The following is a 72,089-nucleotide window of genomic DNA, read 5'->3' on the forward strand; positions in this document are numbered from 1 at the left end:
CACTTTTGCACTTGTATTAGTGTGGAAAAAACACTTTTTGCACTTGTGATAGTGTTGAAAAACCACTTTTCGCACTTGTGTTAGTGTTGAAAAACCACTTTTCGCACTTGTGTTGGTGCAGGAAACCACTTTTGCACTTGTATTAGTGTGGAAAAACCACTTTTCGCCCGTGTGTTATTGTTGAAAAACCACTTTTCGCACTTGTGTTAGTGTTGAAAAACCACTTTTCGCACTTGTGTTGGTGCAGGAAACCACTTTTGCACTTGTATTAGTGTGGAAAAAACACTTTTTGCACTTGTGATAGTGTTGAAAAACCACTTTTCGCACTTGTGTTGGTGCAGGAAACCACTTTAGCACTTGTATTAGTGTGGAAAAACCACTTTTGGCACTTGTGTTAGTGTTGAAAAACCACTTTTCGCACTTTTGTTAGTGTTGAAAAACCACTTTTCGCACTTGTGTTAGTGTTGAAAAACCACTTTTCGCACTTGTGTTAGTGTTGAAAAACCACTTTTCGCACTTGTGTTGATGCAGGAAACCACTTTTGCACTTGTATTAGTGTGGAAAAAACACTTTTCCCACTTGTGTTAGTGTTGAAAAACCACTTTTCGCACTTGTGTTAGTGTTGAAAAACCACTTTTCGCACTTGTGTTGGTGCAGGAAACCACTTTTGCACTTGTATTAGTGTGGAAAAAACACTTTTTGCACTTGTGATAGTGTTGAAAAACCACTTTTCGCACTTGTGTTAGTGTTGAAAAACCACTTTTCGCACTTGTGTTAGTGTTGAAAAACCACGTTCCCCACTTGTGTTGGTGCAGAAAACCACTTTTGCACTTGTATTAGTGTGGAAAAACCACTTTTCGCACTTGTGTTAGTGTTGAAAAACCACTTTTCGCACTTGTGTTAGTGTTGAAAAACCACTTTTGGCACTGGTGTTGGTGCAGGAAACCACTTCTGCACTTGTATTAGTGTGGAAAAAACACTTTTTGCACTTCTGATAGTGTTGAAAAACCACTTTTCGCACTTGTGTTAGTGTTGAAAAACCACTTTTCGCACTTGTGTTAGTGTTGAAAAACCACTTTTCGCACTTGTGTTGGTGCAGGAAACCACTTTTGCACTTGTATTAGTGTGGAAAAAACACTTTTTGCACTTGTGATAGTGTTGAAAAACCACTTTTCGCACTTGTGTTAGTGTTGAAAAGCCACTTTTCGCACTTGTGTTGGTGCAGGAAACCAGTTTTGCACTTGTATTAGTGTGGAAACAACACTTTTTGCACTTGTGATAGTGTTGAAATACTACTTTTCGCACTTGTGTTAGTGTTGAAAAACCGCTTTTCGCACTTGTGTTGGTGCAGGAAACCACTTTTGCACTTGTATTAGAGTGGAAAAAACACTTTTCGCACTTGTGTTAGTGTTGAAAAACCACTTTTCGCACTTGTGTTAGTGTTGAAAAACCACTTTTCGCACTTGTGTTGGTGCAGGAAACCACTTTTGCACTTGTATTAGTGTGGAAAAAACACTTTTTGCACTTGTATTAGTGTGGAAAAACCACTTTTTGCACTTGTGATAGTGTTGAAAAACCACTTTTCGCACTTGTGTTGGTGCAGGAAACCACTTTTGCACTTGTATTAGTGTGGAAAAACCACTTTTTGCACTTGTGTTAGTGTTGAAAAACCACTTTTCGCACTTGTGTTAGTGTTGAAAAACCACTTTTCGCACTTGTGTTAGTGTTGAAAACCCACTTTTGCACTTGTATTAGTGTGGAAAAACCACTTTTTGCACTTGTGTTAGTGTTGAAAACCCACTTTTCGCTCCTGTGTTAGTGTTGAAAAACCACTTTTTGCACTTGTGTTAGTGTTGAAAAACCACTTTTCGCACTTGTGTTAGTGTTGAAAAACCACTTTTCGCACTTCTGTTAGTGTTGAAAAACCACTTTTTGCACTTGTGTTGGTGCAGGAAACCACTTTTGCACTTGTATTAGTGTGGAAACAACACTTTTTGCACTTGTGATAGTGTTGAAAAACCACTTTTCGCACTTGTGTAAGTGTTGAAAAACCACTTTTCGCACTGTGTTGGTGCAGGTAACCACTTTTGCACTTGTATTAGTGTGGAAAAAACACTTTTCGCACTTGTGTTAGTGTTGAAAAACCACTTTTCGCACTCGTGTTAGTGTTGAAAAACCACTTTTCGCACTTGTGTTGGTGCAGGAAACCACTTTTGCACTTGTATTAGTGTGGAAAAAACACTTTTTGCACTTGTGATAGTGTTGAAAAACCACTTTTCGCACTTGTGTTATTGTTTAAAAACCACTTTTCGCACTTGTGTTGGTGCAGGAAACCACTTTTGCACTTGTATTCGTGTGGAAAAAACACTTTTTGCACTTGTGATAGTGTTGAAAAACCACTTTTCGCACTTGTGTTAGTGTTGAAAAACCACTTTTCGCACTTGTGTTGGTGCAGGAAACCACTTTTGCACTTGTATTAGTGTGGAAAAACCACTTTTTGCACTTGTGTTAGTGTTGAAAAACCACTTTTGGCACTTGTGTTAGTGTTGAAAAACCACTTTTCGCACTTGTGTTGGTGCAGGAAACCACTTTTGCACTTGTATTATTGTGGAAAAAACACTTTTTGCACTTGTGATAGTGTTGAAAAACCACTTTTCGCACTTGTGTTAGTGTTGAAAAACCACTTTTCGCACTTGTGTTGGTGCAGGAAACCACTTTTGCACTTGTATTAGTGTGGAAAAAACACTTTTTGCACTTGTGATAGTGTTGAAAAACCACTTTTCGCACTTGTGTTAGTGTTGAAAAACCACTTTTCGCACTTGTTTTAGTGTTGAAAAACCACTTTTCGCACTTGTGTTGGTGCAGGAAACCACTTTTGCACTTGTATTAGTGTGGAAAAAACACTTTTTGCACTTGTGATAGTGTTGAAAAACCAATTTTCGCACTTGTGTTAGTGTTGAACAACCACTTTTCGCAGTTGTGTTGGTGCAGGAAACCACTTTTGCACTTGTATTAGTGTGGAAAAACACTTTTCGCACTTGTGTTAGTGTTGAAAAACCACTTTTCGCACTTGTGTTAGTGTTGAAAAATCACTTTTCGCACTTGTGTTGGTGCAGGCAACCACTTTTGCACTTGTATTAGTGTGGAAAAACACTTTTTGCACTTGTGATAGTGTTGAAAAACCACTTTTCGCACTTGTGTTAGTGTTGAAAAACCACTTTTCGCACTTGTGTTGGTGCAGTAAACCACTTTTGCACTTGCATTAGTGTGGAAAAACCACTTTTCGCACTTGTGTTAGTGTTGAAAAACCACTTTTCGCACTTGTGTTAGTGTTGAAAAACCACTTTTCGCACTTGTGTTGGTGCAGGAAACCACATTTGCACTTGTAGTAGTGTGGAAAAACACTTTTTGCACTTGTGATAGTGTTGAAAAACCACTTTTCGCACTTGTGTTAGTGTTGAAAAACCACTTTTCACACTTGTGTTAGTGTTGAAAAACCACTTTTCGCACTTGTGTTGGTGCAGGTAACCACTTTTGCACTTGTATTAGTGTGGAAAAAACACTTTTCGCACTTGTGTTAGTGTTGAAAAACCACTTTTCGCACTTGTGTTAGTGTTGAAAAACCACTTTTCGCACTTGTGTTGGTGCAGGAAACCACTTTTGCACTTGTATTAGTGTGGAAAAAACACTTTTTGCACTTGTGATAGTGTTGAAAAACCACTTTTCGCACTTGTGTTGGTGCAGGAAACCACTTTTGCACTTGTATTATTGTGGAAAAAACACTTTTTGCACTTGTGATAGTGTTGATAAACCACTTTTCGCACTTGTGTTAGTGTTGAAAAACCACTTTTCGCACTTGTGTTAGTGTTGAAAAACCACTTTTCGCGCTTGTGTTGGTGCAGGAAACCACTTTTGCACTTGTATTAGTGTGGAAAAAACACTTTTTGCACTTGTGATAGTGTTGAAAAACCACTTTTCGCACTTGTGTTAGTGTTGAAAAACCACTTTTCGCACTTGTTTTAGTGTTGAAAAACCACTTTTCACACTTGTGTTCGTGCAGGAAACCACTTTTGCACTTGTATTAGTGTGGAAAAAACACTTTTTGTGCTTGTGATAGTGTTGGAAATCCACTTTTCGCACTTGTGTTAGTGTTGAAAAACCACTTTTCGCACTTGTGTTAGTGTTGAAAAACCACTTTTCGCACTTGTGTTGGTGCAGGAAACCACTTTTGCACTTGTATTAGTATGGAAAAAACACTTTTTGCATTTGTGATAGTGTTGAAAAACCACTTTTCGCACTTGTGTTAGTGTTGAAAAACCACTTTTCGCACTTGTGTTGGTGCAGGAAACCACTTTTGCACTTGTATTAGTGTGGAAAAAACACTTTTCGCACTTGTGTTAGTGTTGAAAAACCACTTTTCGCACTTGTGTTAGTGTTGAAAAACCACTTTTTGCACTTGTGTTGGTGCAGGAAACCACTTTTGCACTTGTATTAGTGTGGAAAAAACACTTTTTGCACTTGTGATAGTGTTGAAAAACCACTTTTCGCACTTGTGTTAGTGTTGAAAAACCACTTTTCGCACTTGTGTTGGTGCAGGAAACCACTTTTGCACTTGTATTAGTGTGGAAAAACCACTTTTCGCCCTTGTGTTATTGTTGAAAAACCACTTTCGCACTTGTGTTAGTGTTGAAAAACCACTTTTCGCACTTGTGTTGGTGCAGGAAACCACTTTTGCACTTGTATTAGTGTGGAAAAAACACTTTTTGCACTTGTGATAGTGTTGAAAAACCACTTTTCGCACTTGTGTTGGTGCAGGAAACCACTTTTGCACTTGTATTAGTGTGGAAAAACCACTTTTGGCACTTGTGTTAGTGTTGAAAAACCACTTTTCGCACTTTTGTTAGTGTTGAAAAACCACTTTTCGCACTTGTGTTATTTTTTTGAAAAACCACTTTCCGCACTTGTGTTAGTGTTGAAACCCCACTTTTCGCTCCTGTGTTAGTGTTGAAAAACCACTTTTCGCACTTGTGTTAGTGTTGAAAAACCACTTTTCGCACTTGTGTTAGTGTTGAAAAACCACTTTTCGCACTTCTGTTAGTGTTGAAAAACCACTTTTTGCACTTGTGTTGGTGCAGGAAACCACTTTTGCACTTGTATTAGTGTGGAAACAACACTTTTTGCACTTGTGATAGTGTTAAAAAACCACTTTTCGCACTTGTGTAAGTGTTGAAAAACCACTTTTCGCACTTGTGTTGGTGCAGGTAACCACTTTTGCACTTGTATTAGTGTGGAAAAAACACTTTTCGCACTTGTGTTAGTGTTGAAAAACCACTTTTCGCACTCGTGTTAGTGTTGAAAAACCACTTTTCGCACTTGTGTTGGTGCAGGAAACCACTTTTGCACTTGTATTAGTGTGGAAAAAACACTTTTTGCACTTGTGATAGTGTTGAAAAACCACTTTTCGCACTTGTGTTATTGTTTAAAAACCACTTTTCGCACTTGTGTTGGTGCAGGAAACCACTTTTGCACTTGTATTCGTGTGGAAAAAACACTTTTTGCACTTGTGATAGTGTTGAAAAACCACTTTTCGCACTTGTGTTAGTGTTGAAACACCACTTTTCGCACTTGTGTTGGTGCAGGAAACCACTTTTGCACTTGTATTAGTGTGGAAAAACCACTTTTTGCACTTGTGATATTGTTGAAAAACCACTTTTGGCACTTGTGTTAGTGTTGAAAAACCACTTTTCGCACTTGTGTTGGTGCAGGAAACCACTTTTGCACTTGTATTATTGTGGAAAAAACACTTTTTGCACTTGTGATAGTGTTGAAAAACCACTTTTCGCACTTGTGTTAGTGTTGAAAAACCACTTTTCGCACTTGTGTTGGTGCAGGAAACCACTTTTGCACTTGTATTAGTGTGGAAAAAACACTTTTTGCACTTGTGATAGTGTTGAAAAACCACTTTTCGCACTTGTGTTAGTGTTGAAAAACCACTTTTCGCACTTGTTTTAGTGTTGAAAAACCACTTTTCGCACTTGTGTTGGTGCAGGAAACCACTTTTGCACTTGTATTAGTGTGGAAAAAACACTTTTTGCACTTGTGATAGTGTTGAAAAACCAATTTTCGCACTTGTGTTAGTGTTGAACAACCACTTTTCGCACTTGTGTTAGTGTTGAAAAACCACTTTTCGCACTTGTGTTGGTGCAGGAAACCACTTTTGCACTTGTATTAGTGTGGAAAAACCACTTTTCGCCCTTGTGTTATTGTTGAAAAACCACTTTTCGCACTTGTGTTAGTGTTGAAAAACCACTTTTCGCACTTGTGTTGGTGCAGGAAACCACTTTTGCACTTGTATTAGTGTGGAAAAAACACTTTTTGCACTTGCGATAGTGTTGAAAAACCACTTTTCGCACTTGTGTTGGTGCAGGAAACCACTTTAGCACTTGTATTAGTGTGGAAAAACCACTTTTGGCACTTGTGTTAGTGTTGAAAAACCACTTTTCGCACTTTTGTTAGTGTTGAAAAACCACTTTTCGCACTTGTGTTAGTGTTGAAAAACCACTTTTCGCACTTGTGTTAGTGTTGAAAAACCACTTTTCGCACTTGTGTTGATGCAGTAAACCACTTTTGCACTTGTATTAGTGTGGAAAAACACTTTTCCCACTTGTGTTAGTGTTGAAAAACCACTTTTCGCACTTGTGTTAGTGTTGAAAAACCACTTTTCGCACTTGTGTTAGTGTTGAAAAACCACGTTCCCCACTTGTGTTGGTGCAGAAAACCACTTTTGCACTTGTATTAGTGTGGAAAACCACTTTTCGCACTTGTGTTAGTGTTGAAAAACCACTTTTCGCACTTGTGTTAGTGTTGAAAAACCACTTTTGGCACTGGTGTTGGTGCAGGAAACCACTTCTGCACTTGTATTAGTGTGGAAAAAACACTTTTTGCACTTCTGATAGTGTTGAAAAACCACTTTTCGCACTTGTGTTAGTGTTGAAAAACCACTTTTCGCACTTGTGTTAGTGTTGAAAAACCACTTTTCGCACTTGTGTTGGTGCAGGAAACCACTTTTGCACTTGTATTAGTGTGGAAAAAACACTTTTTGCACTTGTGATAGTGTTGAAAAACCACTTTTCGCACTTGTGTTAGTGTTGAAAAGCCACTTTTCGCACTTGTGTTGGTGCAGGAAACCAGTTTTGCACTTGTATTAGTGTGGAAACAACACTTTTTGCACTTGTGATAGTGTTGAAATACCACTTTTCGCACTTGTGTTAGTGTTGAAAAACCGCTTTTCGCACTTGTGTTGGTGCAGGAAACCACTTTTGCACTTGTATTAGAGTGGAAAAAACACTTTTCGCACTTGTGTTAGTGTTGAAAAACCACTTTTCGCACTTGTGTTAGTGTTGAAAAACCACTTTTTGCACTTGTGTTGGTGCAGGAAACCACTTTTGCACTTGTATTAGTGTGGAAAAAACACTTTTTGCACTTGTATTAGTGTGGAAAAACCACTTTTTGCACTTGTGATAGTGTTGAAAAACCACTTTTCGCACTTGTGTTGGTGCAGGAAACCACTTTTGCACTTGTATTAGTGTGGAAAAACCACTTTTTGCACTTGTGTTAGTGTTGAAAAACCACTTTTCGCACTTGTGTTAGTGTTGAAAAACCACTTTTCGCACTTGTGTTAGTGTTGAAAAACCACTTTTGCACTTGTATTAGTGTGGAAAAACCACTTTTTGCACTTGTGTTAGTGTTGAAAACCCACTTTTCGCTCCTGTGTTAGTGTTGAAAAACCACTTTTCGCACTTGTGTTAGTGTTGAAAAACCACTTTTCGCACTTGTGTTAGTGTTGAAAAACCACTTTTCGCACTTCTGTTAGTGTTGAAAAACCACTTTTTGCACTTGTGTTGGTGCAGGAAACCACTTTTGCACTTGTATTAGTGTGGAAACAACACTTTTTGCACTTGTGATAGTGTTGAAAAACCACTTTTCGCACTTGTGTAAGTGTTGAAAAACCACTTTTCGCACTTGTGTTGGTGCAGGTAACCACTTTTGCACTTGTATTAGTGTGGAAAAAACACTTTTCGCACTTGTGTTAGTGTTGAAAAACCACTTTTCGCACTCGTGTTAGTGTTGAAAAACCACTTTTCGCACTTGTGTTGGTGCAGGAAACCACTTTTGCACTTGTATTAGTGTGGAAAAAACACTTTTTGCACTTGTGATAGTGTTGAAAAACCACTTTTCGCACTTGTGTTATTGTTTAAAAACCACTTTTCGCACTTGTGTTGGTGCAGGAAACCACTTTTGCACTTGTATTCGTGTGGAAAAAACACTTTTTGCACTTGTGATAGTGTTGAAAAACCACTTTTCGCACTTGTGTTAGTGTTGAAAAACCACTTTTCGCACTTGTGTTGGTGCAGGAAACCACTTTTGCACTTGTATTAGTGTGGAAAAAACACTTTTTGCACTTGTGATAGTGTTGAAAAACCACTTTTCGCACTTGTGTTAGTGTTGAAAAACCACTTTTCGCACTTGTTTTAGTGGTGAAAAACCACTTTTCGCACTTGTGTTGGTGCAGGAAACCACTTTTGCACTTGTATTAGTGTGGAAAAAACACTTTTTGCACTTGTGATAGTGTTGAAAAACCAATTTTCGCACTTGTGTTAGTGTTGAACAACCACTTTTCGCACTTGTGTTAGTGTTGAAAAACCACTTTTCGCACTTGTGTTGGTGCAGGAAACCACTTTTGCACTTGTATTAGTGTGGAAAAACCACTTTTCGCCCTTGTGTTATTGTTGAAAAACCACTTTTCGCACTTGTGTTAGTGTTGAAAAACCACTTTTCGCACTTGTGTTGGTGCAGGAAACCACTTTTGCACTTGTATTAGTGTGGAAAAAACACTTTTTGCACTTGTGATAGTGTTGAAAAACCACTTTTCGCACTTGTGTTCGTGCAGGAAACCACTTTAGCACTTGTATTAGTGTGGAAAAACCACTTTTGGCACTTGTGTTAGTGTTGAAAAACCACTTTTTGCACTTTTGTTAGTGTTGAAAAACCACTTTTCGCACTTGTGTTAGTGTTGAAAAACCACTTTTCGCACTTGTGTTAGTGTTGAAAAACCACTTTTCGCACTTGTGTTGATGCAGGAAACCACTTTTGCACTTGTATTAGTGTGGAAAAAACACTTTTCCCACTTGTGTTAGTGTTGAAAAACCACTTTTCCCACTTGTGTTAGTGTTGAAAAACCACTTTTCGCACTTGTGTTGGTGCAGGAAACCACTTTTGCACTTGTATTAGTGTGGAAAAAACACTTTTTGCACTTGTGATAGTGTTGAAAAACCACTTTTCGCACTTGTGTTAGTGTTGAAAAACCACTTTTCGCACTTGTGTTAGTGTTGAAAAACCACGTTCCCCACTTGTGTTGGTGCAGAAAACCACTTTTGCACTTGTATTAGTGTGGAAAAACCACTTTTCGCACTTGTGTTAGTGTTGAAAAACCACTTTTCGCACTTGTGTTAGTGTTGAAAAACCACTTTTGGCACTGGTGTTGGTGCAGGAAACCACTTCTGCACTTGTATTAGTGTGGAAAAAACACTTTTTGCACTTCTGATAGTGTTGAAAAACCACTTTTCGCACTTGTGTTAGTGTTGAAAAACCACTTTTCGCACTTGTGTTAGTGTTGAAAAACCACTTTTCGCACTTGTGTTGGTGCAGGAAACCACTTTTGCACTTGTATTAGTGTGGAAAAAACACTTTTTGCACTTGTGATAGTGTTGAAAAACCACTTTTCGCACTTGTGTTAGTGTTGAAAAGCCACTTTTCGCACTTGTGTTGGTGCAGGAAACCAGTTTTGCACTTGTATTAGTGTGGAAACAACACTTTTTGCACTTGTGATAGTGTTGAAATACCACTTTTCGCACTTGTGTTAGTGTTGAAAAACCGCTTTTCGCACTTGTGTTGGTGCAGGAAACCACTTTTGCACTTGTATTAGAGTGGAAAAAACACTTTTCGCACTTGTGTTAGTGTTGAAAAACCACTTTTCGCACTTGTGTTAGTGTTGAAAAACCACTTTTCGCACTTGTGTTGGTGCAGGAAACCACTTTTGCACTTGTATTAGTGTGGAAAAAACACTTTTTGCACTTGTATTAGTGTGGAAAAATCACTTTTTGCACTTGTGATAGTGTTGAAAAACCACTTTTCGCACTTGTGTTGGTGCAGGAAACCACTTTTGCACTTGTATTAGTGTGGAAAAAACACTTTTTGCACTTGTGATAGTGTTGAAAAACCAATTTTCGCACTTGTGTTAGTGTTGAACAACCACTTTTCGCACTTGTGTTAGTGTTGAAAAACCACTTTTCGCACTTGTGTTGGTGCAGGAAACCACTTTTGCACTTGTATTAGTGTGGAAAAACCACTTTTCGCCCTTGTGTTATTGTTGAAAAACCACTTTTCGCACTTGTGTTAGTGTTGAAAAACCACTTTTCGCACTTGTGTTGGTGCAGGAAACCACTTTTGCACTTGTATTAGTGTGGAAAAAACACTTTTTGCACTTGTGATAGTGTTGATAAACCACTTTTCGCACTTGTGTTGGTGCAGGAAACCACTTTAGCACTTGTATTAGTGTGGAAAAACCACTTTTGGCACTTGTGTTAGTGTTGAAAAACCACTTTTCGCACTTTTGTTAGTGTTGAAAAACCACTTTTCGCACTTGTGTTAGTGTTGAAAAACCACTTTTCGCACTTGTGTTAGTGTTGAAAAACCACTTTTCGCACTTGTGTTGATGCAGGAAACCACTTTTGCACTTGTATTAGTGTGGAAAAACACTTTTCCCACTTGTGTTAGTGTTGAAAAACCACTTTTCGCACTTGTGTTAGTGTTGAAAAACCACTTTTCGCACTTGTGTTGGTGCAGGAAACCACTTTTGCACTTGTATTAGTGTGGAAAAAACACTTTTTGCACTTGTGATAGTGTTGAAAAACCACTTTTCGCACTTGTGTTAGTGTTGAAAAACCACTTTTCGCACTTGTGTTAGTGTTGAAAAACCACGTTCCCCACTTGTGTTGGTGCAGAAAACCACTTTTGCACTTGTATTAGTGTGGAAAACCACTTTTCGCACTTGTGTTAGTGTTGAAAAACCACTTTTCGCACTTGTGTTAGTGTTGAAAAACCACTTTTGGCACTGGTGTTGGTGCAGGAAACCACTTCTGCACTTGTATTAGTGTGGAAAAAACACTTTTTGCACTTCTGATAGTGTTGAAAAACCACTTTTCGCACTTGTGTTAGTGTTGAAAAACCACTTTTCGCACTTGTGTTAGTGTTGAAAAACCACTTTTCGCACTTGTGTTGGTGCAGGAAACCACTTTTGCACTTGTATTAGTGTGGAAAAAACACTTTTTGCACTTGTGATAGTGTTGAAAAACCACTTTTCGCACTTGTGTTAGTGTTGAAAAGCCACTTTTCGCACTTGTGTTGGTGCAGGAAACCAGTTTTGCACTTGTATTAGTGTGGAAACAACACTTTTTGCACTTGTGATAGTGTTGAAATACCACTTTTCGCACTTGTGTTAGTGTTGAAAAACCGCTTTTCGCACTTGTGTTGGTGCAGGAAACCACTTTTGCACTTGTATTAGAGTGGAAAAAACACTTTTCGCACTTGTGTTAGTGTTGAAAAACCACTTTTCGCACTTGTGTTAGTGTTGAAAAACCACTTTTTGCACTTGTGTTGGTGCAGGAAACCACTTTTGCACTTGTATTAGTGTGGAAAAAACACTTTTTGCACTTGTATTAGTGTGGAAAAACCACTTTTTGCACTTGTGATAGTGTTGAAAAACCACTTTTCGCACTTGTGTTGGTGCAGGAAACCACTTTTGCACTTGTATTAGTGTGGAAAAACCACTTTTTGCACTTGTGTTAGTGTTGAAAAACCACTTTTCGCACTTGTGTTAGTGTTGAAAAACCACTTTTCGCACTTGTGTTAGTGTTGAAAAACCACTTTTGCACTTGTATTAGTGTGGAAAAACCACTTTTTGCACTTGTGTTAGTGTTGAAAACCCACTTTTCGCTCCTGTGTTAGTGTTGAAAAACCACTTTTCGCACTTGTGTTAGTGTTGAAAAACCACTTTTCGCACTTGTGTTAGTGTTGAAAAACCACTTTTCGCACTTCTGTTAGTGTTGAAAAACCACTTTTTGCACTTGTGTTGGTGCAGGAAACCACTTTTGCACTTGTATTAGTGTGGAAACAACACTTTTTGCACTTGTGATAGTGTTGAAAAACCACTTTTCGCACTTGTGTAAGTGTTGAAAAACCACTTTTCGCACTTGTGTTGGTGCAGGTAACCACTTTTGCACTTGTATTAGTGTGGAAAAAACACTTTTCGCACTTGTGTTAGTGTTGAAAAACCACTTTTCGCACTCGTGTTAGTGTTGAAAAACCACTTTTCGCACTTGTGTTGGTGCAGGAAACCACTTTTGCACTTGTATTAGTGTGGAAAAAACACTTTTTGCACTTGTGATAGTGTTGAAAAACCACTTTTCGCACTTGTGTTATTGTTTAAAAACCACTTTTCGCACTTGTGTTGGTGCAGGAAACCACTTTTGCACTTGTATTCGTGTGGAAAAAACACTTTTTGCACTTGTGATAGTGTTGAAAAACCACTTTTCGCACTTGTGTTAGTGTTGAAAAACCACTTTTCGCACTTGTGTTGGTGCAGGAAACCACTTTTGCACTTGTATTAGTGTGGAAAAAACACTTTTTGCACTTGTGATAGTGTTGAAAAACCACTTTTCGCACTTGTGTTAGTGTTGAAAAACCACTTTTCGCACTTGTTTTAGTGTTGAAAAACCACTTTTCGCACTTGTGTTGGTGCAGGAAACCACTTTTGCACTTGTATTAGTGTGGAAAAAACACTTTTCCCACTTGTGTTAGTGTTGAAAAACCACTTTTCGCACTTGTGATAGTGTTGAAAAACCAATTTTCGCACTTGTGTTAGTGTTGAACAACCACTTTTCGCACTTGTGTTAGTGTTGAAAAACCACTTTTCGCACTTGTGTTGGTGCAGGAAACCACTTTTGCACTTGTATTAGTGTGGAAAAACCACTTTTCGCCCTTGTGTTATTGTTGAAAAACCACTTTTCGCACTTGTGTTAGTGTTGAAAAACCACTTTTCGCACTTGTGTTGGTGCACGAAACCACTTTTGCACTTGTATTAGTGTGGAAAAAACACTTTTTGCACTTGTGATAGTGTTGAAAAACCACTTTTCGCACTTGTGTTCGTGCAGGAAACCACTTTAGCACTTGTATTAGTGTGGAAAAACCACTTTTGGCACTTGTGTTAGTGTTGAAAAACCACTTTTTGCACTTTTGTTAGTGTTGAAAAACCACTTTTCGCACTTGTGTTAGTGTTGAAAAACCACTTTTCGCACTTGTGTTAGTGTTGAAAAACCACTTTTCGCACTTGTGTTGATGCAGGAAACCACTTTTGCACTTGTATTAGTGTGGAAAAAACACTTTTCCCACTTGTGTTAGTGTTGAAAAACCACTTTTCGCACTTGTGTTAGTGTTGAAAAACCACTTTTCGCACTTGTGTTGGTGCAGGAAACCACTTTTGCACTTGTATTAGTGTGGAAAAAACACTTTTTGCACTTGTGATAGTGTTGAAAAACCACTTTTCGCACTTGTGTTAGTGTTGAAAAACCACTTTTCGCACTTGTGTTAGTGTTGAAAAACCACGTTCCCCACTTGTGTTGGTGCAGAAAACCACTTTTGCACTTGTATTAGTGTGGAAAAACCACTTTTCGCACTTGTGTTAGTGTTGAAAAACCACTTTTCGCACTTGTGTTAGTGTTGAAAAACCACTTTTGGCACTGGTGTTGGTGCAGGAAACCACTTCTGCACTTGTATTAGTGTGGAAAAAACACTTTTTGCACTTCTGATAGTGTTGAAAAACCACTTTTCGCACTTGTGTTAGTGTTGAAAAACCACTTTTCGCACTTGTGTTAGTGTTGAAAAACCACTTTTCGCACTTGTGTTGGTGCAGGAAACCACTTTTGCACTTGTATTAGTGTGGAAAAAACACTTTTTGCACTTGTGATAGTGTTGAAAAACCACTTTTCGCACTTGTGTTAGTGTTGAAAAGCCACTTTTCGCACTTGTGTTGGTGCAGGAAACCAGTTTTGCACTTGTATTAGTGTGGAAACAACACTTTTTGCACTTGTGATAGTGTTGAAATACCACTTTTCGCACTTGTGTTAGTGTTGAAAAACCGCTTTTCGCACTTGTGTTGGTGCAGGAAACCACTTTTGCACTTGTATTAGAGTGGAAAAAACACTTTTCGCACTTGTGTTAGTGTTGAAAAACCACTTTTCGCACTTGTGTTAGTGTTGAAAAACCACTTTTCGCACTTGTGTTGGTGCAGGAAACCACTTTTGCACTTGTATTAGTGTGGAAAAAACACTTTTTGCACTTGTATTAGTGTGGAAAAACCACTTTTTGCACTTGTGATAGTGTTGAAAAACCACTTTTCGCACTTGTGTTGGTGCAGGAAACCACTTTTGCACTTGTATTAGTGTGGAAAAACCACTTTTTGCACTTGTGTTAGTGTTGAAAAACCACTTTTCGCACTTGTGTTAGTGTTGAAAAACCACTTTTCGCACTTGTGTTAGTGTTGAAAAACCACTTTTGCACTTGTATTAGTGTGGAAAAACCACTTTTTGCACTTGTGTTAGTGTTGAAAACCCACTTTTCGCTCCTGTGTTAGTGTTGAAAAACCACTTTTCGCACTTGTGTTAGTGTTGAAAAACCACTTTTCGCACTTGTGTTAGTGTTGAAAAACCACTTTTCGCACTTCTGTTAGTGTTGAAAAACCACTTTTTGCACTTGTGTTGGTGCAGGAAACCACTTTTGCACTTGTATTAGTGTGGAAACAACACTTTTTGCACTTGTGATAGTGTTGAAAAACCACTTTTCGCACTTGTGTAAGTGTTGAAAAACCACTTTTCGCACTTGTGTTGGTGCAGGTAACCACTTTTGCACTTGTATTAGTGTGGAAAAAACACTTTTCGCACTTGTGTTAGTGTTGAAAAACCACTTTTCGCACTCGTGTTAGTGTTGAAAAACCACTTTTCGCACTTGTGTTGGTGCAGGAAACCACTTTTGCACTTGTATTAGTGTGGAAAAAACACTTTTTGCACTTGTGATAGTGTTGAAAAACCACTTTTCGCACTTGTGTTATTGTTTAAAAACCACTTTTCGCACTTGTGTTGGTGCAGGAAACCACTTTTGCACTTGTATTCGTGTGGAAAAAACACTTTTTGCACTTGTGATAGTGTTGAAAAACCACTTTTCGCACTTGTGTTAGTGTTGAAAAACCACTTTTCGCACTTGTGTTGGTGCAGGAAACCACTTTTGCACTTGTATTAGTGTGGAAAAACCACTTTTTGCACTTGTGTTAGTGTTGAAAAACCACTTTTGGCACTTGTGTTAGTGTTGAAAAACCACTTTTCGCACTTGTGTTGGTGCAGGAAACCACTTTTGCACTTGTATTATTGTGGAAAAAACACTTTTTGCACTTGTGATAGTGTTGAAAAACCACTTTTCGCACTTGTGTTAGTGTTGAAAAACCACTTTTCGCACTTGTGTTGGTGCAGGAAACCACTTTTGCACTTGTATTAGTGTGGAAAAAACACTTTTTGCACTTGTGATAGTGTTGAAAAACCACTTTTCGCACTTGTGTTAGTGTTGAAAAACCACTTTTCGCACTTGTTTTAGTGTTGAAAAACCACTTTTCGCACTTGTGTTGGCGCAGGAAACCACTTTTGCACTTGTATTAGTGTGGAAAAAACACTTTTTGCACTTGTGATAGTGTTGAAAAACCAATTTTCGCACTTGTGTTAGTGTTGAACAACCACTTTTCGCAGTTGTGTTGGTGCAGGAAACCACTTTTGCACTTGTATTAGTGTGGAAAAACACTTTTCGCACTTGTGTTAGTGTTGAAAAACCACTTTTCGCACTTGTGTTAGTGTTGAAAAATCACTTTTCGCACTTGTGTTGGTGCAGGCAACCACTTTTGCACTTGTATTAGTGTGGAAAAAACACTTTTTGCACTTGTGATAGTGTTGAAAAACCACTTTTCGCACTTGTGTTAGTGTTGAAAAACCACTTTTCGCACTTGTGTTGGTGCAGTAAACCACTTTTGCACTTGCATTAGTGTGGAAAAACCACTTTTCGCACTTGTGTTAGTGTTGAAAAACCACTTTTCGCACTTGTGTTAGTGTTGAAAAACCACTTTTCGCACTTGTGTTGGTGCAGGAAACCACTTTTGCACTTGTAGTAGTGTGGAAAAACACTTTTTGCACTTGTGATAGTGTTGAAAAACCACTTTTCGCACTTGTGTTAGTGTTGAAAAACCACTTTTCACACTTGTGTTAGTGTTGAAAAACCACTTTTCGCACTTGTGTTGGTGCAGGTAACCACTTTTGCACTTGTATTAGTGTGGAAAAAACACTTTTCGCACTTGTGTTAGTGTTGAAAAACCACTTTTCGCACTTGTGTTAGTGTTGAAAAACCACTTTTCGCACTTGTGTTGGTGCAGGAAACCACTTTTGCACTTGTATTAGTGTGGAAAAAACACTTTTTGCACTTGTGATAGTGTTGAAAAACCACTTTTCGCACTTGTGTTGGTGCAGGAAACCACTTTTGCACTTGTATTATTGTGGAAAAAACACTTTTTGCACTTGTGATAGTGTTGATAAACCACTTTTCGCACTTGTGTTAGTGTTGAAAAACCACTTTTCGCACTTGTGTTAGTGTTGAAAAACCACTTTTCGCGCTTGTGTTGGTGCAGGAAACCACTTTTGCACTTGTATTAGTGTGGAAAAAACACTTTTTGCACTTGTGATAGTGTTGAAAAACCACTTTTCGCACTTGTGTTAGTGTTGAAAAACCACTTTTCGCACTTGTTTTAGTGTTGAAAAACCACTTTTCACACTTGTGTTCGTGCAGGAAACCACTTTTGCACTTGTATTAGTGTGGAAAAAACACTTTTTGTGCTTGTGATAGTGTTGGAAATCCACTTTTCGCACTTGTGTTAGTGTTGAAAAACCACTTTTCGCACTTGTGTTAGTGTTGAAAAACCACTTTTCGCACTTGTGTTGGTGCAGGAAACCACTTTTGCACTTGTATTAGTATGGAAAAAACACTTTTTGCATTTGTGATAGTGTTGAAAAACCACTTTTCGCACTTGTGTTAGTGTTGAAAAACCACTTTTCGCACTTGTGTTGGTGCAGGAAACCACTTTTGCACTTGTATTAGTGTGGAAAAAACACTTTTCGCACTTGTGTTAGTGTTGAAAAACCACATTTCGCACTTGTGTTAGTGTTGAAAAACCACTTTTTGCACTTGTGTTGGTGCAGGAAACCACTTTTGCACTTGTATTAGTGTGGAAAAAATACTTTTTGCACTTGTGATAGTGTTGAAAAACCACTTTTCGCACTTGTGTTAGTGTTGAAAAACCACTTTTCGCACTTGTGTTGGTGCAGGAAACCACTTTTGCACTTGTATTAGTGTGGAAAAACCACTTTTCGCCCTTGTGTTATTGTTGAAAAACCACTTTCGCACTTGTGTTAGTGTTGAAAAACCACTTTTCGCACTTGTGTTGGTGCAGGAAACCACTTTTGCACTTGTATTAGTGTGGAAAAAACACTTTTTGCACTTGTGATAGTGTTGAAAAACCACTTTTCGCACTTGTGTTGGTGCAGGAAACCACTTTTGCACTTGTATTAGTGTGGAAAAACCACTTTTGGCACTTGTGTTAGTGTTGAAAAACCACTTTTCGCACTTTTGTTAGTGTTGAAAAACCACTTTTCGCACTTGTGTTAGTGTTGAAAAACCACTTTCCGCACTTGTGTTAGTGTTGAAAACCCACTTTTCGCTCCTGTGTTAGTGTTGAAAAACCACTTTTCGCACTTGTGTTAGTGTTGAAAAACCACTTTTCGCACTTGTGTTAGTGTTGAAAAACCACTTTTCGCACTTCTGTTAGTGTTGAAAAACCACTTTTTGCACTTGTGTTGGTGCAGGAAACCACTTTTGCACTTGTATTAGTGCGGAAACAACACTTTTTGCACTTGTGATAGTGTTGAAAAACCACTTTTCGCACTTGTGTAAGTGTTGAAAAACCACTTTTCGCACTTGTGTTGGTGCAGGTAATCACTTTTGCACTTGTATTAGTGTGGAAAAAACACTTTTCGCACTTGTGTTAGTGTTGAAAAACCACTTTTCGCACTCGTGTTAGTGTTGAAAAACCACTTTTCGCACTTTTGTTGGTGCAGGAAACCACTTTTGCACTTGTATTAGTGTGGAAAAAACACTTTTTGCACTTGTGATAGTGTTGAAAAACCACTTTTCGCACTTGTGTTATTGTTTAAAAACCACTTTTCGCACTTGTGTTGGTGCAGGAAACCACTTTTGCACTTGTATTCGTGTGGAAAAAACACTTTTTGCACTTGTGATAGTGTTGAAAAACCACTTTTCGCACTTGTGTTAGTGTTGAAAAACCACTTTTCGCACTTGTGTTGGTGCAGGAAACCACTTTTGCACTTGTATTAGTGTGGAAAAACCACTTTTTGCACTTGTGATAGTGTTGAAAAACCACTTTTGGCACTTGTGTTAGTGTTGAAAAACCACTTTTCGCACTTGTGTTGGTGCAGGAAACCACTTTTGCACTTGTATTATTGTGGAAAAAACACTTTTTGCACTTGTGATAGTGTTGAAAAACCACTTTTCGCACTTGTGTTAGTGTTGAAAAACCACTTTTCGCACTTGTGTTGGTGCAGGAAACCACTTTTGCACTTGTATTAGTGTGGAAAAAACACTTTTTGCACTTGTGATAGTGTTGAAAAACCACTTTTCGCACTTGTGTTAGTGTTGAAAAACCACTTTTCACACTTGTTTTAGTGTTGAAAAACCACTTTTCGCAATTGTGTTGGTGCAGGAAACCACTTTTGCGCTTGTATTAGTGTGGAAAAAACACTTTTTGCACTTGTGATAGTGTTGAAAAACCAATTTTCGCACTTGTGTTAGTGTTGAACAACCACTTTTCGCACTTGTGTTAGTGTTGAAAAACCACTTTTCGCACTTGTGTTGGTGCAGGAAACCACTTTTGCACTTGTATTAGTGTGGAAAAACCACTTTTCGCCCTTGTGTTATTGTTGAAAAACCACTTTTCGCACTTGTGTTAGTGTTGAAAAACCACTTTTCGCACTTGTGTTGGTGCAGGAAACCACTTTTGCACTTGTATTAGTGTGGAAAAAACACTTTTTGCACTTGTGATAGTGTTGAAAAACCACTTTTCGCACTTGTGTTGGTGCAGGAAACCACTTTAGCACTTGTATTAGTGTGGAAAAACCACTTTTGGCACTTGTGTTAGTGTTGAAAAACCACTTTTCGCACTTTTGTTAGTGTTGAAAAACCACTTTTCGCACTTGTGTTAGTGTTGAAAAGCCACTTTTCGCACTTGTGTTGATGCAGGAAACCACTTTTGCACTTGTATTAGTGTGGAAAAAACACTTTTCCCACTTGTGTTAGTGTTGAAAAACCACTTTTCCCACTTGTGTTAGTGTTGAAAAACCACTTTTCGCACTTGTGTTGGTGCAGGAAACCACTTTTGCACTTGTATTAGTGTGGAAAAAACACTTTTTGCACTTGTGATAGTGTTGAAAAACCACTTTTCGCACTTGTGTTAGTGTTGAAAAACCACTTTTTGCACTTGTGTTAGTGTTGAAAAACCACGTTCCCCACTTGTGTTGGTGCAGAAAACCACTTTTGCACTTGTATTAGTGTGGAAAAACCACTTTTCGCACTTGTGTTAGTGTTGAAAAACCACTTTTCGCACTTGTGTTAGTGTTGAAAAACCACTTTTGGCACTGGTGTTGGTGCAGGAAACCACTTCTGCACTTGTATTCGTGTGGAAAAAACACTTTTTGCACTTCTGATAGTGTTGAAAAACCACTTTTCGCACTTGTGTTAGTGTTGAAAAACCACTTTTCGCACTTGTGTTAGTGTTGAAAAACCACTTTTCGCACTTGTGTTGGTGCAGGAAACCACTTTTGCACTTGTATTAGTGTGGAAAAAACACTTTTTGCACTTGTGATAGTGTTGAAAAACCACTTGTCGCACTTGTGATAGTGTTGAAAAGCCACTTTTTGCACTTGTGTTGGTGCAGGAAACCAGTTTTGCACTTGTATTAGTGTGGAAACAACACTTTTTGCACTTGTGATAGTGTTGAAATACCACTTTTCGCACTTGTGTTAGTGTTGAAAAACCGCTTTTCGCACTTGTGTTGGTGCAGGAAACCACTTTTGCACTTGTATTAGAGTGGAAAAAACACTTTTCGCACTTGTGTTAGTGTTGAAAAACCACTTTTCGCACTTGTGTTAGTGTTGAAAAACCAGTTTTCGCACTTGTGTTGGTGCAGGAAACCACTTTTGCACTTGTATTAGTGTGGAAAAAACACTTTTTGCACTTGTATTAGTGTGGAAAAACCACTTTTTGCACTTGTGATAGTGTTGAAAAACCACTTTTCGCACTTGTGTTGGTGCAGGAAACCACTTTTGCACTTGTATTAGTGTGGAAAAACCACTTTTTGCACTTGTGTTAGTGTTGAAAAACCACTTTTCGCACTTGTGTTAGTGTTGAAAAACCACTTTTCGCACTTGTGTTAGTGTTGAAAAACCACTTTTGCACTTGTATTAGTGTGGAAAAACCACTTTTTGCACTTGTGTTAGTGTTGAAAACCCACTTTTCGCTCCTGTGTTAGTGTTGAAAAACCACTTTTCGCACTTGTGTTAGTGTTGAAAAACCACTTTTCGCACTTGTGTTAGTGTTGAAAAACCACTTTTCGCACTTCTGTTAGTGTTGAAAAACCACTTTTTGCACTTGTGTTGGTGCAGGAAACCACTTTTGCACTTGTATTAGTGTGGAAACAACACTTTTTGCACTTGTGATAGTGTTGAAAAACCACTTTTCGCACTTGTGTAAGTGTTGAAAAACCACTTTTCGCACTTGTGTTGGTGCAGGTAACCACTTTTGCACTTGTATTAGTGTGGAAAAAACACTTTTCGCACTTGTGTTAGTGTTGAAAAACCACTTTTCGCACTCGTGTTAGTGTTGAAAAACCACTTTTCGCACTTGTGTTGGTGCAGGAAACCACTTTTGCACTTGTATTAGTGTGGAAAAAACACCTTTTGCACTTGTGATAGTGTTGAAAAACCACTTTTCGCACTTGTGTTATTGTTTAAAAAACACTTTTCGCACTTGTGTTGGTGCAGGAAACCACTTTTGCACTTGTATTCGTGTGGAAAAAACACTTTTTGCACTTGTGATAGTGTTGAAAAACCACTTTTCGCACTTGTGTTAGTGTTGAAAAACCACTTTTCGCACTTGTGTTGGTGCAGGAAACCACTTTTGCACTTGTATTAGTGTGGAAAAACCACTTTTTGCACTTGTGTTAGTGTTGAAAAACCACTTTTGGCACATGTGTTAGTGTTGAAAAACCACTTTTCGCACTTGTGTTGGTGCAGGAAACCACTTTTGCACTTGTATTATTGTGGAAAAAACACTTTTTGCACTTGTGATAGTGTTGAAAAACCACTTTTCGCACTTGTGTTAGTGTTGAAAAACCACTTTTCGCACTTGTGTTGGTGCAGGAAACCACTTTTGCACTTGTATTAGTGTGGAAAAAACACTTTTTGCACTTGTGATAGTGTTGAAAAACCACTTTTCGCACTTGTGTTAGTGTTGAAAAACCACTTTTCGCACTTGTTTTAGTGTTGAAAAACCACTTTTCGCACTTGTGTTGGTGCAGGAAACCACTTTTGCACTTGTATTAGTGTGGAAAAAACACTTTTTGCACTTGTGATAGTGTTGAAAAACCAATTTTCGCACTTGTGTTAGTGTTGAACAACCACTTTTCGCAGTTGTGTTGGTGCAGGAAACCACTTTTGCACTTGTATTAGTGTGGAAAAACACTTTTCGCACTTGTGTTAGTGTTGAAAAACCACTTTTCGCACTTGTGTTAGTGTTGAAAAATCACTTTTCGCACTTGTGTTGGTGCAGGCAACCACTTTTGCACTTGTATTAGTGTGGAAAAAACACTTTTTGCAATTGTGATAGTGTTGAAAAACCACTTTTCGCACTTGTGTAAGTGTTGAAAAACCACTTTTCGCACTTGTGTTGGTGCAGTAAACCACTTTTGCACTTGCATTAGTGTGGAAAAACCACTTTTCGCACTTGTGTTAGTGTTGAAAAACCACTTTTCGCACTTGTGTTAGTGTTGAAAAACCACTTTTCGCACTTGTGTTGGTGCAGGAAACCACTTTTGCACTTGTAGTAGTGTGGAAAAACACTTTTTGCACTTGTGATAGTGTTGAAAAACCACTTTTCGCACTTGTGTTAGTGTTGAAAAACCACTTTTCACACTTGTGTTAGTGTTGAAAAACCACTTTTCGCACTTGTGTTGGTGCAGGTAACCACTTTTGCACTTGTATTAGTGTGGAAAAAACACTTTTCGCACTTGTGTTAGTGTTGAAAAACCACTTTTCGCACTTGTGTTAGTGTTGAAAAACCACTTTTCGCACTTGTGTTGGTGCAGGAAACCACTTTTGCACTTGTATTAGTGTGGAAAAAACACTTTTTGCACTTGTGATAGTGTTGAAAAACCACTTTTCGCACTTGTGTTGGTGCAGGAAACCACTTTTGCACTTGTATTATTGTGGAAAAAACACTTTTTGCACTTGTGATAGTGTTGATAAACCACTTTTCGCACTTGTGTTAGTGTTGAAAAACCACTTTTCGCACTTGTGTTAGTGTTGAAAAACCACTTTTCGCGCTTGTGTTGGTGCAGGAAACCACTTTTGCACTTGTATTAGTGTGGAAAAAACACTTTTTGCACTTGTGATAGTGTTGAAAAACCACTTTTCGCACTTGTGTTAGTGTTGAAAAACCACTTTTCGCACTTGTTTTAGTGTTGAAAAACCACTTTTCACACTTGTGTTCGTGCAGGAAACCACTTTTGCACTTGTATTAGTGTGGAAAAAACACTTTTTGCGCTTGTGATAGTGTTGGAAATCCACTTTTCGCACTTGTGTTAGTGTTGAAAAACCACTTTTCGCACTTGTGTTAGTGTTGAAAAACCACTTTTCGCACTTGTGTTGGTGCAGGAAACCACTTTTGCACTTGTATTAGTATGGAAAAAACACTTTTTGCATTTGTGATAGTGTTGAAAAACCACTTTTCGCACTTGTGTTAGTGTTGAAAAACCACTTTTTGCACTTGTGTTGGTGCAGGAAACCACTTTTGCACTTGTATTAGTGTGGAAAAAACACTTCGCACTTGTGTTAGTGTTGAAAAAACACTTTTCGCACTTGTGTTAGTGTTGAAAAACCACTTTTTGCACTTGTGTTGGTGCAGGAAACCACTTTTGCACTTGTATTAGTGTGGAAAAAACACTTTTTGCACTTGTGATAGTGTTGAAAAACCACTTTTCGCACTTGTGTTAGTGTTGAAAAACCACTTTTCGCACTTGTGTTGGTGCAGGAAACCACTTTTGCACTTGTATTAGTGTGGAAAAACCACTTTTCGCCCTTGTGTTATTGTTGAAAAACCACTTTCGCACTTGTGTTAGTGTTGAAAAACCACTTTTCGCACTTGTGTTGGTGCAGGAAACCACTTTTGCACTTGTATTAGTGTGGAAAAAACACTTTTTGCACTTGTGATAGTGTTGAAAAACCACTTTTCGCACTTGTGTTGGTGCAGGAAACCACTTTTGCACTTGTATTAGTGTGGAAAAACCACTTTTGGCACTTGTGTTAGTGTTGAAAAACCACTTTTCGCACTTTTGTTAGTGTTGAAAAACCACTTTTCGCACTTGTGTTAGTGTTGAAAAACCACTTTCCGCACTTGTGTTAGTGTTGAAAACCCACTTTTCGCTCCTGTGTTAGTGTTGAAAAACCACTTTTCGCACTTGTGTTAGTGTTGAAAAACCACTTTTCGCACTTGTGTTAGTGTTGAAAAACCACTTTTCGCACTTCTGTTAGTGTTGAAAAACCACTTTTTGCACTTGTGTTGGTGCAGGAAACCACTTAGTGCACTTGTATTAGTGTGGAAACAACACTTTTTGCACTTGTGATAGTGTTGAAAAACCACTTTTCGCACTTGTGTAAGTGTTGAAAAACCACTTTTCGCACTTGTGTTGGTGCAGGTAACCACTTTTGCACTTGTATTAGTGTGGAAAAAACACTTTTCGCACTTGTGTTAGTGTTGAAAAACCACTTTTCGCACTCGTGTTAGTGTTGAAAAACCACTTTTCGCACTTGTGTTGGTGCAGGAAACCACTTTTGCACTTGTATTAGTGTGGAAAAAACACTTTTTGCACTTGTGATAGTGTTGAAAAACCACTTTTCGCACTTGTGTTATTGTTTAAAAACCACTTTTCGCACTTGTGTTGGTGCAGGAAACCACTTTTGCACTTGTATTCGTGTGGAAAAAACACTTTTTGCACTTGTGATAGTGTTGAAAAACCACTTTTCGCACTTGTGTTAGTGTTGAAAAACCACTTTTCGCACTTGTGTTGGTGCAGGAAACCACTTTTGCACTTGTATTAGTGTGGAAAAACCACTTTTTGCACTTGTGATAGTGTTGAAAAAACACTTTTGGCACTTGTATTAGTGTGGAAAAAACACTTTTTGCACTTGTGATAGTGTTGAAAAACCACTTTTCGCACTTGTGTTATTGTTTAAAAAACACTTTTCGCACTTGTGTTGGTGCAGGAAACCACTTTTGCACTTGTATTCGTGTGGAAAAAACACTTTTTGCACTTGTGATAGTGTTGAAAAACCACTTTTCGCACTTGTGTTAGTGTTGAAAAACCACTTTTCGCACTTGTGTTGGTGCAGGAAACCACTTTTGCACTTGTATTAGTGTGGAAAAACCACTTTTTGCACTTGTGTTAGTGTTGAAAAACCACTTTTGGCACATGTGTTAGTGTTGAAAAACCACTTTTCGCACTTGTGTTGGTGCAGGAAACCACTTTTGCACTTGTATTATTGTGGAAAAAACACTTTTTGCACTTGTGATAGTGTTGAAAAACCACTTTTCGCACTTGTGTTAGTGTTGAAAAACCACTTTTCGCACTTGTGTTGGTGCAGGAAACCACTTTTGCACTTGTATTAGTGTGGAAAAAACACTTTTTGCACTTGTGATAGTGTTGAAAAACCACTTTTCGCACTTGTGTTAGTGTTGAAAAACCACTTTTCGCACTTGTGTTAGTGTTGAAAAACCACTTTTCGCACTTCTGTTAGTGTTGAAAAACCACTTTTTGCACTTGTGTTGGTGCAGGAAACCACTTTTGCACTTGTATTAGTGCGGAAACAACACTTTTTGCACTTGTGATAGTGTTGAAAAACCACTTTTCGCACTTGTGTAAGTGTTGAAAAACCACTTTTCGCACTTGTGTTGGTGCAGGTAATCACTTTTGCACTTGTATTAGTGTGGAAAAAACACTTTTCGCACTTGTGTTAGTGTTGAAAAACCACTTTTCGCACTCGTGTTAGTGTTGAAAAACCACTTTTCGCACTTTTGTTGGTGCAGGAAACCACTTTTGCACTTGTATTAGTGTGGAAAAAACACTTTTTGCACTTGTGATAGTGTTGAAAAACCACTTTTCGCACTTGTGTTATTGTTTAAAAACCACTTTTCGCACTTGTGTTGGTGCAGGAAACCACTTTTGCACTTGTATTCGTGTGGAAAAAACACTTTTTGCACTTGTGATAGTGTTGAAAAACCACTTTTCGCACTTGTGTTAGTGTTGAAAAACCACTTTTCGCACTTGTGTTGGTGCAGGAAACCACTTTTGCACTTGTATTAGTGTGGAAAAACCACTTTTTGCACTTGTGATAGTGTTGAAAAACCACTTTTGGCACTTGTGTTAGTGTTGAAAAACCACTTTTCGCACTTGTGTTGGTGCAGGAAACCACTTTTGCACTTGTATTATTGTGGAAAAAACACTTTTTGCACTTGTGATAGTGTTGAAAAACCACTTTTCGCACTTGTGTTAGTGTTGAAAAACCACTTTTCGCACTTGTGTTGGTGCAGGAAACCACTTTTGCACTTGTATTAGTGTGGAAAAAACACTTTTTGCACTTGTGATAGTGTTGAAAAACCACTTTTCGCACTTGTGTTAGTGTTGAAAAACCACTTTTCACACTTGTTTTAGTGTTGAAAAACCACTTTTCGCAATTGTGTTGGTGCAGGAAACCACTTTTGCGCTTGTATTAGTGTGGAAAAAACACTTTTTGCACTTGTGATAGTGTTGAAAAACCAATTTTCGCACTTGTGTTAGTGTTGAACAACCACTTTTCGCACTTGTGTTAGTGTTGAAAAACCACTTTTCGCACTTGTGTTGGTGCAGGAAACCACTTTTGCACTTGTATTAGTGTGGAAAAACCACTTTTCGCCCTTGTGTTATTGTTGAAAAACCACTTTTCGCACTTGTGTTAGTGTTGAAAAACCACTTTTCGCACTTGTGTTGGTGCAGGAAACCACTTTTGCACTTGTATTAGTGTGGAAAAAACACTTTTTGCACTTGTGATAGTGTTGAAAAACCACTTTTCGCACTTGTGTTGGTGCAGGAAACCACTTTAGCACTTGTATTAGTGTGGAAAAACCACTTTTGGCACTTGTGTTAGTGTTGAAAAACCACTTTTCGCACTTTTGTTAGTGTTGAAAAACCACTTTTCGCACTTGTGTTAGTGTTGAAAAGCCACTTTTCGCACTTGTGTTGATGCAGGAAACCACTTTTGCACTTGTATTAGTGTGGAAAAAACACTTTTCCCACTTGTGTTAGTGTTGAAAAACCACTTTTCCCACTTGTGTTAGTGTTGAAAAACCACTTTTCGCACTTGTGTTGGTGCAGGAAACCACTTTTGCACTTGTATTAGTGTGGAAAAAACACTTTTTGCACTTGTGATAGTGTTGAAAAACCACTTTTCGCACTTGTGTTAGTGTTGAAAAACCACTTTTTGCACTTGTGTTAGTGTTGAAAAACCACGTTCCCCACTTGTGTTGGTGCAGAAAACCACTTTTGCACTTGTATTAGTGTGGAAAAACCACTTTTCGCACTTGTGTTAGTGTTGAAAAACCACTTTTCGCACTTGTGTTAGTGTTGAAAAACCACTTTTGGCACTGGTGTTGGTGCAGGAAACCACTTCTGCACTTGTATTCGTGTGGAAAAAACACTTTTTGCACTTCTGATAGTGTTGAAAAACCACTTTTCGCACTTGTGTTAGTGTTGAAAAACCACTTTTCGCACTTGTGTTAGTGTTGAAAAACCACTTTTCGCACTTGTGTTGGTGCAGGAAACCACTTTTGCACTTGTATTAGTGTGGAAAAAACACTTTTTGCACTTGTGATAGTGTTGAAAAACCACTTGTCGCACTTGTGATAGTGTTGAAAAGCCACTTTTTGCACTTGTGTTGGTGCAGGAAACCAGTTTTGCACTTGTATTAGTGTGGAAACAACACTTTTTGCACTTGTGATAGTGTTGAAATACCACTTTTCGCACTTGTGTTAGTGTTGAAAAACCGCTTTTCGCACTTGTGTTGGTGCAGGAAACCACTTTTGCACTTGTATTAGAGTGGAAAAAACACTTTTCGCACTTGTGTTAGTGTTGAAAAACCACTTTTCGCACTTGTGTTAGTGTTGAAAAACCAGTTTTCGCACTTGTGTTGGTGCAGGAAACCACTTTTGCACTTGTATTAGTGTGGAAAAAACACTTTTTGCACTTGTATTAGTGTGGAAAAACCACTTTTTGCACTTGTGATAGTGTTGAAAAACCACTTTTCGCACTTGTGTTGGTGCAGGAAACCACTTTTGCACTTGTATTAGTGTGGAAAAACCACTTTTTGCACTTGTGTTAGTGTTGAAAAACCACTTTTCGCACTTGTGTTAGTGTTGAAAAACCACTTTTCGCACTTGTGTTAGTGTTGAAAAACCACTTTTGCACTTGTATTAGTGTGGAAAAACCACTTTTTGCACTTGTGTTAGTGTTGAAAACCCACTTTTCGCTCCTGTGTTAGTGTTGAAAAACCACTTTTCGCACTTGTGTTAGTGTTGAAAAACCACTTTTCGCACTTGTGTTAGTGTTGAAAAACCACTTTTCGCACTTCTGTTAGTGTTGAAAAACCACTTTTTGCACTTGTGTTGGTGCAGGAAACCACTTTTGCACTTGTATTAGTGTGGAAACAACACTTTTTGCACTTGTGATAGTGTTGAAAAACCACTTTTCGCACTTGTGTAAGTGTTGAAAAACCACTTTTCGCACTTGTGTTGGTGCAGGTAACCACTTTTGCACTTGTATTAGTGTGGAAAAAACACTTTTCGCACTTGTGTTAGTGTTGAAAAACCACTTTTCGCACTCGTGTTAGTGTTGAAAAACCACTTTTCGCACTTGTGTTGGTGCAGGAAACCACTTTTGCACTTGTATTAGTGTGGAAAAAACACCTTTTGCACTTGTGATAGTGTTGAAAAACCACTTTTCGCACTTGTGTTATTGTTTAAAAAACACTTTTCGCACTTGTGTTGGTGCAGGAAACCACTTTTGCACTTGTATTCGTGTGGAAAAAACACTTTTTGCACTTGTGATAGTGTTGAAAAACCACTTTTCGCACTTGTGTTAGTGTTGAAAAACCACTTTTCGCACTTGTGTTGGTGCAGGAAACCACTTTTGCACTTGTATTAGTGTGGAAAAACCACTTTTTGCACTTGTGTTAGTGTTGAAAAACCACTTTTGGCACATGTGTTAGTGTTGAAAAACCACTTTTCGCACTTGTGTTGGTGCAGGAAACCACTTTTGCACTTGTATTATTGTGGAAAAAACACTTTTTGCACTTGTGATAGTGTTGAAAAACCACTTTTCGCACTTGTGTTAGTGTTGAAAAACCACTTTTCGCACTTGTGTTGGTGCAGGAAACCACTTTTGCACTTGTATTAGTGTGGAAAAAACACTTTTTGCACTTGTGATAGTGTTGAAAAACCACTTTTCGCACTTGTGTTAGTGTTGAAAAACCACTTTTCGCACTTGTTTTAGTGTTGAAAAACCACTTTTCGCACTTGTGTTGGTGCAGGAAACCACTTTTGCACTTGTATTAGTGTGGAAAAAACACTTTTTGCACTTGTGATAGTGTTGAAAAACCAATTTTCGCACTTGTGTTAGTGTTGAACAACCACTTTTCGCAGTTGTGTTGGTGCAGGAAACCACTTTTGCACTTGTATTAGTGTGGAAAAACACTTTTCGCACTTGTGTTAGTGTTGAAAAACCACTTTTCGCACTTGTGTTAGTGTTGAAAAATCACTTTTCGCACTTGTGTTGGTGCAGGCAACCACTTTTGCACTTGTATTAGTGTGGAAAAAACACTTTTTGCAATTGTGATAGTGTTGAAAAACCACTTTTCGCACTTGTGTAAGTGTTGAAAAACCACTTTTCGCACTTGTGTTGGTGCAGTAAACCACTTTTGCACTTGCATTAGTGTGGAAAAACCACTTTTCGCACTTGTGTTAGTGTTGAAAAACCACTTTTCGCACTTGTGTTAGTGTTGAAAAACCACTTTTCGCACTTGTGTTGGTGCAGGAAACCACTTTTGCACTTGTAGTAGTGTGGAAAAACACTTTTTGCACTTGTGATAGTGTTGAAAAACCACTTTTCGCACTTGTGTTAGTGTTGAAAAACCACTTTTCACACTTGTGTTAGTGTTGAAAAACCACTTTTCGCACTTGTGTTGGTGCAGGTAACCACTTTTGCACTTGTATTAGTGTGGAAAAAACACTTTTCGCACTTGTGTTAGTGTTGAAAAACCACTTTTCGCACTTGTGTTAGTGTTGAAAAACCACTTTTCGCACTTGTGTTGGTGCAGGAAACCACTTTTGCACTTGTATTAGTGTGGAAAAAACACTTTTTGCACTTGTGATAGTGTTGAAAAACCACTTTTCGCACTTGTGTTGGTGCAGGAAACCACTTTTGCACTTGTATTATTGTGGAAAAAACACTTTTTGCACTTGTGATAGTGTTGATAAACCACTTTTCGCACTTGTGTTAGTGTTGAAAAACCACTTTTCGCACTTGTGTTAGTGTTGAAAAACCACTTTTCGCGCTTGTGTTGGTGCAGGAAACCACTTTTGCACTTGTATTAGTGTGGAAAAAACACTTTTTGCACTTGTGATAGTGTTGAAAAACCACTTTTCGCACTTGTGTTAGTGTTGAAAAACCACTTTTCGCACTTGTTTTAGTGTTGAAAAACCACTTTTCACACTTGTGTTCGTGCAGGAAACCACTTTTGCACTTGTATTAGTGTGGAAAAAACACTTTTTGCGCTTGTGATAGTGTTGGAAATCCACTTTTCGCACTTGTGTTAGTGTTGAAAAACCACTTTTCGCACTTGTGTTAGTGTTGAAAAACCACTTTTCGCACTTGTGTTGGTGCAGGAAACCACTTTTGCACTTGTATTAGTATGGAAAAAACACTTTTTGCATTTGTGATAGTGTTGAAAAACCACTTTTCGCACTTGTGTTAGTGTTGAAAAACCACTTTTTGCACTTGTGTTGGTGCAGGAAACCACTTTTGCACTTGTATTAGTGTGGAAAAAACACTTCGCACTTGTGTTAGTGTTGAAAAAACACTTTTCGCACTTGTGTTAGTGTTGAAAAACCACTTTTTGCACTTGTGTTGGTGCAGGAAACCACTTTTGCACTTGTATTAGTGTGGAAAAAACACTTTTTGCACTTGTGATAGTGTTGAAAAACCACTTTTCGCACTTGTGTTAGTGTTGAAAAACCACTTTTCGCACTTGTGTTGGTGCAGGAAACCACTTTTGCACTTGTATTAGTGTGGAAAAACCACTTTTCGCCCTTGTGTTATTGTTGAAAAACCACTTTCGCACTTGTGTTAGTGTTGAAAAACCACTTTTCGCACTTGTGTTGGTGCAGGAAACCACTTTTGCACTTGTATTAGTGTGGAAAAAACACTTTTTGCACTTGTGATAGTGTTGAAAAACCACTTTTCGCACTTGTGTTGGTGCAGGAAACCACTTTTGCACTTGTATTAGTGTGGAAAAACCACTTTTGGCACTTGTGTTAGTGTTGAAAAACCACTTTTCGCACTTTTGTTAGTGTTGAAAAACCACTTTTCGCACTTGTGTTAGTGTTGAAAAACCACTTTCCGCACTTGTGTTAGTGTTGAAAACCCACTTTTCGCTCCTGTGTTAGTGTTGAAAAACCACTTTTCGCACTTGTGTTAGTGTTGAAAAACCACTTTTCGCACTTGTGTTAGTGTTGAAAAACCACTTTTCGCACTTCTGTTAGTGTTGAAAAACCACTTTTTGCACTTGTGTTGGTGCAGGAAACCACTTAGTGCACTTGTATTAGTGTGGAAACAACACTTTTTGCACTTGTGATAGTGTTGAAAAACCACTTTTCGCACTTGTGTAAGTGTTGAAAAACCACTTTTCGCACTTGTGTTGGTGCAGGTAACCACTTTTGCACTTGTATTAGTGTGGAAAAAACACTTTTCGCACTTGTGTTAGTGTTGAAAAACCACTTTTCGCACTCGTGTTAGTGTTGAAAAACCACTTTTCGCACTTGTGTTGGTGCAGGAAACCACTTTTGCACTTGTATTAGTGTGGAAAAAACACTTTTTGCACTTGTGATAGTGTTGAAAAACCACTTTTCGCACTTGTGTTATTGTTTAAAAACCACTTTTCGCACTTGTGTTGGTGCAGGAAACCACTTTTGCACTTGTATTCGTGTGGAAAAAACACTTTTTGCACTTGTGATAGTGTTGAAAAACCACTTTTCGCACTTGTGTTAGTGTTGAAAAACCACTTTTCGCACTTGTGTTGGTGCAGGAAACCACTTTTGCACTTGTATTAGTGTGGAAAAACCACTTTTTGCACTTGTGATAGTGTTGAAAAAACACTTTTGGCACTTGTATTAGTGTGGAAAAAACACTTTTTGCACTTGTGATAGTGTTGAAAAACCACTTTTCGCACTTGTGTTATTGTTTAAAAAACACTTTTCGCACTTGTGTTGGTGCAGGAAACCACTTTTGCACTTGTATTCGTGTGGAAAAAACACTTTTTGCACTTGTGATAGTGTTGAAAAACCACTTTTCGCACTTGTGTTAGTGTTGAAAAACCACTTTTCGCACTTGTGTTGGTGCAGGAAACCACTTTTGCACTTGTATTAGTGTGGAAAAACCACTTTTTGCACTTGTGTTAGTGTTGAAAAACCACTTTTGGCACATGTGTTAGTGTTGAAAAACCACTTTTCGCACTTGTGTTGGTGCAGGAAACCACTTTTGCACTTGTATTATTGTGGAAAAAACACTTTTTGCACTTGTGATAGTGTTGAAAAACCACTTTTCGCACTTGTGTTAGTGTTGAAAAACCACTTTTCGCACTTGTGTTGGTGCAGGAAACCACTTTTGCACTTGTATTAGTGTGGAAAAAACACTTTTTGCACTTGTGATAGTGTTGAAAAACCACTTTTCGCACTTGTGTTAGTGTTGAAAAACCACTTTTCGCACTTGTTTTAGTGTTGAAAAACCACTTTTCGCACTTGTGTTGGTGCAGGAAACCACTTTTGCACTTGTATTAGTGTGGAAAAAACACTTTTTGCACTTGTGATAGTGTTGAAAAACCAATTTTCGCACTTGTGTTAGTGTTGAACAACCACTTTTCGCAGTTGTGTTGGTGCAGGAAACCACTTTTGCACTTGTATTAGTGTGGAAAAACACTTTTCGCACTTGTGTTAGTGTTGAAAAACCACTTTTCGCACTTGTGTTAGTGTTGAAAAATCACTTTTCGCACTTGTGTTGGTGCAGGCAACCACTTTTGCACTTGTATTAGTGTGGAAAAAACACTTTTTGCAATTGTGATAGTGTTGAAAAACCACTTTTCGCACTTGTGTAAGTGTTGAAAAACCACTTTTCGCACTTGTGTTGGTGCAGTAAACCACTTTTGCACTTGCATTAGTGTGGAAAAACCACTTTTCGCACTTGTGTTAGTGTTGAAAAACCACTTTTCGCACTTGTGTTAGTGTTGAAAAACCACTTTTCGCACTTGTGTTGGTGCAGGAAACCACTTTTGCACTTGTAGTAGTGTGGAAAAACACTTTTTGCACTTGTGATAGTGTTGAAAAACCACTTTTCGCACTTGTGTTAGTGTTGAAAAACCACTTTTCACACTTGTGTTAGTGTTGAAAAACCACTTTTCGCACTTGTGTTGGTGCAGGTAACCACTTTTGCACTTGTATTAGTGTGGAAAAAACACTTTTCGCACTTGTGTTAGTGTTGAAAAACCACTTTTCGCACTTGTGTTAGTGTTGAAAAACCACTTTTCGCACTTGTGTTGGTGCAGGAAACCACTTTTGCACTTGTATTAGTGTGGAAAAAACACTTTTTGCACTTGTGATAGTGTTGAAAAACCACTTTTCGCACTTGTGTTGGTGCAGGAAACCACTTTTGCACTTGTATTATTGTGGAAAAAACACTTTTTGCACTTGTGATAGTGTTGACAAACCACTTTTCGCACTTGTGTTAGTGTTGAAAAACCACTTTTCGCACTTGTGTTAGTGTTGAAAAACCACTTTTCGCACTTGTGTTGGTGCAGGTAACCACTTTTGCACTTGTATTAGTGTGGAAAAAACACTTTTCGCACTTGTGTTAGTGTTGAAAAACCACTTTTCGCACTTGTGTTAGTGTTGAAAAACCACTTTTCGCACTTGTGTTGGTGCAGGAAACCACTTTTGCACTTGTATTAGTGTGGAAAAAACACTTTTTGCACTTGTGATAGTGTTGAAAAACCACTTTTCGCACTTGTGTTGGTGCAGGAAACCACTTTTGCACTTGTAGTAGTGTGGAAAAACACTTTTTGCACTTGTGATAGTGTTGAAAAACCACTTTTCGCACTTGTGTTAGTGTTGAAAAACCACTTTTCACACTTGTGTTAGTGTTGAAAAACCACTTTTCGCACTTGTGTTGGTGCAGGTAACCACTTTTGCACTTGTATTAGTGTGGAAAAAACACTTTTCGCACTTGTGTTAGTGTTGAAAAACCACTTTTCGCACTTGTGTTAGTGTTGAAAAACCACTTTTCGCACTTGTGTTGGTGCAGGAAACCACTTTTGCACTTGTATTAGTGTGGAAAAAACACTTTTTGCACTTGTGATAGTGTTGAAAAACCACTTTTCGCACTTGTGTTGGTGCAGGAAACCACTTTTGCACTTGTATTATTGTGGAAAAAACACTTTTTGCACTTGTGATAGTGTTGACAAACCACTTTTCGCACTTGTGTTAGTGTTGAAAAACCACTTTTCGCACTTGTGTTAGTGTTGAAAAACCACTTTTCGCGCTTGTGTTGGTGCAGGAAACCACTTTTGCACTTGTATTAGTGTGGAAAAAACACTTTTTGCACTTGTGATAGTGTTGAAAAACCACTTTTCGCACTTGTGTTAGTGTTGAAAAACCACTTTTCGCACTTGTTTTAGTGTTGAAAAACCACTTTTCACACTTGTGTTCGTGCAGGAAACCACTTTTGCACTTGTATTAGTGTGGAAAAAACACTTTTTGCGCTTGTGATAGTGTTGGAAATCCACTTTTCGCACTTGTGTTAGTGTTGAAAAACCACTTTTCGCACTTGTGTTAGTGTTGAAAAACCACTTTTCGCACTTGTGTTGGTGCAGGAAACCACTTTTGCACTTGTATTAGTATGGAAAAAACACTTTTTGCATTTGTGATAGTGTTGAAAAACCACTTTTCGCACTTGTGTTAGTGTTGAAAAACCACTTTTTGCACTTGTGTTGGTGCAGGAAACCACTTTTGCACTTGTATTAGTGTGGAAAAAACACTTCGCACTTGTGTTAGTGTTGAAAAAACACTTTTCGCACTTGTGTTAGTGTTGAAAAACCACTTTTTGCACTTGTGTTGGTGCAGGAAACCACTTTTGCACTTGTATTAGTGTGGAAAAAACACTTTTTGCACTTGTGATAGTGTTGAAAAACCACTTTTCGCACTTGTGTTAGTGTTGAAAAACCACTTTTCGCACTTGTGTTGGTGCAGGAAACCACTTTTGCACTTGTATTAGTGTGGAAAAACCACTTTTCGCCCTTGTGTTATTGTTGAAAAACCACTTTCGCACTTGTGTTAGTGTTGAAAAACCACTTTTCGCACTTGTGTTGGTGCAGGAAACCACTTTTGCACTTGTATTAGTGTGGAAAAAACACTTTTTGCACTTGTGATAGTGTTGAAAAACCACTTTTCGCACTTGTGTTGGTGCAGGAAACCACTTTTGCACTTGTATTAGTGTGGAAAAACCACTTTTGGCACTTGTGTTAGTGTTGAAAAACCACTTTTCGCACTTTTGTTAGTGTTGAAAAACCACTTTTCGCACTTGTGTTAGTGTTGAAAAACCACTTTCCGCACTTGTGTTAGTGTTGAAAACCCACTTTTCGCTCCTGTGTTAGTGTTGAAAAACCACTTTTCGCACTTGTGTTAGTGTTGAAAAACCACTTTTCGCACTTGTGTTAGTGTTGAAAAACCACTTTTCGCACTTCTGTTAGTGTTGAAAAACCACTTTTTGCACTTGTGTTGGTGCAGGAAACCACTTAGTGCACTTGTATTAGTGTGGAAACAACACTTTTTGCACTTGTGATAGTGTTGAAAAACCACTTTTCGCACTTGTGTAAGTGTTGAAAAACCACTTTTCGCACTTGTGTTGGTGCAGGTAACCACTTTTGCACTTGTATTAGTGTGGAAAAAACACTTTTCGCACTTGTGTTAGTGTTGAAAAACCACTTTTCGCACTCGTGTTAGTGTTGAAAAACCACTTTTCGCACTTGTGTTGGTGCAGGAAACCACTTTTGCACTTGTATTAGTGTGGAAAAAACACTTTTTGCACTTGTGATAGTGTTGAAAAACCACTTTTCGCACTTGTGTTATTGTTTAAAAACCACTTTTCACACTTGTGTTGGTGCAGGAAACCACTTTTGCACTTGTATTCGTGTGGAAAAAACACTTTTTGCACTTGTGATAGTGTTGAAAAACCACTTTTCGCACTTGTGTTAGTGTTGAAAAACCACTTTTCGCACTTGTGTTGGTGCAGGAAACCACTTTTGCACTTGTATTAGTGTGGAAAAACCACTTTTTGCACTTGTGATAGTGTTGAAAAACCACTTTTGGCACTTGTGTTAGTGTTGAAAAACCACTTTTCGCACTTGTGTTGGTGCAGGAAACCACTTTTGCACTTGTATTATTGTGGAAAAAACACTTTTTGCACTTGTGATAGTGTTGAAAAACCACTTTTCGCACTTGTGTTGGTGCAGGAAACCACTTTTGCACTTGTATTAGTGTGGAAAAAACACTTTTTGCACTTGTGATAGTGTTGAAAAACCACTTTTCGCACTTGTGTTAGTGTTGAAAAACCACTTTTCGCACTTGTTTTAGTGTTGAAAAACCACTTTTCGCACTTGTGTTGGTGCAGGAAACCACTTTTGCACTTGTATTAGTGTGGAAAAAACACTTTTTGCACTTGTGATAGTGTTGAAAAACCAATTTTCGCACTTGTGTTAGTGTTGAACAACCACTTTTCGCAGTTGTGTTGGTGCAGGAAACCACTTTTGCACTTGTATTAGTGTGGAAAAACACTTTTCGCACTTGTGTTAGTGTTGAAAAACCACTTTTCGCACTTATGTTAGTGTTGAAAAATCACTTTTCGCACTTGTGTTGGTGCAGGCAACCACTTTTGCACTTGTATTAGTGTGGAAAAAACACTTTTTGCACTTGTGATAGTGTTGAAAAACCACTTTTCGCACTTGTGTTAGTGTTGAAAAACCACTTTTCGCACTTGTGTTGGTGCAGTAAACCACTTTTGCACTTGCATTAGTGTGGCAAAACCACTTTTCGCACTTGTGTTAGTGTTGAAAAACCACTTTTCGCACTTGTGTTAGTGTTGAAAAACCACTTTTCGCACTTGTGTTGGTGCAGGAAACCACTTTTGCACTTGTAGTAGTGTGGAAAAACACTTTTTGCACTTGTGATAGTGTTGAAAAACCACTTTTCGCACTTGTGTTAGTGTTGAAAAACCACTTTTCACACTTGTGTTAGTGTTGAAAAACCACTTTTCGCACTTGTGTTGGTGCAGGTAACCACTTTTGCACTTGTATTAGTGTGGAAAAAACACTTTTCGCACTTGTGTTAGTGTTGAAAAACCACTTTTCGCACTTGTGTTAGTGTTGAAAAACCACTTTTCGCACTTGTGTTGGTGCAGGAAACCACTTTTGCACTTGTATTAGTGTGGAAAAAACACTTTTTGCACTTGTGATAGTGTTGAAAAACCACTTTTCACACTTGTGTTGGTGCAGGAAACCACTTTTGCACTTGTATTATTGTGGAAAAAACACTTTTTGCACTTGTGATAGTGTTGATAAACCACTTTTCGCACTTGTGTTAGTGTTGAAAAACCACTTTTCGCACTTGTGTTAGTGTTGAAAAACCACTTTTCGCGCTTGTGTTGGTGCAGGAAACCACTTTTGCACTTGTATTAGTGTGGAAAAAACACTTTTTGCACTTGTGATAGTGTTGAAAAACCACTTTTCGCACTTGTGTTAGTGTTGAAAAACCACTTTTCGCACTTGTTTTAGTGTTGAAAAACCACTTTTCACACTTGTGTTCGTGCAGGAAACCACTTTTGCACTTGTATTAGTGTGGAAAAAACACTTTTTGCGCTTGTGATAGTGTTGAAAATCCACTTTTCGCACTTGTGTTAGTGTTGAAAAACCACTTTTCGCACTTGTGTTAGTGTTGAAAAACCACTTTTCGCACTTGTGTTGGTGCAGGAAACCACTTTTGCACTTGTATTAGTATGGAAAAAACACTTTTTGCACTTGTGATAGTGTTGAAAAACCACTTTTCGCACTTGTGTTAGTGTTGAAAAACCACTTTTCGCACTTGTGTTGGTGCAGGAAACCACTTTTGCACTTGTATTAGTGTGGAAAAACCACTTTTCGCCCTTGTGTTATTGTTGAAAAACCACTTTTCGCACTTGTGTTAGTGTTGAAAAACCACTTTTCGCACTTGTGTTGGTGCAGGAAACCACTTTTGCACTTGTATTAGTGTGGAAAAAACACTTTTTGCACTTGTGATAGTGTTGAAAAACCACTTTTCGCACTTGTGTTGGTGCAGGAAACCACTTTTGCACTTGTATTAGTGTTGAAAAACCACTTTTGGCACTTGTGTTAGTGTTGAAAAACCACTTTTCGCACTTTTGTTAGTGTTGAAAAACCACTTTTCGCACTTGTGTTAGTGTTGAAAAAACACTTTTCGCACTTGTGTTAGTGTTGAAAAACCACTTTTCACACTTGTGTTGATGCAGGAAACCACTTTTGCACTTGTATTAGTGTGGAAAAAACACTTTTCCCACTTGTGTTAGTGTTGAAAAACCACTTTTCGCACTTGTGTTAGTGTTGAAAAACCACTTTTCGCACTTGTGTTGGTGCAGGAAACCACTTTTGCACTTGTATTAGTGTGGAAAAAACACTTTTTGCACTTGTGATAGTGTTGAAAAACCACTTTTCGCACTTGTGTTAGTGTTGAAAAACCACTTTTCGCACTTGTGTTAGTGTTGAAAAACCACGTTCCCCAATTGTGTTGGTGCAGAAAACCACTTTTGCACTTGTATTAGTGTGGAAAAACCACTTTTCGCACTTGTGTTAGTGTTGAAAAACCACTTTTCGCACTTGTTTTAGTGTTGAAAAACCACTTTTCACACTTGTGTTGATGCAGGAAACCACTTTTGCACTTGTATTAGTGTGGAAAAACCACTTTTCGCACTTGTGTTAGTGTTGAAAAAACACTTTTCGCACTTGTGTTAGTGTTGAAAAACCACTTTTCACACTTGTGTTGATGCAGGAAACCACTTTTGCACTTGTATTAGTGTGGAAAAAACACTTTTCCCACTTGTGTTAGTGTTGAAAAACCACTTTTCGCACTTGTGTTAGTGTTGAAAAACCACTTTTCGCACTTGTGTTGGTGCAGGAAACCACTTTTGCACTTGTATTAGTGTGGAAAAAACACTTTTTGCACTTGTGATAGTGTTGAAAAACCACTTATCGCACTTGTGTTAGTGTTGAAAAACCACTTTTCGCACTTGTTTTAGTGTTGAAAAACCACTTTTCGCACTTGTGTTGGTGCAGGAAACCACTTTTGCACTTGTATTAGTGTGGAAAAAACACTTTTTGCACTTGTGATAGTTTTGAAAAACCAATTTTCGCACTTGTGTTAGTGTTGAACAACCACTTTTCGCAGTTGTGTTGGTGCAGGAAACCACTTTTGCACTTGTATTAGTGTGGAAAAACACTTTTCGCACTTGTGTTAGTGTTGAAAAACCACTTTTCGCACTTGTGTTAGTGTTGAAAAATCACTTTTCGCACTTGTGTTGGTGCAGGCAACCACTTTTGCACTTGTATTAGTGTGGAAAAAACACTTTTTGCACTTGTGATAGTGTTGAAAAACCACTTTTCGCACTTGTGTTAGTGTTGAAAAACCACTTTTCGCACTTGTGTTGGTGCAGTAAACCACTTTTGCACTTGCATTAGTGTGGAAAAACCACTTTTCGCACTTGTGTTAGTGTTGAAAAACCACTTTTCGCACTTGTGTTAGTGTTGAAAAACCACTTTTCGCACTTGTGTTGGTGCAGGAAACCACTTTTGCACTTGTAGTAGTGTGGAAAAACACTTTTTGCACTTGTGATAGTGTTGAAAAACCACTTTTCACACTTGTGTTAGTGTTGAAAAACCACTTTTCACACTTGTGTTAGTGTTGAAAAACCACTTTTCGCACTTGTGTTGGTGCAGGTAACCACTTTTGCACTTGTATTAGTGTGGAAAAAACACTTTTCGCACTTGTATTAGTGTTGAAAAACCACTTTTCGCACTTGTGTTAGTGTTGAAAAACCACTTTTCGCACTTGTGTTGGTGCAGGAAACCACTTTTGCACTTGTATTAGTGTGGAAAAAACACTTTTTGCACTTGTGATAGTGTTGAAAAACCACTTTTCGCACTTGTGTTGGTGCAGGAAACCACTTTTGCACTTGTATTATTGTGGAAAAAACACTTTTTGCACTTGTGATAGTGTTGATAAACCACTTTTCGCACTTGTGTTAGTGTTGAAAAACCACTTTTCGCACTTGTGTTAGTGTTGAAAAACCACTTTTCGCGCTTGTGTTGGTGCAGGAAACCACTTTTGCACTTGTATTAGTGTGGAAAAAACACTTTTTGCGCTTGTGATAGTGTTGAAAAACCACTTTTCGCACTTGTGTTGGTGCAGGAAACCACTTTTGCACTTGTATTAGTGTGGAAAAAACACTTTTTGCACTTGTGATAGTGTTGAAAAACCACTTTTCGCACTTGTGTTAGTGTTGAAAAACCACTTTTCGCACTTGTTTTAGTGTTGAAAAACCACTTTTCACACTTGTGTTCGTGCAGGAAACCACTTTTGCACTTGTATTAGTGTGGAAAAAACACTTTTTGCGCTTGTGATAGTGTTGAAAATCCACTTTTCGCACTTGTGTTAGTGTTGAAAAACCACTTTTCGCACTTGTGTTAGTGTTGAAAAACCACTTTTCGCACTTGTGTTGGTGCAGGAAACCACTTTTGCACTTGTATTAGTATGGAAAAAACACTTTTTGCATTTGTGATAGTGTTGAAAAACCACTTTTCGCACTTGTGTTAGTGTTGAAACACCACTTTTTGCACTTGTGTTGGTGCAGGAAACCACTTTTGCACTTGTATTAGTGTGGAAAAAACACTTTTCGCACTTGTGTTAGTGTTGAAAAACCACTTTTCGCACTTGTGTTAGTGTTGAAAAACCACTTTTTGCACTTGTGTTGGTGCAGGAAACCACTTTTGCACTTGTATTAGTGTGGAAAAAACACTTTTTGCACTTGTGATAGTGTTGAAAAACCACTTTTCGCACTTGTGTTAGTGTTGAAAAACCACTTTTCGCACTTGTGTTGGTGCAGGAAACCACTTTTGCACTTGTATTAGTGTGGAAAAACCACTTTTCGCCCTTGTGTTATTGTTGAAAAACCACTTTTCGCACTTGTGTTAGTGTTGAAAAACCACTTTTCGCACTTGTGTTGGTGCAGGAAACCACTTTTGCACTTGTATTAGTGTGGAAAAAACACTTTTTGCACTTGTGATAGTGTTGAAAAACCACTTTTCGCACTTGTGTTGGTGCAGGAAACCACTTTTGCACTTGTATTAGTGTGGAAAAACCACTTTTGGCACTTGTGTTAGTGTTGAAAAACCACTTTTCGCACTTTTGTTAGTGTTGAAAAACCACTTTTCGCACTTGTGTTAGTGTTGAAAAAACACTTTTCGCACTTGTGTTAGTGTTGAAAAACCACTTTTCACACTTGTGTTGATGCAGGAAACCACTTTTGCACTTGTATTAGTGTGGAAGAAACACTTTTCCCACTTGTGTTAGTGTTGAAAAACCACTTTTCGCACTTGTGTTAGTGTTGAAAAACCACTTTTCGCACTTGTGTTGGTGCAGGAAACCACTTTTGCACTTGTATTAGTGTGGAAAAAACACTTTTTGCACTTGTGATAGTGTTGAAAAACCACTTTTCGCACTTGTGTTAGCGTTGAAAAACCACTTTTCGCACCTGTGTTAGTGTTGAAAAACCACGTTCCCCAATTGTGTTGGTGCAGAAAACCACTTTTGCACTTGTATTAGTGTGGAAAAACCACTTTTCGCACTTGTGTTAGTGTTGAAAAACCACTTTTCGCACTTGTGTTAGTGTTGAAAAACCACTTTTGGCACTGGTGTTGGTGCAGGAAACCACTTCTGCACTTGTATTAGTGTGGAAAAAACACTTTTTGCACTTGTGATAGTGTTGAAAAACCACTTTTCGCACTTGTGTTAGTGTTGAAAAACCACTTTTCGCACTTGTGTTAGTGTTGAAAAACCACTTTTTGCACTTGTGTTCGTGCAGGAAACCACTTTTGCACTTGTATTAGTGTGGAAAAAACACTTTTTGCACTTGTGATAGTGTTGAAAAACCACTTTTCGCACTTGTGTTAGTGTTGAAAAGCCACTTTTCGCACTTGTGTTGGTGCAGGAAACCAGTTTTGCACTTGTATTAGTGTGGAAACAACACTTTTTGCACTTGTGATAGTGTTGAAATACCACTTTTCGCACTTGTGTTAGTGTTGAAAAACCACTTTTCGCACTTGTGTTGGTGCAGGAAACCACTTTTGCACTTGTGTTAGTGTGGAAAAACCACTTTTCGCACTTGTGTTAGTGTTGAAAAACCACTTTTCGCACTTGTGTTGGTGCAGGAAACCACTTTTGCACTTGTATTATTGTGGAAAAAACACTTTTTGCACTTGTGATAGTGTTGAAAAACCACTTTTCGCACTTGTGTTAGTGTTGAAAAACCACTTTTCGCACTTGTGTTGGTGCAGGAAACCACTTTTGCACTTGTATTAGTGTGGAAAAAACACTTTTTGCACTTGTGATAGTGTTGAAAAAACACTTTTCGCACTTGTGTTAGTGTTGAAAAACCACTTTTCGCACTTGTTTTAGTGTTGAAAAACCACTTTTCGCACTTGTGTTGGTGCAGGAAACCACTTTTGCACTTGTATTAGTGTGGAAAAAACACTTTTTGCACTTGTGATAGTGTTGAAAAACCAATTTTCGCACTTGTGTTAGTGTTGAACAACCACTTTTCGCAGTTGTGTTGGTGCAGGAAACCACTTTTGCACTTGTATTAGTGTGGAAAAACACTTTTCGCACTTGTGTTAGTGTTGAAAAACCACTTTTCGCACTTGTGTTAGTGTTGAAAAATCACTTTTCGCACTTGTGTTGTTGCAGGAAACCACTTCTGCACTTGTATTAGTGTGGAAAAACACTTTTTGCACTTGTGATAGTGTTGAAAAACCACTTTTCGCACTTGTGTTAGTGTTGAAAAACCACTTTTCGCACTTGTGTTGGTGCAGTAAACCACTTTTGCACTTGTATTAGTGTGGAAAAACCACTTTTCGCACTTGTGTTAGTGTTGAAAAACCACTTTTCGCACTTGTGTTGGTGCAGGAAACCACTTTTGCACTTGTAGTAGTGTGGAAAAAACACTTTTCGCACTTGTGTTAGTGTTGAAAAACCACTTTTCGCACTTGTGTTAGTGTTGAAAAACCACTTTTCGCACTTGTGTTGGTGCAGGAAACCACTTTTCGCACTTATGTTAGTGTTGAAAAAACACTTTTCGCACTTGTGTTAGTGTTGAAAAACCACTTTTCACACTTGTGTTGATGCAGGAAACCACTTTTGCACTTGTATTAGTGTGGAAGAAACACTTTTCCCACTTGTGTTAGTGTTGAAAAACCACTTTTCGCTCTTGTGTTAGTGTTGAAAAACCACTTTTCGCACTTGTGTTGGTGCAGGAAACCACTTTTGCACTTGTATTAGTGTGGAAAAAACACTTTTTGCACTTGTGATAGTGTTGAAAAACCACTTTTCGCACTTGTGTTAGCGTTGAAAAACCACTTTTCGCACTTGTGTTAGTGTTGAAAAACCACGTTCCCCAATTGTGTTGGTGCAGAAAACCACTTTTGCACTTGTATTAGTGTGGAAAAACCACTTTTCGCACTTGTGTTAGTGTTGAAAAACAACTTTTCGCACTTGTGTTAGTGTTGAAAAACCACTTTTGGCACTGGTGTTGGTGCAGGAAACCACTTCTGCACTTGTATTAGTGTGGAAAAAACACTTTTTGCACTTGTGATAGTGTTGAAAAACCACTTTTCGCACTTGTGTTAGTGTTGAAAAACCACTTTTCGCACTTGTGTTAGTGTTGAAAAACCACTTTTTGCACTTGTGTTCGTGCAGGAAACCACTTTTGCACTTGTATTAGTGTGGAAAAAACACTTTTTGCACTTGTGATAGTGTTGAAAAACCACTTTTCGCACTTGTGTTAGTGTTGAAAAGCCACTTTTCGCACTTGTGTTGGTGCAGGAAACCAGTTTTGCACTTGTATTAGTGTGGAAACAACACTTTTTGCACTTGTGATAGTGTTGAAATACCACTTTTCGCACTTGTGTTAGTGTTGAAAAACCACTTTTCGCACTTGTGTTGGTGCAGGAAACCACTTTTGCACTTGTGTTAGTGTGGAAAAACCACTTTTCGCACTTGTGTTAGTGTTGAAAAACCACTTTTCGCACTTGTGTTGGTGCAGGAAACCACTTTTGCACTTGTATTATTGTGGAAAAAACACTTTTTGCACTTGTGATAGTGTTGAAAAACCACTTTTCGCACTTGTGTTAGTGTTGAAAAACCACTTTTCGCACTTGTGTTGGTGCAGGAAACCACTTTTGCACTTGTATTAGTGTGGAAAAAACACTTTTTGCACTTGTGATAGTGTTGAAAAACCACTTTTCGCACTTGTGTTAGTGTTGAAAAACCACTTTTCGCACTTGTTTTAGTGTTGAAAAAACACTTTTCGCACTTGTGTTGGTGCAGGAAACCACTTTTGCACTTGTATTAGTGTGGAAAAAACACTTTTTGCACTTGTGATAGTGTTGAAAAACCAATTTTCGCACTTGTGTTAGTGTTGAACAACCACTTTTCGCAGTTGTGTTGGTGCAGGAAACCACTTTTGCACTTGTATTAGTGTGGAAAAACACTTTTCGCACTTGTGTTAGTGTTGAAAAACCACTTTTCGCACTTGTGTTGTTGCAGGAAACCACTTTTGCACTTGTATTAGTGTGGAAAAACACTTTTCGCACTTGTGTTAGTGTTGAAAAATCACTTTTCGCACTTGTGTTGTTGCAGGAAACCACTTCTGCACTTGTATTAGTGTGGAAAAACACTTTTTGCACTTGTGATAGTGTTGAAAAACCACTTTTTGCACTTGTGTTAGTGTTGAAAAACCACTTTTCGCACTTGTGTTGGTGCAGTAAACCACTTTTGCACTTGTATTAGTGTGGAAAAACCACTTTTCGCACTTGTGTTAGTGTTGAAAAACCACTTTTCGCACTTGTGTTAGTGTTGAAAAACCACTTTTCGCACTTGTGTTGGTGCAGGAAACCACTTTTGCACTTGTAGTAGTGTGGAAAAACACTTTTTGCACTTGTGATAGTGTTGAAAAACCACTTTTCGCACTTGTGTTAGTGTTGAAAAACCACTTTTCACACTTGTGTTAGTGTTGAAAAACCACTTTTCGCACTTGTGTTGGTGCAGGTAACCACTTTTGCACTTGTATTAGTGTGGAAAAAACACTTTTCGCACTTGTGTTAGTGTTGAAAAACCACTTTTCGCACTTGTGTTAGTGTTGAAAAACCACTTTTCACACTTGTGTTGGTGCAGGAAACCACTTTTGCACTTGTATTAGTGTGGAAAAAACACTTTTTGCACTTGTGATAGTGTTGAAAAACCACTTTTCGCACTTGTGTTATTGTTTAAAAAACACTTTTCGCACTTGTGTTGGTGCAGGAAACCACTTTTGCACTTGTATTCGTGTGGAAAAAACCCTTTTTGCACTTGTGATAGTGTTGAAAAAGTAGTGTGAAGGTCAATGGTTGGTGCCGCGCTGTGGCGGTAAAGGCGAACGGCAAGGTTCAAGGGGAGGTAGGAGAGTTCGGAGCCACCCCCCCCCCCCCTGGCGGGTGCGGTGCTCCGACCGTGGGCGGTTGGGCCATCGTGCGTGGGACCGCGAGGCTTCGCGTAGGGATGGGCCCCTGCATCTTGGCCCATCCATGCCTCCTCCCCTGGATAGAAAATGCCGGACGGACCCAACCTACAGTAGACTGACCAACCGCATGGATCGCTCGGCTTTTCGAAGCCGAGCTGTGACGATGTATTTCCGCACAAAGAGGCTCGAGTATAGTGGACGAATGAGGATAGTGTACCCTGCGTGGAGGAATGGTAGTTTTACCATTCCTCACCCCGGGCCCATGAGCATTAGATTAGGGGGATGGCAGTGTTAGGCACGTGGGGTGGGGGCGGCAACCATGGTTACCTCCATGGGGCACCGAAGCTAGCCGAGGGAGGGCTAGGATAATTGTTAGGGAATTAGATGACAGTAGAAGACAAAAGATTTAAGTTGGGACACCTGAAATATAGTGGGGACGTAGGTAGTTTAGATGGATGTTAATGACGAAAGGAGTGCTTAGTTTAATGGGATGACGGGGAAGCACAAGTTTTAGGGGAAAAGCAGACAGCTAGATGATGCTGTGTGTGTGAGGAATTGTGTATGGAGAACAAATGGAATTGTGTTGGAGGTGTGTAAGCACAAAAGGTGTGCAAGCACAAAAGGTGTGCAAGGAATTTGGTGTGCGAGACAAGTGGTGTGCAAAATAAATGGTGTGAGAATATTTGGTGTGGAATGCTTGGTGTGGAATAGAAGGTGTGGAATGCATGGTGCGAAGCAGTGAATGGGGGGAGATGGACCCATTCACGAATGCCCGGGGGGTAGTGTAAAGGCAGGTAGAGGGCTCAGGTAAATTGTTTGGATATTGACACCTATGGTGCAGGTAGTGGCAATGAAGTGCTTTGGTTGGGTGCATGAGTCAGTGAAATGGCTGGGTGTGTGGCTTAATTGGTGCTTATGGTTATTGGGGCACTCCGCCACTGGTAGTTTGTTGGCCAGGTGAGGCCACAGGTAGGCTCTGGGAGCCAGTTGGAGTAGTCGTGAGTTGTTCAGTGGGGCCCGAGTATCCAAGGGAAGGACTCGGGTTGCCCAATGCCAAGGTGGGCATCAGAGGGGTAAAGTGCCAGGAAGGGGCCTTCCCCAGTTTAGGTAGTCGCAGGAGCAGGTAAGCTTGGGTGGCGACTTCAGTGGCGGAGGTGCGCAGGTAGGTAGACCTGCTAGTAGAGCCACATGACCCAGCCCCGAAATTGTGCAAAGGCACAGTGTGAAAATTTGTGGGAGTGAGACCCAAATTCAGGGGCACCGCAGAGTGGTCAACGGGGATTCGGTTTTTAGAACCACATAGTTTAAAGATGGCCGATTGGCAGGGTATGACCCCGGGTAGTGTAAAAGTAAACGTCATTAGAGTAGTTAGGAAGAGAAATTCCCTTCACGCCATCCACATCCATTCACCAAGGAGGACGAAGCTCCGCACCAGGATCAAGTGAACTGTTGAGTGTAAGATGCATCAGGACGTGATGAGACATTGTGTTTGTTCCATTCCTTCCTGGGAGGGATTGGGAGACTAATTTGGCTTAGAGGGGGAGATTATTGGGAGACTAATGGGAGACAAGACGTAGAGACGAATTTGAATTTGTAAACACAAGGAAGGGCTAGGGTAATGTAAGCCGACGTTGGGGGGTACAGACGGTTAGGGACGAGCTTGCTCTGCTCGCTCTTCCGCGCCCCTCATGCTGCATTACCTTGTATTGCTGTGTACCTTTGTGCTCTTTCCGCTTTGCTGGTTGTGCTTTGTCTCTCCCCCCACCCCAGGACCATTTTGGAGGTGGAACTGTGCAGCACCATAGACCTGCGCAGCATTCCTGTGCAGCTGCACTTTGTTACATCTGTGCAGCTGAACTGCGCGGCACTTTGCTGCCGTATCCTTTTCATTTGTTATAATTTTTCTGCACGTCTGCAGCACCCTGCTGCCACAAACACTTTGCTGCACCACATACACATTATGGTTTTGTATGGCCAGGTTTTGTGGCCTTACACCTCTGCTGTGCAGTGCCTTGCTGCAAATTCACCTTGTATCTTCGGACCACTTGTTTTGAGTGGCATCAATGTCAAGCAGTCGGGCCACATAGGGTTGGCCCTGCTGGCAAAATACAATAAACACCGTTTTTGTGCATTTTTATTATTGTGTGCTCGGGACGAGATTTGTAAGTTTATTTAGCCCTGAAGAGCAGGAATGGCCTGTATGCCGGTCCGGGGGCTTGCCGGTTTGATATGTGCACACAGAAGATGCAAGATGCAAGAAGCAAGCAGCAAATTAAATGTGATTGATGAGTGTTTTTGTGTACTTTGCTGTGCTTTCTCTAAACCTCCAATCTTCTTTCCAAAAAGGACAGGTCCTGGGTCATAGAACTGTAAATAAGAGTAGGGTTTTGTACTTGTATGTAAAAATGCTGCCCACCGGCTCTATGTTTAGTTTGAGAACAATTCCAGATTCGGTTAATTGTGGGCGTGATTCTGTTAGTTAGCTACTCAACGCAGTAGGTGGGACATATTTAGTGTTGTAAAACTGTCGCATACACGGGTTAGAGTAAATGTTAGGGGGAACCACATCTATATGTCACATGTAGCAGCAAAAGTTAGTCCCAGATCTTTCTCAAAACCGGTCGTTCCAATTTTTGTAGGTTCGACTCGGGGACGAGTCTGACGAGGGAGAGGGGTAGTGTTGCGGTTTTGAGTTTGTACAGTGAGTATAATAAAGGTTAAAATTTCCCCCTCATAGTTAGTCACACAAGCAACATGTAGCCTTGCGATAGTGTAGTTATTTCTTAGTATTTGTGAGCTTAGTCCTTTTCCTATGTTAGTTCTGCGTTGAGTAGAGTCAGGAGAATAGGCCCTACTTCTACCGACTTTCCAGCCTTCCTAGCCTCATGCCCCTTTGCGCTGACTTTGGTTCATTTTGGGCGAATTAACATGAGGCAGGCCTCGGAGGGTCTGGGCGGAGCCGAATGAGGGGCGGCAGAAGCTGACGGTAAGCACGAGCTGCCAATCAGGGCTCAGAGGTGGTGGCTGCAGCACTGCGTCACAGGGCGTGGTAAGAAGGTTTGAGAGGGTTCGAGCAGGTTCGTGGGCGTACCTATATAACCCATTGCACAAAGCCCCCAGGAGGACTCGACTCGCAGCAGTAGAAGCACTTGCAGCAAAAGGACTTGAGGACCCGCTGATGAACGGAGAACTCGCGCGCACTGACCAACCAAGAGGAATCGTTGACGAGCAGCACATGAACCGGAATACGCGCTATTATAAAGTGACGCTCGGTTGAGTTGGAGGCCGATCCATATACAGTGCATTAAGTCGCGCGAGTGATAAAGGCTGTGTAATCGCCAGCCGCGCTTAGAATCCCGCATTTGCCGTTCCACCTCGTCGGCTGCCTTTGTTCGGGAGACGCGCTACGAGGTTCCTTTCACCGCCTGCTGCCATCTTCGCGGGACGTGCTGGGACCGTGGAGAGCCGGACGGGGCCGTTCCTGGACGACCACATCTACTCGTCTGGCTGGGATATCAATCCATCTGCAATTCCCTGTGTGAGTGTGACGGGCCCGAGTCCGGGGGATAAGATAAGACTGATTAAGTGCTGCCCTGTGTCTCTGCATCCCTGATCATTGTATATACGTGTGGGAATAATTAAACCTGTGTTCTTCCTTTTTCCATTCGATCGTTCCTGTGGTTTCCTCATTGGCTAAGCATGGTACGAATAGAACTGCTCAAATCGGGTTCCACTACTAAACTGCACGGACCACGTGGTACTCAATCCGCTCGGCGTACCCAAACCACACATGGCTCATGCAAGGCTTGCTTCCTCGCTTCCGTGGCGGCGCAGGGAATTAGGTTCGAGCGAGAGTTGGTCCCGAAACCCTACTTTGCGTTTGGCCGGAAGGGACGTTTCAGGTCTCGGTTCCGTCAAGCCCAGAAAGAACAAGGGGATTAATCCCCCCTTGGTAAGGGGAAGAAGGGCGGTGGAGACCCGTAACAATATATATGATATATACACTGTACATGCAGTATATATAATGATATATATGTATATGCAGTATATATGTACATACAGTATACAGTATATATATGTACATACAGTATATGTGTACATACAGTATACAGCTTATATATGTACATACAATATACAGTATATATATATGTACATATGTTGCGGATATGAGGATTGTGTTTTTTTATTGTGTTGTATTGTATAGTAAATTGTTGTAAATATCACCCTCTGTAAAATGTAATGATTCCTTGTAAATACCTCCGTAGTGTGAAGGACAAAGGGCGTCTCGGTAGTTATTCCATAAACACCACATTGCAGGACACGATAAAACCCTTGTTCAGTAGCTTATATCTTATTATGTGTCTTAGGGTAAGGCTGTGTCTCCCATTAATTTAAATACTCCATTGCACCAAGTGAAATAAGAGTAGATCCCCTTTCATTTCATTTCAATGGCCAACTGCATTTTGGGCGGTTTTCTTCAACCACCATTGGCCACGAGGCAGGGTTGGGAAAGAAGGGCGTGTCTCCACCTCGTCATAGAGGGGAGGAGTGAGCCAGCCCCGAACAACCAACCGAGCACGAGGGGTTTGGTTTGAGAGGGCGGAGGAAGAGCGTTTGGGGGAGGTTCGCAAAGGTTGAGGGGCGGGGCCTATATAACCCGCCGCGGGGTGTCCCCCAAGGAGATGGGCTGGAGAGAAGTGAGAGAAAGGCTGAGCTGAGCTGCGTGAAGAGGTACACGAAAAGGAAGGGTCCAAGAGAAAGCCGAGGAGCTTTTACGAAGCAAGCTACACGAGAGATACAGCAGAGGAGTGCAGCCCCGTTTCAACCAGCCGCGTGAAGCCCTGACGGTGTGCGCTGTAAAGCGGAATACAAGGAGCCGCCGGCCCCCCCGCTTCCCGCCCGGAGTGGACCCGCTCGCTGTGCCCTGTGATCCCACCTGCTCATCCTTTCCAGCCATTCCTGCCTGCAAGTTCCCCATTTTGCCTACGTGAGTTTGTTTTGTTTGTTCTGTCCTGGGTAGTAAACTAAGTCAGTATAAGCTAGTAATTTGCACTGTGTCACCTGCGTCTCATGTCCCCTGTAAATAAACGTGACTGCTTTCTTTTTGCTTATGTGTGTAAATAATAATAAACCCAGTTACTCTTCTGTACGTCTTCTTCCTCTTTGCATTCGGTCGCTTTAGAGTTTTCCAGATTGAGTAGCTGTGGCGCGATACGGCCAACGTTTGGGTAAATCGGGTGAATCGGGGAAGAACAGTTCGGCCGTGGTTATACCTCCGCTCGGTAAAAATAACATCCTAATCCGCGGACCGTAACAAATTGGTGTCGGGGAGTGAGATACGAGGCCCCGAAGCGCGCTTAATGCGCTCAAAATTACAAGCAGCTGGAAATTGTTTTGTTTTTAAAGGAAAACCCGAATTTTGAAATCGCGCCATGGCTGGTCAAGGCGACGGGATGTCGGTGGGAGAGATAAACGGGGTAGAATCGACCCAGGACCCCGGGGAAGAAGTGGGGAAAATGGTGGAGGAGAGTAAAGAAGGTGTGGTTGAGGGGGTTTCAGGCGCGCAAAATGGCGCTCTCGCGCACGAGGTTACGGGCGCGCAAAATGGCGCCTCGCACATGGCTACGGCGACCGCGCCCGCGACCGTAGCAGCGCCACCGGTGGATTCGAACCTTTTTATGTTACAAATGAGGGCCCTTATGGAGAGGCTAGAAGCCAAAATGGGACAATTGGGAAACCAAATTGAAGCAACAACGAACGGAATGAGGGCCGATATGGAGGAAAGGGAGCAGAGGGACAGAGACCGCATGGTGGGCGAGAGGGTCCCACAGGTGCATGAGGAGGTAATGCGGGTCGAGAAGCGCTGGTTGAGCAAAGCGGAGGAAAGCGCGGGTACAATGACGGGGGTAGAAATCGCGACACGGGGTTTGGAAAAGCCGGCGACCGATGAGGTAGAGGGAATTTTATTAAAGCCAACGGTCGTTGAGGTGAGTAAAGAAAAAGCGGAAGTGGGCATTGAAATTGAAGAGAACGGGGACTTAGAAAACCACTCGCGGCAGGAGGAGATGATGGAATATGTACAAGGTCCGTGCTCAACTCATAATTATGTGCTCACTAACCAAATAAAGAGTTTGCAGGTTTTGGTGCAGGGAGGAAGAAGAACCCCGAAGGTGAGACGTGCTGTGTATTGTGCGGGTAGATTTTGCAGGATGTTTGGCGACAAAAGAATTGTCGCGCGATTGGGATCGATATGGCACTCAGGCGTTGGTGAAGGGTCCCGTGTGAGTGGAAATGGCACGCGTATGAAGAAAAAGTGTGCGTCGGCGAGTGGGTGTGTTATAAAGTGTGGGAGTGAAACCGAGTGTGAGCGAGAATGCACGTCGGGGTGTACGGAGTGTATGTGCGAGGGTGAGAGTGACCCGGAGAGTGAGTTGGTGGTGGAGCGGGTGCGAGAATGCACGCTTGGAATGGTTGAGGGTGTGCGAGGAAGCACACCTGAGTTGGTGGTAGCGCGAGTGTGGGAGAGCCCATCTGAGCGCGTTAGTGGGTGGATGCCAGAGTGCACGCCCATGGTGAGTGTTACGGAGGACGTAACGGAGGAGAGGTGTGGACCGAGGTATGCGAACAGCGAGTGTGCGCGAGAGGTGTGGTGTGTAACAGGGAGAGCGTTGGTGGAATGTACGGACGGCGTTGGAACGCCGGGTTTTGGGAGTGTGAAAGGGGTAGCGTATGCGTGTGAGCATGCAGGTGAAGCATCGACGGTAACCGGGTTAGCGGTTAGGGCGACGGATAGCCGATGCGAGCACTCGGGGCGCGGTGTGCTTTGTTGGATGCAGGGCCCGGCGCGGATCGAAGCTGCGTCGTTTCTCTTCGAAGCGTCGTTGCCGATTCGGGCTTGGCCCCGCCCCGCACGGTCGAGTCCGGGCCTTGTCGGGCCAGGCGTCCGGTCCGGTTCAAGGGCGAGTGGGAGGAAGCGGCACGGTGCCCCCTCGCGGGGACGGGGTTCCGACCGGGGGAGATTGAGCCATCGGGCCCGGGACCGCAAGGTACCACGCCGAGATGGTGCGTGGAATCTCGGCCCGACCAAACCACCTCCCTTGAACCGAAAGCCGGACGGATTCAACCTGCAGGTGACCAAACCACCCGCATTCATTGCTCGGCTTTGCGAAGCCGAGTTTAATGATGTCATGACGCAGACGCACCGAGGCTAGGATATAGCGGACTGTGATGATGGTGATACTGATAGTGGTTTTGATCCGAAATTTAGAAAAGTGAGTAGAATTGGCAGTAACTAGAAAATTTTTGATTGGTTGCAATTTGGACGAGCAAAATTGATAGTGGGGCCTCCCCGATGTGGTGGGATGGCAACGTTGCCATCTCTCACAATACGGGGGGCAAAGGAGCACTAGATTTATGGGGTTGATGGCAGTGAAAACTAGCCCGGGAGGGTTAGGGTATATCGTGTGTAGGGATCTAGAGAGATGACATTAGGTAACGTTAAGGTTAGTTAGTGACAAGGATACCTGTAGTGGGGACGCAGGTAGATTAGAGTGGATGATAATGACGTGGGAGCGCAATAGTTTAAAGGGGCGACTGGGAAGCGCAAGTTTCAGAGGGGAGTAGTTAGCTGAGATGATGCCGTGTGTTTGAGGATTGGAAGTGTATGGTGAACAGGTGTGATTGAACAGGTGTGATTGCACAGGTGTGCAACTGAACAGGTGTATGGAGCAGTGTTTGAGTGAGTGATGGTGATGAGTATTGTGTTGACCAAATGGTCCAGGAAGAGGAGGAGGGTGCAGGTGGCACCAGGTATGATTGCACAGGTGTGCAACTACAGGTGAATGGAGAATGATTGTATGGATTACCTGGAGTGTGGAGTATATGGAGTATTGGAATGGATGGTCGTGGAGTGAGTATGATGGAAACAATGGAGTGGAGTGGATGGTGCGAAGGTGTGAATGGGGGAAGGATAGACCCCCATCACGAATACCCGGGGCGGGTAGTGTAAGTGTTAGGTAGAGGGTATAGGTAAATTGTGGTTGGATATTGGCATCTGTGGTGCGGGTGGAAGAATGATGTTTGGATGGGTGCATTAGTGTTGTGGAAATGGCTGGGCGTGTAGCCTGTTAGTGTGTGTAGTTGGTTTGGGCACTCCACCACTGTGAGGATGTCGGCCAGGTGAGGCCGCAGGTGGTCTCTGGGAGCCGGTAGAGTTGTTGTGGATGGGGCCCGAGGATCCGGAGGACGGACCCGGGTAGCCCAGTGCCAGAGGGCACCGAGTGGGGTGACAGAGCCAGGAGGGGCCTTCCCCAGTTAGTTAGGTTAGGGTGAGGAGATAGGTAAGCTCGGGTGGCAACTACAGTGGTGGAGGTGTGCAGGTGGGTAGACCTGCTGGGAGAGCTACACGTCACAGCCCAGAAATTGTGCAAGGGCACCGGGAGATGAATCGGGGGAGTGAGACCCCAAATTGAGAGGCACCACAGTTTGGTCAATGGGAATTGGTTTTTAGAACCCATAGTGTAAGTTGGCCAATGGATTTGCAGGGAGAGACCCCGGGTAGTGTAACGTGTGTTAAAGTCATTTAGAGGATAGCTAGGATTGAAGTCTCCTCGCACCATCTACATCCACTCACCTGAGGTGACAGGTACCTCCACACCATGCCAGGTTGGTTTAATTATTTTATTGTGCAAATGTTTTGGATTGTGAGACGCATTATGACGTGGGTGTGACATTGTGCTTGATGTTCCATCTCTTCCTCCTTATGAGGATCGATGATGAATTGGTGATGGCAAATTTTGGATAGAGGGATTGTGGTGACGAATTTGATAAGGGAAATATGGGGAGACGTGACAGTAGCGACGAATTTGTAAATGTGTAGATTTTTGTACATATGGGGTAAGGGCAAGGGTAGTGTAGGTGACAGAGGGGGTGACGTACGGTAGGGACGAGCTTTCTCACTTCGCCCTCCGTACGCATTTCGCCTTGCATTGCCTTGTTTGATGTGTACCCTTGTGACCTTACCCCTCGCTCATTTGTTTTCCCCCTTTTGTCTCCCACATGACCTGTGCGCCATTGGGCGCCGAGGGGAGCGTGCGTGAGTCGGCCATTGTGCGCCCGAAATTCCCACAACCAGCTGTCTGCATCGATGCACCACATTATGGACCACATGTCTGTGGCCGAGCACCACTGATGGACCCCATGGGTTGGGGCATGGCCCCTCTGCTGGAACTGGCCATGAGGGCCCAAAATCTTGCTGGCAGACCTAGGCCACAGGGCACCGATGCCCCACAGGTGAACCACACGTAGTCGGCCCTGTGGGCCATAAATAAAGAAAAATAAAACGGACACGTTAGGTGCATTTTATTATCACAAATAGGCCGCCAGCAAAGAAAAGACATCTGGAAGAACAAATAATAATAGCCAGCAGTGGGAGCCGAAGAGCAAGAGACCACCTGCAGGGTTAGGGGTTGTTGATTTTATTTTTATTGAACATTGTTGAACTGTGGTGACTGCACCGATTGGTGCTTGAGGGTGTGTTGGTGCGTTATAGGTGCTTTCATGGTGCGTCGATGCAGAGCAGACTGTCCCCCCCCCCCCCCCCCCCCAGAAAGAACAATCACAGGTCCTGGGTTAGTTTTGTAAATAAAAGTAGTGTCAACTGTAAATAATGCTCCCCACCGTCAGTGTGTAGTTTAAAGACCATTCCGCAATTCGGTTAACTGTGGGCGTGAGTCTGTTAAGCAGGGTGCAATGGAGCAGCGGGATACATTTATTTATGTTTTAAAACTGTTGCACTCAGGGTCAGGTTAAAAGTAGAGGGAACTACACCTACGTGTCACACTAAATTAAAGTTGTAGGCCCGGGCTGTGCTTAAGAGGAGGAGGGTGCAGTGTTGCGGATATGAGGATTGTGTTTTTTTATTGTGTTGTATTGTATAGTAAATTGTTGTAAATATCACCCTCTGTAAAATGTAATGATTCCTTGTAAATACCTCCGTAGTGTGAAGGTCAAAGGGCGTCTCAGTAGTTATTCCATAAACACCACATTGCAGGACACGATAAAACCCTTGTTCAGTAGCTTATATCTTATTATGTGTCTTAGGGTAAGGCTGTGTCTCCCATTAATTTAAATACTCCATTGCACCAAGTGAAATAAGAGTAGATCCCCTTTCATTTCATTTCAATGGCCAACTGCATTTTGGGCGGTTTTCTTCAACCACCATTGGCCACGAGGCAGGGTTGGGAAACAAGGGCGTGTCTCCACCTCGTCATAGAGGGGAGGAGTGAGCCAGCCCCGAACAACCAACCGAGCACGAGGGGTTTGGTTTGAGAGGGCGTAGGAAGAGCGTTTGGGGGAGGTTCGCAAAGGTTGAGGGGCGGGGCCTATATAACCCGCCGCGGGGTGTCCCCCAAGGAGATGGGCTGGAGAGAAGTGAGAGAAAGGCTGAGCTGAGCTGCGTGAAGAGGTACACGAAAAGGAAGGGTCCAAGAGAAAGCCGAGGAGCTTTTACGAAGCAAGCTACACGAGAGATACAGCAGAGGAGTGCAGCCCTGTTTCAACCAGCCGCGTGAAGCCCTGACGGTGTGCGCTGTAAAGCGGAATACAAGGAGCCGCCGGCCCCCCCGCTTCCCGCCCGGAGTGGACCCGCTCGCTGTGCCCTGTGATCCCACCTGCACATCCTTTCCAGCCATTCCTGCCTGCAAGTTCCCCATTTTGCCTACGTGAGTTTGTTTTGTTTGTTCTGTCCTGGGTAGTAAACTAAGTCAGTATAAGCTAGTAATTTGCACTGTCACCTGCGTCTCATGTCCCCTGTAAATAAACGTGACTGCTTTCTTTTTGCTTATGTGTGTAAATAATAATAAACCCAGTTACTCTTCTGTACGTCTTCTTCCTCTTTGCATTCGGTCGCTTTAGAGTTTTCCAGATTGAGTAGCTGTGGCGCGATACGGCCAATGTTTGGGTAAATCGGGTGAATCGGGGAAGAACAGTTCGGCCACGGTTATACCTCCGCTCGGTAAAAATAACATCCTAATCCGCGGACCGTAACAATATGTACATACAATATACAGTATATATATGTACATACCGTATACAGTATATATATGTACATACAGTATATATATACATACAGTATATGTATATATATATATATATATATATATATATTGTTGCGAATATGGAATTTGGCCTCCATATCCGCTTGTAAATATTCCCCTATTTCCCCAATACTCCCCAACTATCCCCAATCCCCCATTCCCTAGTCCCATTGTCTGTAAACAACACTCTGTAGAACCGCCCTTTCCCCTTTTTCCCCCATTAAATGTCGTGCCCAGGTCCACCGCATCTCACGTAGACAACTTTCGGACATCTTGCTAGTTATTCTTAGTCTATGTCAGTTAAGGACTCCTTTCCATTAATTCTGACTCTTCGTTGCACCAGAATGTGATTATATGGCACCAGTAGTGAGTTTAGGACCTTCCCATACCTCCTTCCATCTTCTTCCCCAAACAACAACAACAACAACAACTACAGCTACAACAACAACTACAACCACGGCGCGCGGGGGGAGTGTGCGTCCTCCCACCAGCTCGGTTAGCCGCCATGACCATGCGCTCCACGGGGTTACCACGAAGGGGCTCCCTGTCAGCCCCTCGTCAAGGGCGGAGCCGGTAACCCCCCCGCATGCACCCAATGAGAAGCAACGAGCCGATTCCATCTGGGGCGGAGCTAACGAGCCGAGGGCGTGTCACTCCCCGCCGGATATACGCAGCGACTTACCGGATGTGAGGTCAGATGCGCCCCCAGCTTGAGACGACAAGACGCCACCTCGAGCGCTGAGACCTCCTGCATCTTTTGGGCCGCGCTATCCTGTCCCTGAGCACAAGGTGCACCTTGTGCTGGCCATCGAATACCCGCTTTCCTTGCCATCAATCCCCGTGTGAGTCAGTTTTTGTCCTGTTTCTCTGTGGTCTGTCGGGAATAATATAAGATTGTGTCTAAGTGCCTATCTTCCTTTGCTGTCCCTCTTGTAGTTGTAATCTAACCTTCCGAACGAATATAACCTCCTCCGGAGGTCTTGAGAACCGTATCCCTGGTGTCGTGTCATTTTAATCCCAGCCGTGTGTCTTTTCCTTCATTGACCTGGCATAGCGCGATTAGTCAACGTTCGGGTATAATCGGGTAACCTGTGCAGACGTGGTCATACCAAACCGCTCGGTAAATAACATCTAAGCCGCGTCTGTAACAATTGGTGTCGAGGAGTGGAATTCGGACCCGGGACTAAATTTATTAGGCCCAAATTTGTAGTAGAATCAATTCGGAGCGCGTTTCCCGCGCAAAATTATAACGGCGAAATTTGAATTTGTTATACGAAAATAAAAACCCGAATTTTGAAAGTCGCGCTATGGCAGACCAAGACAGCTGGGGTCCGGTAGTGGAGAGTGAGGCAGGGTCGGTCCAGGACCAAATTGAGGGACGCGAGGAGAGCGAAGCAGTGAGGGCGGCAGGGTCGCAAAATAGCGTTGTCACGCACGAGGTGGCCACGGCGTCCACGCCCGCGGCAGCGCCCCTGGTGGATTCGAACCTTTTCCTCCTGCAAATGAGGGCCCTTATGGAACAAATGGTGGGAATGAGGGCTGATAGTGAGCGGTTGGGAAACCAAATGGGGGTAATGGGGAACCGGATGGATGCTCGGAGTGAGCAATTGAGGGTAATGGGAAACCAAATGGGGGTAATGAGGGACGAAGCGAGGGGTACCGGTGAGGGGTTAGACAATAATTTTAAGGAGTTAGACAAGAAATTTGGGAAGTTAGACAATAATTTTGAGGGGTTAGACAATAATTTTAAGGAGTTAGACAAGAAATTTGGGAAGTTAGACAATAATTTTGAGGGGTTAGACAATAATTTTAAGGAGTTAGACAAGAAATTTGGGAAGTTAGACAATAATTTTGAGGGGTTAGACAACGGGATAAAAGAGGTGAGAAATGGGTTAACGGGGGTAGAAAACAGAATGGCCGCTCAAGAGAATCAAATGGAAGGGATGCAAAAAGGGTTAGAGGGGTTAGAAAACAGTATGGAAGGCAAATTGAGGGACATGAGGGACCAAGCGGAAAGGGAAGTTAACCAAATGGGGCAGCAGATAGAGGGGGTCAGAATGGGGGTAGAAACCAAACTGGATGCTCACAGGGAGGAAATGGAGCAGATGAGGGTGGCATCTGGGCAGGAGATGCAAGTGATGGGAGAGGAGATCAGAAGAGGAGTGAGTGAGGAGGTCGGAGGAGTGCGCGAGGAGGTGAGGCACTGTAAGGAGCACATGGAGAAGGAGGTGAGAAAGGGGACTGTAAAGTTACAAGGGGGCATAGAGGACCTGACGCAGGAGGTGGAGCAGCTGACGGTGGGACAAACGGAGTTAGTGGAGCAGGTTCAAAGGAACACTGCGGTATTAGGAGGTTTAAAAGCGACACAAAACGACATAAAAAACGACTTGATAGCGACAAAGAGGGAATGTCAGATGGTACGTGAGGGACTGACAACGAGGCTGGACGAGGTGATAGAGGTAATGGAGACGAAGGACCGGCAAGTGAGGACGCACATGGAAACGGTCAAGGTAGCCTTGGAGGACGAGCTTGAGGAGACGTACCGGGGAATAAAAGAGGTGAGGCAGAAATTGGAAGAAGTGGAAGAAGGGGTGAGCGAAATTAAGAAGCGACGGAGAGGGGATAACAAAGAGATAAAAGAGGAGATAAAAGAATTGGTCCAAAGTCTGTGTTTGGATCGTGATGATGTGCCCATTAACCGGATGAGGGATTCGCAGGTGATGGAGGAGAAGCGAAGAGGAAGAGGACCCGGTGTAAGTGGTGACCAATATGGTCGTGCGTATGATGCGCCAGGGGATTTAAGAAGCTTGGGGGTCGAGATGGACCCGGGTGTTCGTGAGAGGCCGTTGGTGAAGTGTGTGACAGGTCTGGTGTGCGAAAAAGGAGGTGTGCGAGAAACTCCGACTCTGGGGTGTGTGAGGAAAAAGTGCGTGCCAAGGAGTGAGGGTGCTGGCGAGAGTGAGTCGGTCGTAGCGCGTGTGCGAGGGAGCACATGGAAGCGCGGTGTGGTGAGTGTTACAGAGGGTGTGATGGGAGAGTGTGCGCAAGGGTGTGCGCGAGGGAGGTGTGTAACGGACAGGTGCATGAGGAAAGAGTGCACTGTCGGGAGTAAGGGCGAGTGCGTTGTCAGGAATGGAGGTGAAAGTAGTGAGAGTGACATGGAGCGTGAGTTAGTTGTGACAGGTGAGCGAGGATGTACACCTGGGATGGAAGGATGCACACCTGGAATGGTAGAGCGTGAGTGGGAATGAACGCTGGAATTGGTGGTGAGGCACGTGGTTGGGTGTGCGAATGAGAGCACACCTGTGATTGTCACAGAGGAGGTGACCGAGGAAGGGGCGCGAAGAGGTGTATTGGTGAGGTGTGCGACCAACGAATGTGTGCCAAAGTGTTCGGTGGTCAGGTGTGTGACCAAGGCTGTGAGTGGAATGGGTGTACCTGGGTGTGTAAGGAAAGGTACGAGGAGCATGGGAACGGCTGGATGTGTGAGCAAGGAACGGGCTGCGGCGTGTAAGAATCCAGGTGAAGCATCGACGGTAACCAGGTTAGAGGTTAGGTCGACTTTTAGCCGAAGCGGGCCCTCGGTGCGTGCCGGGCCTCGCTTTGAACGGCCGCGTCCGTGCTCCACTAGGCGGAGCGGGCAGCCCGATAGAAAGGGTCGTCATGGCGACCACTTTTTGTTAAGGCATTCCGGCAGGTCGAGATCGAGCCATGGGATGGCTCCGTGCCGAGATGGTGCGTGGGATCTCGGCCCGGGTAAACCTCCTTCCCTGCACCGAATGCGGGACGTATCCAGCCGCTGGCACAGAACAACCCGCATTCATGGCTTGGCTTTACGAAGCCGGGCTTTGGACAGGAATTGGCGCACCGAGAGGCATTATTGAGTAGACTGGGTGATGAGGTTAGTGTTTTGGACCCAAAATTAGAAAAAAAACAAAATTTGGTGATTGGCAAGGGATTGGCAGTAGTGATTGGCAGATGATGGGTAGTGATTGGCAAATTTTTAATTTGTTGAAATTTGATGTGCAAAATTGGTAGTGAGCGATGGGCCCGGTGGGTAAGGCTGGCATCCCTGCCACCCTTCCCAAGTGGGGGCAAAGGAGCAATAGCTTATGGGGTGTATGGCAGTGAAAACTAGCCCGGGTGGGTTAGGATATGGTGTGTAGGGATCTAGCGAAGATTGACATTAGGTGACGTTAAGTTTAGTTAGTGACTGATACCTGTAGTGGGGACGCAGGTAGATTAGTATGGATGATAATGATGAGGGAGCGCAATAGTTTAAAGGGACGACTGGGAAGCGCAAGTTTCAGAGGGGAGTAGTTAGCTGAGATGATGCCGTGTGGGTGAGAATTGAACAGGTGTGAATGCACAGGTGTGCAACTGGACAGGTGTGTGGAGCAGTGTGTGAGTAGTGAGTGTTGTGGATCAGCGCGAATGCGCTTGGGGAGAGAAGGGTGCAGGTGGCACCAGGTGTGAGAGCACAGGTGTGCAAGTACAGGTGTGTGGAGAGAGTTGGAGTAAGTGGTACGGAGTGGTGTGCATGGTGCGAAGGTGTGGATGGGGGAGGAGTGGACCCTTTTCACGAGTACCCGGGGCGGGTAGTGTAAGTGTTAGGTAGAGGGTACAGGTAAATTGTGGTTGGATATTGGCATCTGTGGTGCGGGTGACAGAATGGTATTGTGAATGGGTGCATTAGTGTTGTGGAAATGGCTGGGCGTGTAGCCTGTTAGTGTGTGTAGTTGGTTGGGCACTCCACCACTGTGAGGATGTCGGCCAGGTGAGGCCGCAGGTGGGCTCTGGGAGCCGGTAGTTGTGAGTGGGTGCCTGAGGATCCCGGGTGTGGATCGGGCAGCCCAGTGCCAGAGAGGGCACCGAGTGGGGAGAGCGCCAGAGGGCCTTCCCCAGGTAGTTAGGTTAGGGTAAGGAGCAGGTAAGCTCGGAGGCAACTGCAGTGGTGGAGGTGTGCAGGTGGGTAGACCCACTGGGAGAGGTACACGCCACAGCCCAGAAATTGTGCGAGGGCACCGGGAGATGAATCGGGGGAGTGAGACCCCAAATTGAAAAGCACCACAGTCTGGCCAATGGGAATTGGTTTTTAGAACCCATAGTGTAAGAGGGCCAATGGTTTGGCCGGAGAAAGACCCCGGGTAGTGTAAAGTTGTTAAAGTCATTTAGGAAATAGTTAGGATTGATGAACCTGTCGCACCATACGCAGCCACTTACCTGTGGTGATGATGATGACTCCACACCTGTGTTTTCTTTGTTCTGTGTGCAGGAAATGAGAATTGCTGTGAGGATTTGTGAGACGCATCACGACGTGGATGAGACATTGGGGTGATTCCATCTCTCCCTCCCTAGGAGGGACTGATGATGAATTGGTGATAGCAAATTATGATGTTGAGTTGGAGATGGCAAATTTTGATGAAAGTTGCAAATGGCAAATTTGATTGGTTAGGAGGGAGAGAAGACGAATTTGGTTTATGGGAGGAACGGGGAAGACAGTAGGGATGTTTGTTGATTTGTAAAGTAGATGTGTATGGCTAGTGTTGTGTTTTGTGGATACAGTAAGGGGTAAGGGAGGGGCCATGTAGGTTACCTGGTGGGGGGGGGGAGCGTACGGTAGGAACGTACCTGTCTCACCTGGTTCCCATGTGCCCCCAGTGTGCATTACCTTGCATTGCGTGCACTTTTGCGCCCTTACCACCTTACTCACTTGTCTTCTTCTTTTGTCTCCCACCTCCGAGGATCTGGCTTTGGGGTAGAGAGAGAGGAGAGAGAGGTGCTGGCTACGCAGTTGTGGGCCTGCACTTTTGCTGCTTGCTGCTTGGATCGATACACCATATGGACCGCAATGTTTGTGGCCACCCACAATGGACCGCAGCTCTTTTGCGGCCAAGCACCACCCGTGGATGGACCTATGGGTCAACGTGGCACCTATGCCATACAGGTGAACCACTTTTAGTTGACACCACTGAAGGCCACAATATAGAAATGGACGCGGTTGGCGCCTTTCTTTATTTTTTTGAAAGAGGCAAGAACACCAAGTGCACCACACGAAGGCAAGACCAGCGGCAGAACATCGGCCGGCTGTGACACCACCGGTGATTCATAAACACTTTATTGGTGCACCGGATGGTGCTGACTGTGTGAAGGGGTGGTGCTTTTGATGCTTGGAAGGGGTGCTCTGCACATTATTAAAGGCCGTAGGCCACAGAGCACTCGTGGGTTGGTGTATCGATGCTGGCATGCGTGCGCTCTCTATGCATAACATCTGCATGTGTCCCTCCAAAAACAGGTCCTGGATCGTAGTGTAAATATCAGCGTAGTCTTGTAAATAATGCTCCCTACCGGCTGTATGTTTAGTTTGAGGATTCTTTCCGGATTCGGTTATCCTGTGGGTGCGTTTCTGTGAGGAGAAGGGTGCAACGTCGCAGGGGGACATATTTACTCATTTGTGAATATCTGTAAAACTGTCGCACTCAGGGTAGAGTTAATAGTAGAGGGAACTACATTGCGTGCCACACTAAAGTAGGTAAAAATTTATCGGGTCGGGACGCCCCGAGGGTAGAGAAGGGTGCAATGTTGCGAATATGGAATTTGGCCTCCATATCCGCTTGTAAATATTCCCCTATTTCCCCAATACTCCCCAACTATCCCCAATCCCCCATTCCCTAGTCCCATTGTCTGTAAACAACACTCTGTAGAACCGACCTTCCCCTTTTTCCCCCATTAAATGTCGTGCCCAGGTCCACCGCATCTCACGTAGACAACTTTCGGACATCTTGCTAGTTATTCTTAGTCTATGTCAGTTAAGGACTCCTTTCCATTAATTCTGACTCTTCGTTGCACCAGAATGTGATTATATGGCACCAGTAGTGAGTTTAGGACCTTCCCATACCTCCTTCCATCTTCTTCCCCAAACAACAACAACAACAACAACTACAGCTACAACAACAACTACAACCACGGCGCGCGGGGGGAGTGTGCGTCCTCCCACCAGCTCGGTTAGCCGCCATGACCATGCGCTCCACGGGGTTACCACGAAGGGGCTCCCTGTCAGCCCCTCGTCAAGGGCGGAGCCGGTAACCCCCCCGCATGCACCCAATGAGAAGCAACGAGCCGATTCCATCTGGGGCGGAGCTAACGAGCCGAGGGCGTGTCACTCCCCGCCGGATATACGCAGCGACTTACCGGATGTGAGGTCAGATGCGCCCCCAGCTTGAGACGACAAGACGCCACCTCGAGCGCTGAGACCTCCTGCATCTTTTGGGCCGCGCTATCCTGTCCCTGAGCACAAGGTGCACCTTGTGCTGGCCATCGAATACCCGCTTTCCTTGCCATCAATCCCCGTGTGAGTCCGTTTTTGTCCTGTTTCTCTGTGGTCTGTCGGGAATAATATAAGATTGTGTCTAAGTGCCTATCTTCCTTTGCTGTCCCTCTTGTAGTTGTAATCTAACCTTCCGAACGAATATAACCTCCTCCAGAGGTCTTGAGAACCGTATCCCTGGTGTCGTGTCATTTTAATCCCAGCCGTGTGTCTTTTCCTTCATTGACCTAGCGTAGCGCGATTAGTCAACGTTCGGGTATAATCGGGTAACCTGTGCAGACGTGGTCATACCAAACCGCTCGGTAAATAACATCTAAGCCGCGTCTGTAACAATATATATATATATATATATATATATATATATATATATATTGTTACTGATCGCGGATTAAGATGTTAGTTACCGAGCGGTTTGGTATTGCCGCGACCGTTACAGGATCCCTGACTCACCCGATTCACCCAGAACTTTGGCCGTATCGCACCACAGCTGCTCAATGAGGGAAAAGACAAAAACGACGCAATGCAAGAGGAAAAGGAATAAAACGAGAAGACGTACAGACGAGTAATGGGGTTTATTATTTACACACACAAGCAAAAAGGAGCAATCAAGTTTTATTTACAACACATAAGACGCAGGTGACACAGTGCAAATTTTAGCTTACCTACAGACTTAATTAAATACCCAGGGACAGAACAAACAAAACAAACTCACGTATACAAGAAGGATGGAATGGAATGAATGTTGGAAGGAGGAATGGGAAGGTTCAGCTGGGGCAGATGGTTCGGGCTTGATCCCGCACGGGACGTCGGCTGGACCTCGACGGCCACCGATGCCATCGCTATTTGGTCCCCGCGGGGTAACGGGTTGAAGCTGCCTGGTGGAGTCAACGCTGCCTCTCTGGCTCAGCTCAGGGCGCGTCTGCCGTCTCTGGCGCAGCTCAGGACGCGTCTGCCGTCTCTGGCGCAACTGCTGGTAATGGCCCTTGGCACCTTCTCTCTCTTGGCCCTGGTGTCTCCTCACCATTGACAACTCAACGCGACCAACACAACCACTGACCCCTCGACGCCACCACTTCTCACCACCGACTTCTTAACACCGCAACCAACGCAACCACTGACCCTCCTCTGGCAACCGACTCAGACCAACTCTTTGTGACCAACTCACTACTCACTTCCGTTTGCGCCTTTTATAGCGCCTCCAGCGATTACGCCGCCGGCGTTTTGGACACGCCCATCGGGGTGCTCACCTCGGCCCTGGTTGGTCGCGCGACCCTCGGGCTCCGCCCTGGATGACGACGGGCGGGCACGCCCCTCCTCCCCTCTGACGAGGTGGAGACACGCCTTTCTTCTCCGACTCAAGCACATGGTCAATGGCGGTTATTGGAGGGGAGGTGATTGCGAATCGAGGGCTCAGCAATGACGAGAGGGGATGTAATATGGAAATGGAGGTTTTGGGGATGGGAAGGAAAGGGAGATTTTGGGGATGGGAAGGAAAGGGGATCTATTCTCTTTCACTGGTGCAATGGAGTATTTCAATTAATGGAAGACACAGCCTTACACTAATACACATAATAAGGATATAACTGTCAAAAAAAGATATATCGTGTCCTGCATGTATGTTTTATGGACTAACTACGGGAACACCCTTTGACCTTTATACAACCACAAACGGAGGGAGGAGGGGTGATATTTTACAACAACCTTTTACAACAACATTTTACCACAACAATAAAATAAAAAAACATTCTCATATCCACAACACTGCACCCTCCTCCCCTTAGGCCTTGTCCCGGGCCTATAACTTTTACCTTAGTGTGGCACGTAGGTGTAGTTCCCTCTACTTTTAACCTGACCCTGAGTGCGACAGTTTTAAAACATAAATAAATGTGTCCCGCTGCTCCATTGCACCCTGCCTAACAGACTTACGCCCACAGTTAACCGAATTGCGGAATGGTCTTCAAACTATACACTGACGGTGGGAAGCATTATTTACAATGACGCTATTTTTATTTACGAAACTAACCCAGGACCTGTGATTGTTCTTTCTGGGGGGGAGACAGTCTGCTCTGCATCGACGCACCATGAACGCACCCAAAAACGCACCAATACAAGCACCCAAGCACCAATCGGTGCAGTCACCATAGTTCATCAGTGTTCCATAAAAATAAAATCAACAACCCCTAACCCTGCAGGTGATCTCTTGCTCTTCGGCTCCCTCTGCTGGTTATTATTATTTGTTCTTCCAGATGTTGTCATTCTTTTGCTTTGCTTACTGGCGGCCTATTTGTATTAAAACTTGCACCCAATGTGTCCTTTTTATTTATTTTATTTATGGCCCACAGGGCCGACTAGTGTGGTTCACCTGTGGGGCATCGGTGCCCTGTGGCCAAGGTCCGCCAGCAAGATTTCAGGCCCTCATGGCCGGTTCCAGCAGAGGGGCCATGCCCCAACCCATGGGGTCCATAAGTGGTGCTCGGCCACAGACATGTGGTCCATAATGTGGTGCATCGATGCAGACAGCTGGTTCTGAGAGTGCCGGGTGCACAATGGCCGACCCACGCACGCTCCCCTCGGCACCCAATGGCGCACAGGTCATGTGGGAGACAAAAGGGGAAAGACAATTGAGCGAGGGGTAAGGTCACAAGGGTACACATCAATAAGGCAATGCAAGGCGAAATGCGTACGGAGGGTGAAGTGAGAAAGCTCGTCCCTACCGTACGTCACCCCCCTGTCACCTACCCTACCCTTGCCCTTACCCCATATGTACAAAAATCTACACATTTACAAATTCGTCACTACTGTCACGTCTTCCCCATATTTCCCCTATACCAAATTCGTCTCCACAATCCCTCTACTTCAAAATTTGCCATCACCAAATTCATCATCAATCCTCATAAGGAGGCAGAGATGGAACATCAAAGCACAATGTCACACCCACGTCATGATGCGTCTCACATTCCAAAACATTTGCATCAAAAATAATTAAACATGGCATGGTGCGGAGTACCTGTCACCTCAGGTGAGTGGATGCAGATGGTGCGAGGAGACTTCATCCTAACTACTTTCGAAATGACATTAACACACTTTACACTACCCGGGGTCTTTCCCTGCCAATCCATTGGCCAACTTACACTACGGGTTCTAAACACCAATTCCCATTGCCCAAACTGTGGTGCTTCTCAATTTGGGGTCTCACTCCCCCGATTCATCTCCCGGTGCCTTCGCACAATTTCTGGGCTGCGACGTGTAACTCTCCCAGCAGGTCTACCCACCTGCACACCTCCACCACTGCAGTTGCCACCCGAGCTTACCTAGCTCCTCACCCTAACCTAACTAACTGGGGCAGGCCCTCTCCTGGCTCTGTCACCCCCTGGTGCCCTCTGGCACTGGGCTACCCGGGTCCGTCCTCCGGATCCTCGGGCCCCATCCACAACTACCGGCTCCCAGAGCCCACCTGCGGCCTCACCTGGCCGACATCCTCACAGTGGTGGAGTGCCCAAACCAACTACACACACTAACAGGCTACACGCCCAGCCATTTCCACAACACTAATGCACCCATCCAAATACGATTCTTTCACCTCGCACCACAGATGCCAATATCCAACCACAATTTACCTATACCCTCTACCTAACACTTACACTACCCGCCCCGGGTATCCGTGATGGGGGTCCACTCTTCCCCCATTCACACCTTCGCACCATCCACTCCTCTCCACAATTTCCACCATACTCACTCCACGACCATCCATTCCTATACTCCATACCATTTATTCCATACACCTGTCCTTCATTCACCTGTCGTTGCACACCTGTGCAATCCTACCTGGTGCCACCTGCAACCTCCTCCTCTTCCTGGACCATTTGGTCAACACAACACGCAATCACCACTACTCCCTCATACACTGCTCCATACACCTGTTCAGTTGCACACCTGTGCAATCACACCTGTTCAATTCTCACCTGTTCAATCTTCACATACACGGCATCATCTCAGCTAACTACTCCCTTCTGAAACTTGCGCTTCCCAGTCGTCCCTTTAAACTATTGCGCTCCCACGTCATTATCATCCACACTAAACTACCTGCGTCCCCACTACAGGTATCAGTCACTAACTAAACTTAACGTCACCTAATGTCATCTTCGCTAGATCCCTATCAATATAACCAAGCCCTCCCTGGCTCGTTTTCACTGCCATCAACCCCATAAACTATTGCGCATTTGCCCCACGCCCTTCTGTGAGGGATGACAGCGTTGCCATCCCACCACAGCGGGGGTCTCTCTATCAATTTTGCTCGTCCAAATTCCAACCAATTCAAAAATTTTCCATTTACTGCCAATTCTACCCACTATTATAAATTTCGTATCAAATCACTACCATCATCATCCGTCTACTTATTACATCCTCTCGGTGCGCCAATTCACGTCTACAGCCCGGCTTCGTACAGCCGAGCAATGAACGCAGGTTCTTTTGTGCCGGCGGCTGGATGCGTCCCGCATTCGGGGCAGGGGCGGGGGCTTACCCGGGCCGAGATCCCACGCACCACCTCGGCGTGGAGCCATCCAATGTCCCGATCTCGACCTGCCGGCAAGTCTCAATAGAAAGTGGTCGCCATGATGACCCTTCCTATCGGGCTGCCCGCTCCGCCTAGTGGAGCCCGGACGCGGCCGTTCCACGCGAGGCCCAGCGTGGATCGCGCACGGCGGTCCTTTCGAACCCGCCGTGGCTCGGATCCCCGCTGGTTCTCGCGGCACGCGAAGCCCGGCACGCACCGAGGGCCCGATTCGGCTATAAGTTGCTCTAACCGCTAAACCGGTTACCGTCGATGCTTCACCTGGACGCTTACAAGCATACGCTACCCCTTTCTTGCTCATACATGCAGCCGTTTCCATGCTCCTCGTCGTACCTTTTCTTACACACCTCGGTACACTCATTCCGCTCACCGACTTGGTCACACACCTGACCACCGAACACCTTGGCACACATTCGTCGCTCGCACACCTCACCAACACACCTCTTCGCGCCCCTTTCTCGGTCACCTCCTTTGTGACAATCACAGGTGTGCTCTCACCCGCACACCCAACCACGTGCCTCACTACCAATTCCAGCGTGCATTCCCACTCACGCTCTACCATTCCAGGTGTGCATCCTTCCATTCCAGGTGTACATCCTCGCTCACCTGCCACAACCAACTCACGCTCCGTGTCACTCTCACTACTCTCACCTCCACTCTCGGTCGCGCACTCACCCTTACTCTCGACAGCGCACTCTTTCCTCATGCACCTGTCCGTTACACACCTTTCTCACGCACACTCTCCCGTTACACCCTCTGTAACACTCACCACAGACGTACACTTTCTCGTTACATCCTCTGTAACACTCACCACAGGTGTACACTCTCTCGTTACTTCCTCTGTAACACTCACCACACCGCGCTTCCCTGTGCTCCCTCGCACACGCGCTACGACCGACTCACTCCTGACGGCACACTCACTCCTCGGCGTGCACTTTTTCCTCACACACCCCATGGTCGGACATTCTCGCACACCTCTTTTTTCGCACACCAGACCTGTCGCACACTTCACCAACGGCCTTTCACGAACACCTGGATCCAAACCAATCCCCAAGCCGACTGAAGCTTTCCTCACATCATATACATTGCCACTCACCTCCGTACCTCGTCTCCGCACCTCCTTTGCCACCTGCAAACTCTTTATTTGGTTAGTGAGCATCACATTATGAGTTGAGCACCGACCTTGCACATATTCCATCACCTCCTCCTGGATTTCTCTTTTAGTTTCTGTCCGTCTCTTCTTAATTTCACTCACCTCTTCTTCCACTTCCTCTAATTTTTGTTTAACCTCTTTTATTTCTCGGTGCGTCTCCTCAAGTTCGTCCTCTAAGGCTACCGTGACCGTCTCTATGTGCATCCTCACCTGCCGGTCCTTTGTATCCATTATCTCTGTCACCTCGTCCACCCTCATTGTCAGTTCCTCACGTACCATCTGACATTGCCTCTGCGTCGCTATTAATTCGTTTTTAATTTCTTTTTGTGTCGCCTTTAACCCTCCTAGTACCGCAGTGTTCTTTTGAACCTGCTCCACTAGTTCTTTTTGTCCCTCCGTCAGCTGTTCCACCTCCTCCGTCAGATCTTCTATTCCCCCTTGTAACTTTGCCGTATTATTTCTCACTTCTTTCTCCATACGCTTCTCACCTCGCTTTACCTCCTCGCGTAGCCCTGAAACCTCCTCACTCACACCTCGTCGTATCTCCTCCTTCATCTCCTCCCTTTCTTTTGTAGATGCCGCCCTCATCTGTCCCAATTCATCCCTCTGAGCATCCAGTTTGGTTTCTACCCCGATTTTTACCTCCTCTATCTGCTCTCCCATTTGTTTAATTTCTCTCGCGGATTGCTCCCCTATCTCCCGCAATTTGTCCTCCATCCTATTTTCTAACCCCATTAACCCATTTTTCACCCCCTCTAACTGATTCTCCTGGGCAGCCATTCTATTTTCCACCCCCATTAACCCATTCTTTACCTCTTTTATCCCGTTGTCTAACCCCTCAAAATTATTGTCTAACTTCTCAAATTTCTTGTCTAACTCCTCAAAATTATTGTCTAACTTCCCAAATTTCTTGTCTAACTCCTCACCGGTACCCCTCGCTTCGTCCCTCATTACCCCCATTTGGTTTCCCATTACCCCCATTTTTGCTTCTAGCCTCTCCATAAGGGCCCCCATTTGCAACATAAAAAGGTTCGAATCCACCTGCGGCGCTGCTACGGTCGCGGGCGCGTTCGCCGTGGCCATGTGCGAGGCGCCATTTTGCGCGCCTGATACTCCCTCAACCGCCTCCTCATTGCTCCCCTCCATTTGATCCTGGGTTACTCCTAACCCCTCTATCTCTCCCACCGGCATCCCGTCGCCTTGACCAGCCATGGCGCGATTTCAAAATTCGGGTTTTTCTTTAAAAAGAAACAAATTTCGGCAGCTCGTAATTTTGACCAATTTTTTTTTTTCCTCTATTCGTTTTAAAAATTTGGTTCGGGCCTCGAATCCCACTCCCAGACACCAATTGTTACTGATCGCGGATTAAGATGTTAGTTACCGAGCGGTTTGGTACTGCCGCGACCGTTACAGGATCCCTGACTCACCCGATTCACCCAGAACTTTGGCCGTATCGCACCACAGCTGCTCAATGAGGGAAAAGACAAAAACGACGCAATGCAAGAGGAAAAGGAATAAAACGAGAAGACGTACAGACGAGTAATGGGGTTTATTATTTACACACACAAGCAAAAAGGAGCAATCAAGTTTTATTTACAACACATAAGACGCAGGTGACACAGTGCAAATTTTAGCTTACCTACAGACTTAATTAAATACCCAGGGACAGAACAAACAAAACAAACTCACGTATACAAGAAGGATGGAATGGAATGAATGTTGGAAGGAGGAATGGGAAGGTTCAGCTGGGGCAGATGGTTCGGGCTTGATCCCGCACGGGACGTCGGCTGGACCTCGATGGCCACCGATGCCACCGCTATTTGGTCCCCGCGGGGTAACGGGTTGAAGCTGCCTGGTGGAGTCAACGCTGCCTCTCTGGCTCAGCTCAGGGCGCGTCTGCCGTCTCTGGCGCAGCTCAGGGCGCGTCTGCCGTCTCTGGCGCAACTGCTGGTAATGGCCCTTGGCACCTTCTCTCTCTTGGCCCTGGTGTCTCCTCACCATTGACAACTCAACGCGACCAACACAACCACTGACCCCTCGACGCCACCACTTCTCACCACCGACTTCTTACCACCGCAACCAACGCAACCACTGACCCTCCTCTGGCAACCGACTCAGACCAACTCTTTGTGACCAACTCACTACTCACTTCCGTTTGCGCCTTTTAT

This window comes from Myxine glutinosa, chromosome 3 (assembly GCF_964187855.1).
Source record: "Myxine glutinosa chromosome 3, kmMyxGlut1.1, whole genome shotgun sequence".
Taxonomy (NCBI): Eukaryota; Metazoa; Chordata; class Myxini; order Myxiniformes; family Myxinidae; genus Myxine; species Myxine glutinosa.